At 42.8% G+C, this 51,435-nt stretch overlaps 1 protein-coding gene across 1 annotated transcript; it reads right to left on the bottom strand.

Annotated features, from left to right (window-relative positions):
• Window positions 1-683: 683 nt before the first annotated feature.
• Window positions 684-46,615, bottom strand: LOC308291569 (contactin-3-like; the record flags this gene model as incomplete). Its single annotated transcript, XM_080733601.1, has 22 exons — window positions 684-781; window positions 2,687-2,852; window positions 3,776-3,888; window positions 4,434-4,620; window positions 5,591-5,700; window positions 6,918-7,152; window positions 9,694-9,764; window positions 10,135-10,284; window positions 10,565-10,723; window positions 21,371-21,488; window positions 23,509-23,678; window positions 25,026-25,153; window positions 25,682-25,832; window positions 26,445-26,574; window positions 27,337-27,473; window positions 38,093-38,277; window positions 38,652-38,754; window positions 40,662-40,865; window positions 42,016-42,111; window positions 42,864-43,039; window positions 45,960-46,095; window positions 46,561-46,615. The coding sequence occupies 22 exons, from the start codon at window positions 46,613-46,615 to the stop codon at window positions 684-686; spliced, it is 3,078 nt and encodes a 1,025-aa protein (XP_080589727.1).
• Window positions 46,616-51,435: the final 4,820 nt, after the last annotated feature.

The following is a 51,435-nucleotide window of genomic DNA, read 5'->3' as shown; positions in this document are numbered from 1 at the left end:
AGTGAAAATGGCTGACAATACTATAATGGTCTGTCTCGTGTGTTCCGTCTAGGATACAACCACGTCTTTAATGAAACACATACTTCTAAGATGGAGATGGAGATGGCGGCCATAAGTACTTAAACACTGCTGTCACTAACTAGAGTCTAAATGAAGCCATTACAAGTCTCCAAAGGCACGGGCACAGGCGAATGAGAATGCTCCGCCTTGCCGAGTAATGTGTAAGAGAGGATAACTTAAAATATTAAAAAATACAACTTTATATTACAGAAATTTGCAGTTGACACTCAGTTTTAACAATAAAGAATTGATAAATTAGGTTTCAAGGAAAGCATGTAGCTATCTCAGCGACAACAACAAGAAGGCTCATTCTACTTTGGCACATGAATGGAAGTAAGGCATCTGTATCATTCTGGAGTCAAAAAGAGAGAAACACTCGTTCTTGTTGACAAAACAATGTCAAAGTAGACCTGTCTAAAAAAAAAGTCAAATGTATACTGTACATCGACTCAAACAGCACTCTCCAGTTTTGTGCTGCTTCATACACCCAAACGGAACACTTTCAAAATAGTAGGTCGTATCACCTCCAAAATAGGTAAACCAAACATTAAACCTCACAAATAGGAAAAAAAATAAGAAATACTGATACCGAAGGTTCAAAAAGTGTCAAGTTTGTCATTGTGTCATGATGTTGATCTGAATGTTGACATTGCGATGATGAGGAGCAGAGAGAGAGGAGAGACATCTAGACTCCACGCCTTTGAGCCTCGGGCACTCATACCTGCAACAAAATGCACTGTAATTATCACTTACAGCTGTATACCTGCATAGAATATGTCATAGAAAATATCTTATCATTCATTTAAGGCTTAAGCCTTCTCAAATATATTTCAATAGTGGTTTGACTATTATGACCTAAACAATATTTCTTCTGTCTGAGATAGTCTCTTGGAATATAATAGGTGAAATCATATTCATAAATGTATAAAGATCTGTCTTCTTCAGTTGGACTAATTATTTGATCTACTTATATTCTTTGAAGTATCCCACCATTCTAGTTTGACAGAGATCCTCCTAGAGGTCACGCTACAAATTAGTTCTTTGTTAAGGCCGATTTATACTCCACATTTAGAGCCGAATTAATTTCGGTACGGTTCGGGGACTCACAAAATCTTGGTGGCACCGAACAGCCGAATTAATGACAGTACCCGCCCCCCGAAACTCTGAATGACGTCATATTGTAGTTTGGACAGATCCGAACCGAAATAAATTCGGCACTAAAGGTGGAGCATGAATCGGCCCTTAGAGTAGACAGTACAAGTGAAGAGAACTGCTCAAACCTACTACACTGTGCATATACCGGTAGTAGAGCCACCGACTAACGTGGTCCATTTATTTGCAATTACTGTAAGATCATTTATTTGCAATTACTGTAATTATGTGTGAGAAGGTTAATTGTGAGGTCAAGAGTTAAGGTGAGTTCAAGCATGATACAGCCCACGCACGGGCCAATTTCCCATGACTAATGTTAGCTAATGTTATAGGTCATTGAAGTTGTTTTTCTTTTCTTTTTTGTGTAAAATATTTCCATTCATTAGAATTCACGTAAAACATGATTTGCCTGATGTAAGTACCCACCTGCCATGAATAGTGTCCTCTGCTTTGATTATTGAGTCATTCTCTTGTATGAATTATCAAGCAGCATATCAATCTTTTGTATGAATTATCAAAAAGAATATCAATAGGCTAATAAAAAAAAGAAAAAGTTTTCTGTGAATTGGAACATTTCAAAATTTCAACCAAAATGTCAGACAAATGTAGCCTTGCTCTCATCAAAATGAATTCGATAGAAAAGGCCAGTGTGGTATTCAATCTCACTAAATAGCTTTTTTGTCATGGGCACAATGCAGAATATCAACATTGCAAATTAGCATTTAGAGGAGAGGAAGAGTTAGCCCCCCTGGAGTCCCACAGGACAGTAATAGCATCTAGTAAAAGAGGAAGTCAACCTCTCTGACAAAGATGGATTGCACTGCATATTTCAGCAAAATACAAGGCTGCACAGCCCAACGGGGGTGGCTGGGGGACAAGAGTTATAGAGTCACAGGAGGACAAAATGTCCCTGTCAGGGATTTAAACTGTTAAGTGACTTAATTTACTAGGGAGCAGGTATGGAAATGCGAGCCTTAGAAATATCCAAATCCCATTTGAATCTGTCCCTAGCACAAGTTGTTCCATAATCTTACCCTGTGCTCACACCAAAAGTGACGTGTCTGTCTTGTCACTACCTACTTTTAGGGGCATGACTTACACAATTAAAAGGAAATAAGAGTGCTAAAGAGATTATTTGGTAGCAATCTAGGGCAGTGGTTCTCAACCTTTTCAGGCCGTGACCCCCAAAATAATCATATTTGAACCGGGGACCCCCCCACCCTGACGAGCACTAAGAGTTGAGGCATTACATTTTGTGTAACACGGTTTTATTGTGAAAATAGCAGATCTACATGCTCACAACGCCTCGCGTTGCGAACTTGCGAGGGCATTTATGTGACCAGCGCAAACTAGTTTCGAGAGCGCCTAGTTTGAGAGCGCCTTGCATTTATGTGACCAGCGCAAACTAGTTTGAGAGCGCCTAGTTTGAGAGCGCCTTACTCCGGTGTTATATCTTCCCGAGCGGCCAGCTTACTTAGTTGGTGGATTTGGATGGGGTCCGATGCTGGGCCAAGCCCTCCTTCACTCAGCGACCGGATGTAGATTATATAGTTGTCATCTTCAGGCAGGGTCATCTCTGCTGTTGAATTGGCTGTTGTAAATGTGTTCACCTCTCTGTGTTTCTGTCTCCTGTATGACAGCTGAAGGGGAGGAAGAAACAAGGCAGACGCTATAGAGTAAATATGTATTATTAGAGCGTGACAGCTTAAGACTGTTTTATACCCGTAAGACAAGAGTCTGTTGACAGTGTCGACCCACAGAAATAATGGATTCTCAGAGTAAAGAAGTGTTTGGCACACCCTTGAGCCATAAAGTGGCTTTGGTCCAACCTCTCATTCAGTTTTAATGTGATATGCATTGTAATCAGATATGAGGTTGAGACATAAGGTTGACAGCATACAGTATGTACAGTAAGATAAGATGTACACAGATATATTTGAAACGTGGCTGACCATACCAGCATAGTCTCTGGAAGGAGACCTCAAACCTAAGAGTGATAATCTACAGATGGAGAGAAAGAGATATAGGTCTCTCAACCCATGCACGTTAAATTAAGTTGTGTATTAAGTTGTGAATTAGGTTATATGTTTTGATGCAAGCTTTGCAGAATGTCAGCACTCAAAACCACTGTTGGTTTTGGTGTATGTATCTAATGTCAGCTTGCCCTAGCGAAGTTGCATGTCTGCTATTCGATAATTCCAGTACATCCCATATGTCAGAGGGACAGTTGCACTGTAATTGGCCAATTAGCAGTATGGATCAGAAAACAGTGGCCAGATTGGTGAGTTACGGTCCATAGCCTCGTGAGAAGCATATCCCATAGCCTGGAGGGATGATTGGTCTGCGATTATCAATACAAAAAAAATGGCAGTTGAAATATTTGAGCATGCACAAGAAATATGATGCTGATCGGCAAAGTAGTTGGATTAGCTGAGGACAGTCACACAAAAAGCTAAATAAATATTACATCCATAAACTAAACTATGTAGGCTATGCTCCCCTTAAAAACTTAGTGGTAATAGGAGTTAAATTTACATAAATAATATATGAAATTGTTGCTTACTTGGTAACCAGTAACTTCTGACTCTGATTCCATAGCCACCACAGGCTCCCAGTAAAGGGACAGTTGGGAGCCAGTTAGGGTCCATTCAATATTCAGTGGTGGTTGCGCTGGTGCTGCATAGGACAAAGGCATATCATGTGTGAAAACACTCCATGTACTGTCTCAATTTAGATTTAAACATTTTAACAAGACCTTCCATGTTTTGGTCTTGTGATCTCCATCTCGGGTACATAAAAAGCTTGTCATTCCTATATGCCATAAGACATGATTCCTGTAACATCTCCATAACATAAATTTCTCTAATAATATTATCTCTTCTAGTGAGACTAGCCATTGTTTCTGTTTTACTGATTACGGTGACATAAAACACATTACGCTTTTAGCTCATTAGGCTCAATGCAATTCATCATACTCAGATATTACCCTCTATACGTTTTTTACTTTTTAATACTAATCAATGCGGAAAACAAAAACAGTGTTTCATTTTGATAAGACATGTGACACCTAGGGGCGCACCAGTAGTTGCTTGGTTTGTGCATCGAATTACATAACAGCAACATGACCTTTTTCATTCTGGCTCCTAGTTCCATGTCACCAACTTTCCGTCTGTCCTTGTATACTCATCTCTGTACACACTATTTTTACTTTAGATACATACGTGGCTTTTTTGTAGTGGCGTTGATTGCAGGGAGGAAGGGGCCTGTACCAGCTGTGTTGAAAGCGCTGACAGTGAGGAAGTACTGAGTGGTTCCTGCCAGGGCACTCACAGTGACCGAGGTTTGGTTCCATGGTACCCTCAATTTTCCCATGGTCTCTGGTTTAGTGTCATCCTCCCAGTATACCACCTGCCGTGAATGGACAGCATGCATTATTTAATTTTAGCCATGATCTACAGCTTGGGAATGAAGAAGAGGGCTGTATATATCTAATGGGGGTTCAAAAGGAGGTTATCTAGTTAGTTTGCAGAGGAAAAGGAAAAAGAAATCTGGATAATGATGCAGTGGATAATAGGACTATCTTGGGAGAGATTATTGTTATCTTTCTTTCATGGATTTAGGGCAGCCTTTTTGATCTGAAAATTAACATTCATTATTTAGCTGACACTTATCTTTTTTCCTATCCATGGATCTAACATCACAAGGCCCATAACAGAGTACTTTTACTTTGATATTGCACACAATAACAGCTGATTCAAGCTGCACAATTCCTCAGTACTAATTTAAGTATCAAAGTGTCAAATCCTTACATTATCCAGAGTCTGATGTACAGTACCTCAGTGTTGAAAGTAACAATTCAATATGCATACTACAGTGACAACTTTATAACTTCATAATCTTGATGACGGCTCATCCAGTTAGTGCACCTACAGTAGTGAGCATGAGGACCCAAGTTCAAATCTGACATCTGTCTTGTCTCGCATATAATAGATGAATAATAGATGCTCTTGGTTTCCCTCCCTAAAGTCTCTCTACATTGACCTACCGGTATGTGAAATAATGCATATAAAAGCATTAAATAAATATTTAACAAATACAGTCTGGGTATTCATTGGTGTCGTATTGTAAGAGTAGTTAGGATATTTTGTTTGGTATAGGGTCAAATCAAAGTCTATGACCGATGAATTATCACCTGACAGAAGCAGTACAAGGCATGTGGATAGGCAATTTTCTTCTGTACTCTTGTCTGAAAGCCATTTCCATGTCTATGCCAAGTTTGGACGCAGTGCCTTTGAGGTGCACCGCCGGTGACAACAAGCATGTGAATTGTGTTGCAGAAGCTCTTGATTTTCATTTTCATTTAAAAGAAGTAATGTACCTCATAGCCCAGAACTCTTTCAGGGGAGAAGGAGAGAGCCTGCCAGTTCACCTCAATCTCAAAGGCTGAGACACTTCGGGCCCAGACTCCTGTTGGCAACCCGCTTGGCTCTGGAAAGCAACAACAATAATGCTCGATTTATATTACGTTGGGCATTGTGTCGGGCACCTTATATAGCTGATCTATAAGCTCAGAATGTGTCAATGCCGAGACATATTGCAAGCTTGTAGATCAGCTATTTTCAGAGTGTCCAACTACGTATAAATCAGGCTTAACATCCCAAGACAACCCGAATGAATCTCTCTTCAGAGTTTTCAGTTTCCTCCAGTCCATCACTGAAATACAATCTATCTTACCTCCTTAGATTAATCATTGCTCACAATATCTGCTGAATAATAGATGTTCAATACAGTATAGTATGAATTGTTTTTCTAGATGCTTTTATATGCGCCTGGACTATTTTATCCCTGTTTGTTCCACTTCAATTTTGGATGTTTTCTAAAAACCAACTAGAGTATTTGGCCCAAGTATCTGTAAACATGCTGATATGTGGCTTTTAGTCTGACCTTTTCTTGGATAAGACTTCAAAGGCACTGGCAAAGTTAGAAAGCAATCTTGTGTAAAACCATTGTTTTTTCAATGTTTACACAAATTTGTATTTATTTATATCCTTCTCATGGCTTCTCATCTTTATTTTCACTGGAACCCTTTTTGTTCACCATAATTTATTTATCAAGCTCTTTCTACTCAGTGGATTCAAACAAAGGACATTTGCCACACAAAAACTACTTAAACTGACAGCAAAACAACGTTCTCTCATGAAGTTTGCTGAAAAAAGAAAAGAAAAAAAAAACATAAATGTGTGTTGTCCTAAAGCTAAACTACACTCATGGCTGTGCTGAAATGAACACATTTACTGTATGTGTATATTTCACTAAAATTGTACTGAATTTAATACCTTATTGATCCATTAAGGATAATATGTTTTACCCCCAGCAGCAATACGACCAATAGCAGTTATACTGTACAGTATGTAACCAAACCTGAGCAACTCAATGACTGAAACTGAAATATCTAACTGCAGAAGGTAAAATCATGAGTTATATTTGAATTGTGTTCAGTTGGACAACTATTCAAGACAAAGCAATAACAAGTAGAAAATCCATAAATACACTATATAGAGATGTTTTATACACCCTTGGCATTCCCTTATCTCACATGCATGAATTAGCTTCCTGTGTTTTAAAAATATATTTTTTTTCTATTTCTATGCAATACATAATTCTGCATCTATTCATATAATATTGTGAAATTGATCTAAATCTACCTTCCTCTGCAGAGTAGATGGTGACCACCGGACTGAAGGGGCCCTGTCCTTTGCTGTTATAAGCTCCGACCTTGACGTGAAACGGGGAGAAAGGCGCGATGCTATCGTTGCGGTACACATAACGGGATGCCCCCGGGGCGGACGTGGCCACGTGAGTCCAGGTGACCTCTCCGAACGCACGGAAGGCGATGATGTAACCAAAGCTCTCACCATTCTGCAGTTCTTCGGGGACAGGCTGAGAGTGAAACACAAAACTATAGTGATATTAAAACACATACAAACCACTCACGTTCAGCCCACCATTGGGGCTGACACAATCACCGCCACCCAATCTTGGAGCGCCCAGAGAAGTGTGCGACCCACAAATTGCTTTTTTCCCCCCACCTGACTAAATTAAATGAGGGCTAAATGCCTTTTAAAAAAATGGAGCTCATTATAGTGTGTCCCTGCAGCTTCTAAAATGAAGTTATTTCTGCATTTGTTGAAAATTAGACCACTAATAGTTTTAACCAGCAAATGATATGTTTAACCGGTAGCAGGAAGAGTGGGCAAAAAGGAAGAGTGGGTAGCTTGATTGCGACCGTAAGGTCGCAGTTTAGTATGAAAACCTCCACCGGCCGTCCGTCCGTCCGTCCGTCCGTCACACACGTCACACCTTTGCCCTGCTCAATGTATACGTGTAACGCCTGATACTGAGGTGATGTGTCACTGTGACATCACAGATACTGAGGTGATGTGTCACTGTGACATCACAGGTGAGATCGCAGTGATGTCAGATACTCAGAGCAGGGATCTCCATATTTAGGCATAAACAGGTGACATCACAGTGATGTCAGATACTCAGAGCAGGTATCTCCATATATGGGCATAAAATGGATTCTGTTAGGGATCTCCATACTGTATATGGGCATAAAAGGGATTAGTGATGTCAGATACTCAGAGCAGGGATCTCCATATATGGGCATAAAAGGGATTAGTGATGTCAGATACTCAGAGCAGGGATCTCCATATATGGGCATAAAAGGGATTCAGATGGAGATTCAACTTCAATGAGTAACAATGGCAAACTGTCAACTGCCCGTATGTCTTGATAATTGGTAAAACAAACTTTTGGCCTATTTGTGGCTTATCATCACATCCAACCATCTTAAGATACTCAGCTAGTGGGGAATGCTCTCTTCCCTGGTGAGAATTGCCCCTTTATATAGGGCTTGTTTGTGTATTGTATGACATCACGCCACATCATCAGCTGTGGACTCTGTGATGTCATCGTATCTCCATATATGGCCATCTCCGTATATGGAGATATAAGTCGTCCATGCCCAGGTATGGGCTGGTGAGGTCAGACTTTGTGTGATGGGTAGGTTATCTCCATATATGGAGATTCAACATTCCAGGTGTAACTATGGCTGCCCGTATGACGTGAGAGGTGGAGGCTGTGATATTTGTGGAGATAAGCGACCAACGGTCGCTTATCTCCCGATTAGGGAGTCTTACTGGTATATATATACTGTATATACATTTATTTTTTTGTGTTAAAAAAAATAAACGTTTGGAAAATGGTCTTAAGTATGTGTGCATGATTAGAACATGCTTGGACATTTAACCATTAAGGTATAAATGCGACTGCAGGTCACAGTTTGCTATGAAACCTGGCAGATCCTGTCCGCCAGTCAGTCAGTCCGTAACGCCTCAATGTCTATAGCTGACCTGTTGTGACATCACATTGTTGACGCTGTCATATTGTTGTCACGCTCCAATATATGACCAAGACAGCCTGTTCTGGCAATCATATATGGAGATCCCTGATGTCATCAATATTAATCATAGGATACATTTAGGTCTGATAAGAATGTACTGTGCATGTTCAAATCATGTACTGTATACTTCTTAATTATTATTATTTATTTGATTTATTTTACCTTTTGGGGAAATCGAGGTGCCGACTCCCTACTCTTCCTTAGTTTCCACTTGAAAATTACATATACATATCTACATATCTCATAACAAGATATGTTGCGATGCGTTGTGAGCTTGTAGATGTACAGAGAAAAAACATTAGAGGAGCAAGTATGGAACCCTGGGGGACCACTTTTAATACATAAAAATTAATTTCTGATAATAATTTCTGTACATTTGTTCACACATAGCCTAAAAACTAAAATACACCAACTCATTTGTACTTAGAGTTTTACTCATCTCGAACAAGCTCAGTGAAATGATCAAAATAGCATCAGCTCACTTACTACTGTAGAGCCACTGCTCGGAACATAAATGACTATGTTTAAATAAGAGCAACAGTGACTAATGCTTTTTTTGGACTTCAAATCAAAACAAATCATTACAGTTAAATATCAAATACAACTCCAGTCTCTCTTGGAGTGTATATTACAGTGAATGCCTTGGCAAAATTCACTGACTGAAATGAAATGCCCCTCCAACACTTCAGCAACCACACAGCTGTGTATTCCAGATCTGACTGAACAAAAGCCGTTTCTTCACACATCCATCCAGGCCTCATAATGTATCCGTCAGCTTGTGTATGCACTGCCATAACCTCATACACACACGTCTTTAACTAAGAAATTACAACTGCCGCCCGCCGAGCCAGATTTCAAGTGAACCAGAATTTATGACACCTGCATGCCAAACAGAGCAGGCGCTTTGATTTAGAGTCAAATAATAATAAGAACCTCCCCTCTCAGTGGTGTGAAACTGAACCCGACTGCTGCCATTTTGGAGGTGTAGGACCGGAACGTAAGACAAGATGACTTACCTCCCATGTGATAACCAGCTCTGACCTGCTTCCGCCTCCTCCACCCACGTCACCTGGCGCTGCGTCAGGAACTGCACAACAGAGGCCAGGTTTACTGCTTCATGTAAAAACAACCCTTGTGGGTTTATACAGAGTTGGGATTTTTGAAAAGATTAGCCCTTTTCAAAGACGTTTGTACAGTAACAGTTTTACTGCAAACACAAATGCAACAGCATTGGTATAAATCACAACTCTTTATGCCCTTTCGTAGCCTTTTCTTAGTGTTTTTCCTATTTTATTTTCTCTTGTTGTTCTCCCCCCCCCCCCCCCCCCCATGTAAAGCGTCGTTGAGTACTCTTTGGGCGCTATATACATTTGAGATATTGTTATCGTTCAGTCTATCAGAATTGGAGGGTGCATTCAAATTGGAAGATTTGGATGAAAAGAGTAAAGTGTGCATACCTGAATCCTCTGTCCGTGTCTTGAGGGAGGCAGGGCTGGTCTCACCAACTCCAACGCTGTTTTTCGCCAGCACTCTGAACTCATACTCCACCCAAGCATTGAGGTCCACTACAGTGGCTGTTAACGTGCTCCCATCGATCACCTCAGGGACTGGAGGGAAAGGGAAACCAATTTTATGCTTCAGTGGCAATTCACTATTCAATAAGGCGAATCGAGGTTCCCTAAAAATCGGCCTTTAAATAAAATGAATTAGGCTTGATCATTTTCTCCAATTTACCATTCCAGGGATACATTTAAATGTGGGATCTTTATTCAATTTAGCCCTAATTGAAATGCCTACCAGCCAGTTTCGGCCCAGCAGGCAGCAAGCCAACAGACAACAAAGCAAATGCAAATCTTGCTTCCAACTCCGTGGTTTGCCTACACGTACCTGTGTTCACCTTCTGCCAGCCCACAGTGAAGGGGGTCCTGGTTTGGATGAGGTAGCTGGTGATGGGGCTGCCGTTGTCCCTGCCGGGGCTCCAGGACAACTGCGCTGTGCTGTCCGTTACCTCGTCTACTGTCACTGTGTCCGGGGGCCCAGGAGGGCCTGACTCAATCGGAGAAACAGGTATTGTGAGTTATCCAACGAGTTTCACTGACATACAAATATATATATATATATATGTATATATATATATATATATATATATATATTATTTTGTCTTATAAACACATGAACCCTAGTGTCCCTATTCTGGGCATGTCATAATAGGCAAAAGAAAATAGCAGATATACAAGGTCACAACAAGTCATAATGCTTGTAGATTTCTGTGAAGAAATTTAGTGTAGAGGGTAAAAAAGGAGGTGGCGGTATAGACCCCTGGGGGACTATATATAAGGTTTAAATGTCAGCGGTCGGTCGTAGAGTTTTAATACAAACAGAAATCGCCCATTAGATGTGACCAAAAATGCTATCTGCCTCTTAACCAAAAATGCTGAGCGTTAAATAAACATGGTAAACATTTTTCTGTTTCAGTGTAGGCTTTCTTAAGATATACGCTTTGGTGCTATTACACATGCTTACCAAAACAAGACTTATCTCATATACATCAGGAACAGAATTTTTGTCTTTTTAAAATGAAGTCAAGACGACAGGTCATAATTTCTCTGAGCTACAAGGTAATTTAGCAACCAATCAGCAGCAATTGTTTGGACGTTCATTTGTTGCGCTAGTGTGAATTTTCAACAATACCATCTATTGATTGATTTCTGAAGTGAATATATTCATCATAATAAGTAGGCAATTTTGACTTCTTGAACTTCCTAAACTATAAATCTGATTGTCAAATAAAATCTCTGAAAAAGCAGCAAGTACAGCTATAAATGCTCTTTAAAAAAAGAGTCCAAGGCCAGCCTTATGTGTGGCTGGTTCAGATAGGGATCTCCATGTATGGGCATAACATATATTGTACAGTATGTATATGGATACATATTATTATTAATAAAGGATAAAATAAAATATTAAGTCCATATATGGTCATTCCCAGAAACAAAATCTCTTGTATGCCCATATATGGAGATTTCTGATGTGATCAATCCCAGGCCGAAAATCTTAATATTAAGTCCATATATTGTATATGGATATATATTAATAAAGGATAAAATAAATAAAATGTCCATATACAGTATGGGCAAAACACAACAACAATGTATGTCAAAACATGCCCATATATGGACATTACCAAATATGGGCATGTTTTGACATAACATTGTTGACTATCATGCAGGGGTCTCCATATATGAGTAACTGGTCCCATATACATCACTGGCCAGATGGCCAAGAATTGGCGCGACCTCGCCCTTTAGGGCGAGGTCGCATGTCACCCTGAGGTCGCATGTCACCCTGAGGTGTCTTACTAGTAAAACTCAGTTTTCTTAGGAAGTCGGTAACAGATGCCAATACTAATGGGTTTAATCTTGAGAAGCAGCAGTTCAATCTACGCCGATTCCAAGCCCTACACCTGGGGCAAGCCTATGTATTTATGCTTGTCAAAGACTATCAATACCAAGCAGCAAGTTGAATTATTTATTTTCAAGGTAAAAACATTATGTGATCTTTTATAACTCAAAGTCAACAGTCAGGGACGTGCAGAGAATGTTATGTTGAAATTTCAAAAAAGGGCCTTTTCGTGAAAGAATCGAAAGTAGCCGACCTCCGACCTCACAATGCGTACCAGCGTCGGTGCTACATGCCACACAGAAGTAAGCATAATCAAGTCAATACTGGAGATGTGGCATGAATTTCTTCACGGAGATTGCAATTCTTTGAATATACTGGTAAGATGCTGCATTCCAGTTCAGGAGAGTTTGGACAAGGTACCGGTAATTCTCTTAAATGCTGCCTTCAGGTATGGCATGGAAAAGGGGGTATTTGCATTTCTTTCACCATAGTGAAAACTGCATTTGAGGTCTGGAGATGGATAAAGGGGCAGGGGCTCAAGCCCCCTTTGATGTCTATATGTGTGCACGTGCCTGTCAACAGTAGTATAATGTGACAGGCAGCGTGTGTGCTGTGCTCTGGTGTGCCAGGCACTTGGTGCTATGTTCAGGGCTGGCACATCTGCTGCAGAGGCCAACATATCCCCACTGACAGCACATGGGAGCACATGATTGTGTTATTATCCAATAATTTATGCAGTCCCTCAGCGTACAGTTACAGTATCACAGTCATCATATTAAAGCTATAGCTCTGTATGACAGCACTGAATACCATGGTATCGTACTGCATGAGGCGCTCTGAGCACTCTTGTGTCAATATGTACTTGAGTAACCGGATCACCATAGATCACCATACAGTAGAGTATATAACATAATACAACTACTGTTCCAATGGATATAACTGAGGTATGAGATCTATATTTTTGTCCATGCCTTACCCCTTATGCCTAAACTTCTTTGCCTTATTTTACTATTTTAAAAAACATTTTAAAACACTTCAAATATCCGATCTACATCGACATGTTGTGAGCTTGTAGATCAGCTATTTGAAATATTTAAAGATGTTTTTGCGAAATAGTAAAAAATGTCAAAAGAGTTTAGAGATGAGGGGTAATGTGTTAATCATTTTCACCCCGGCATTCTTATATTGAGCATTTATTGTCTCCACCAGCCGAAGGCAGGGGGAGAGTATGTTTTCGCTCCTGTCCGTCGGTCCGTGCATCCGTCCGTGCGGCCGTCCGTCCTCCAAGATTGTTACCAGCTAATCTCCGGCACCGTTGGCCCGGTCGTTGCCAAAATTAGCACACACACTCCTTGGATGCCAATTCAGAACCTCTGCCCCACATTTTTCAAATGGCCCTGTTCTAGTGCCACCATGAGGCCGATGTTTGCAAAACACATTTCTGTACACTACTCCTACAGATTTTGTCCAAAAATCACGCAAAGTGGTAGACAGTATCTCTACAGTCATGTGATCGACACGGATCTGTCTGATTGTCCATATTCCATCCTGATTGGCTGATATTGGCTTTCAAAGTTTGTAAGATTGGTCCATTTTGTACAAAATGCCTCAAATCACAAACGCAGAGTGCAATTAACATGAAATCGCGCACACATGTTCCCACTAGGCCGAGGAAGAAATGCCACTTAAATGTTTTGAAATCAGCCTCATGGTGGCGCTATAACAGGCTGATTCGTGGTTTTACCTTTAACTCCACCGATCAGTTTCAAACTTTGTAATCGCACTCCCTGGATGCCAATTCAGAACCTCTGCCCCACATTTTTCACATGGGCCTGTTCTAGCGCCACCAGGAGGCCAATTTGTGCAAAACTACCTTTTGGCCAGTACTCCTACAGATTTTGTCCAAAAATCACGCAAATCGGTAGACAGTATCTCTACAGTCATGTGATCGACATGGATCTGTCTGATTGTCCATATTCCATCCTGATTGGCTGAGATTGGCTTTCAAAGTTTGTAAGATTGGTCCGTTTTGGACAAAATGCCTCAAATCACAAACGCAGAGTGCAATTAACATTAAATCGCGCACACACGTTCCCACTAGGCCGAGGAAGAAATGCCACTTCAAATTTTTGAAATCAGCCTCATGGTGGCGCCATAACAGGCCAATTTGTGGTTTTACCTATAACTCAAAGAAAAACCTTTTCCTTGCATTTTTCACATCAGCCTTTTATAGCACCACCAGGAGGCAGACTTATGTAAGACACATTTTTGGATATTACTCCTTCAGATTTTACCCACAATTAACACAAATCAGTACACAGTATCTCTACAGTCATATGATCAAGACAGATCTGTCCCATATTAAATATTCCATCCCGATTGGCTAAGATTGGCCTCCAAACTTTGCAGGATTGATCTGTTTCGAACAAAATGCCTCAAATCAAACATAGCGTGCAATTGTAATGAAATTGTGCACGCACATTCGCAAAAGGCCAAGGAAGAAATTACCCTGCAAAATGTTCAAATCAGCCTCATGGTGGCGCCATGAAAGGTCTAAGATTGGTGAAGAACACATGCCACCTTTTTTACATTTGCCTATTATACAGTAGCACCACCAGGACGTGTGGCCTGGTGGAGACCTGTGCTCGGAAGAGCACTTCTTCTAGTTCATCATTTCAATTCAATTAAAAAATGACAGATCTACAAGCTCACAACATGTTGCCTGGTGGCGTGTTGTGAGCTTGTAAATTGGCTATTACTGCCATATTTGGAAAAATAAGATGAAGCTTTAGTTGTAAATTAATATAATTTGTCCACAGAGATAAGTGTGAGCAATAGCACTGGTGTATTAAAAAAATGAGATATTGAGATATGAGGCTTCTATCTGACATTATATTGAATCGTCTATTGATTACATTGTACAAGCATGTTGATCTCTCAACACAATAAACACAAAATAAAGCACCATTGTGCTATTCTCTATCCTTAGCCCAAAGCCTCAATTATGCTCCTATTACAATTATCAGGAGCAAACACAATGAAAACAACAACCACTGAGATCAAGTAAATATATAAGCCCTTCTGAATTAAAGTTAATTCAAGGTTCATCCTCCAATATTCAGCTCTAACTTGTAATAATTTCTTTTTCATGGTCGTCCCGGTAATGATCAATGAATTAACAGGGCTGAAAGAGTTGCAGAGAGGCAAATTAAAAGGTAAAAGATGAAAACTGGCCTTGGCACCCTGAAGGAGCAGAGTTTTATCATTTATTTTCATTATTCCACCAATTAGGGCCTGTGATGTTTTACTTTAGCCTCATCTGCTGCTTCCTGGTCTAATGAAGGTGTCGGCTCATCAGAAATAATAGACCACCAGAGAGCCATGAGACCAGAATGGAACCGCATTTGATTGCTCTCAGAGTTAAATGAACACTGAGAATTTTACTGAGTAGAGTAATAATGCTGTGGCTCACAAAACTCACACAGTAAAATCCTCAGTGTTAATTTACCTCTAAGGCTACGGTCACACCTGCAAAAAGACGGCCACATAGGCAGACACAAAGTTAAATGTGACTGTAGCCTAAGAGCCCTTTCTTCGGCCCAGCACAAAGCAAAAGCACAAAGCAGTCTTTTTTATGCCTGGCCAGTTGTTAAAATTCTAAATTATCTTGTGCCTATTTTGCACTAATTGGTGTTGGTCTTAAGCCCCAGTCAAGACCAAAGATTCGTAACACAACTACTTGCAACTCAAGCTTGTAACCATTTGCAAGAAAATCGAATTCTCCGACACCCAGGTGCCAAGCTGCGTCCAATTACGTTTCCACAGCAATAATTGTGATAAACAGACATAGCCGTCCCAGTGACAGACAGTGAAAGACGCGAGGAGCAGAGATAGTTTATAGTTTACTTCAACATGTAATATTTATCGTCTCCGCCAGGCCAAAGGCATGGCCAAGACTATGTTTTCGCCCCTGTCCATCCGTGTGTCCACCAGTCTGTCTGTGAGAAGCTAATCTAAGCACCGCTGGACAGATGATCGCCATGAAAATAGATGCATTTATTTCAATTAGTAGTACCCTTATTACTGATATAATATCATATACCTTTCATTCTGTAAGAATGTTGTGAACTCATCGTGTCACGGCTTCTTTATCTGTCTTTGCTCAATGGACAGCAGTTAACAGTCAATATCTATAGAGCTCTGACACAATGGACAGGACGCATGTCTTGGTCATGGTTTAATTGGTGGTTTAAATAAAGAATATAGCCTAACTGAGAATGAATGAGTGGTTTACTACTAGAAGGTCCAACACTAACTTTTCTACAGCAGAAAAGTGTTTGTTTCTCCAATCCATCATCTAAATACCACTGCGCCTATAGCGTAAGCGCAGCCTCTCTTTAAGGAAATGGGAATGCACACCCATTAGCGCTGCACGCTAGCTTCGCTGTGTAACTAGTACAAATCGCGTGGATACTGGATACAGTATCCACAGTTTGCGCTTTGCGTTCCATAGTGTGGGTCATAGATAATCTAATTAGACTGCTTAAAGGTCCTTTTTGTGGATTTCTATCTACAGTATTATACTGTACATGTAATATAGATGCAATATGTGGCAGGACGTTTTCTGTATGTTTAATTAACATGATTAAATATCACTAGATGCTAATAATCTTTGTTTGTGGAAGCCTTGTATATGAGTGTATAAAGATGAGTCTTTATGTCAAGATATTGATCTGTGTAAAACCCATTAGTAGCTCTTGATAAAAAGCCTCAATACTTTAGCCTCATTAATACATATTAATGGAAAACACAATCAAGGATCAATTCCTTGTCCTCTTAATTATATTTCCTTGGCAGTAGCAAGAAGGCTTTGCCAGTGTCTTGGGGTGCTAAAATAATCTGTTATTTAAGTGGACAGACTGCCTGCGTTTTTATTGTAGTCTCAGCACAGGAGGAAATTAGATTTTGACCGTATAATGAATAAATACCTAAAGCTATATTTTAAATGTGCATCATTAATATAATAAAAATCATCAAACAAAACGTGATTTCATGTTTCACAATTATGTAATTTAGGCCTAGAATTATTGAATGCTTTAACCAGTGAAAAATAGCAGATATACAAGCTCGCAGCGCGGCACCGAGTGCCGCGCTGCGAGCTTGTAGATCTGCTATTTTTGAAAAAGTCGTGAAAATGTGTGCAAATCTTTGAATGTATTTTCAAAGCGAACGTTTGTAACTAAAACTTTGCTTCTGGTTGGTCCCTGGAACTAAATATTTTGAGATGGGGTCCGTGGCCAAATAAATATCATTTTGGGGGTCCTTCACATGAAAAGGTTTGAGAACCACTGACATAGTAGTCTCTCAAGAACAGACTAACTGAGCTCCAGTTAAGTGAAAAGGACCTTTTCTTTGACGATGGCTGGCCAGATTGCTGACATAGAACCATAGGTTTTTCAAAAAATCGAAGAAGGATTCAAAAGACACTTATAGAATCGGGTCAAAATTCTAATTTTCACGATTTTTCAAAAATAGCAGATCTACAAGCTCGCAGCGCGGCACTCGGAGCCGCGCTGTGAGCTTGTATATCTGCTATTTTTCAATAGTTAAAGCATAAAATAATGATACACAATAATGTGTACCCGTTCTAAATGGGTTAAACAGAGAACCACCCGAACCGATTGACTTCAGACTCTGAGCGTGTATTGCTGAGGAGCCGAGGGAGTGCGGTGCCCAGCGTGAAGTCGGTCAGATAGGCGGTTGACTGACTGGTCTCAGACACAATTGTATACCGTAGTATAGTATTCTGGAATGCAATGTCCAAACCACTCTCTTATACTGTCAATTTGCTGAAAGTGTAGGGCTTGCAATCAGCCGTTGTTAACCTTCCAGCCTTAAGCTTTGCAACCTACAATTTCCAGCCACTTAGTCCAAATGAATGGTATTAAGGGCAGCAGTCACAAGCAGGCAGCATTAGTATTACACCAGCTGACATTCACTGATTAAAGTTCAGAACTTTAGTAAAAAGTAAACACTAGGTCAAAACAATCCAGCTACACAGCCTTGATATGTAATTCGAATTTTAAAGGCAGTGCTTATTGGGATTTGCATACCGTACATGGAACCTCAACAAAGTTGGGCCACTGGCAAGCAGCTTTACCACAGATAAAGATATGGATTCAACCTTTTCAAAACTTGACAGACATCATCCCTCACCTCATATGACATTTAACAGATTTGTGTGGTGTCCACTTGCTAGGCCACTTAGCCTATCGACCCAAGCAAGAAACATTGCTACGATGATTGTCATCTCATTCTGCATGCTCCCTTACAGAAAGCAAAGTGGGGAAACAACATATTTCTCTTTTGGGTCTCGAGCTAAAACGTTTGGGAACCACTGTGTTAGAACACTAATATTACTTTGCTTGTGTTGCTTGTAGTGTCAAGGTTATTGGAGTAATGATTTAAGATGGTCATCTGCTTTTATGTTGACTGATGTAGACATCGAGGTTGTAATTGAGAGCTCAGTACTAGAGCCCTGCCAGTGCGTGTAACACTGGGTCATCTTAAATCGTCTCATATAATCATTGCGGTCCAAAAATAAACAAACGGTCTTTGCGATATTGACGGCGAGGTGGCTCTGTATGGTTTATGATAGTCAGTCACTCATATTTGATAAAGCCTGTTTCTAGCAAAAATGTAACTAATTCAGCGACAGTAACATTAGCGTTTTCTCACCATCAGTTGATTCTTCATATCCATATGAGTCAAACCGCTGAGATAATTTGTTTATAATTGGAAAACAGTTCTTATATGACGCGATATGAAAAGGTCTATGGAAATTCAGAATGGGGAAGAAAACCGCGAACCAGGTAGGATGTGTAAATTACGTCACACTTCACTACTCTATTGCTGTCTTCTATTGTGTGGCATGTTTATTAATGGCTTAAATGCTATGTTCCTTTTCATCATCAGCTGAATGTTTTAGTTCCTTTTTAGTGAATTGCTTGAAATTGACAGATAACTTTTGTCAAGTACTGCCCGTGATCCCGCCCCTCTTCCACACCCATTGGTTGGGTGTGGTTAATTATTTTTACTATTATAACCCAGGGTATACCAGGGTATACCCTTTACCCAGGGTAGGTTTGCTGAGAAAGATAACTCAAACGAATCTGGTTTCAAACCCATTTGGGTAATTTAGAATCAGCCTCAAGTCTAAATCGGCTAACAGTTCATATTGACCACGGAAGCCGGCAATATATGTAGTCTCTGAGTGATGCCACTAAGCTCAAAGCAGCTGGTCAAGATCAGCTTCTTGTAGACTACATTTTTAAGTAAACTGTAGTAGGCCCAGTGTACAACACAGTTCCAAAAAGTGCACAAGAATTCTGTCTTCCAAACTCATCATTAGGTTATGTCGGAGCGTGCTGAAGCCTCATTCTGCGTTGAGACACGCACGCACGCACGCACGCACGCACGCACGCACGCACGCACGCACGCACACACGCACACACACAGGCATGGAATACAGAAAACAGAAAAGAAAGTAGAGTTGATTGGCACTGCCTGAGTGTGGCCCCAAGAGCCTTGTGCCCTGGGCTGCAGCCCTGTGAGCCAATGCGTTATTCAGGGCATAACTGTAGGCTACACAATGTGTTAATCAATAATGACATTCTCTCTGATATGCACCATTCTGACATGCTATCAGTACCATGGACAGACACGTTGTGACACGTGATGCATTGTAGATTAGCTCTCCCCAGAACAGGGACGCTAGGGTTCAAGTGGTTAAAGACCAAACGCAACAAATACAGATAGAAGGTGAATAAGACAGAAGTGAGCCTAATAATTACATAAAAACCACAACACACACCTGTGGGATATTAAATATTGTGGCACAGGTCGAATGCCTATACTCTGAAGGGTTCTATCCGTCTGTCTTTCAATGTTATATGAGATACTGTACATAAAGTGGTTCCTGTGTAAATAAGCCAAAAGGCTTACTAGGATCTCCTTTAAGTTGACCTTGTACCAGTGATTTGTACTGTCATGCAACTGTACGTTTTCCTATGCACAGGGACGTGCAGAGAATGTTAGAGAGGCAGGGGCTGAAATTTCTAAAAGGGCCTTTTGGTGAAAATATTGAAAATAGCAGACCGTCTATCGGCTATTTTCGGTGCTTGATGCCACACTAAACTAAGCATAAAAAAGGCAATACTGGAGAGGTGGCGTAGCGGTATGGATTTCTACACAGAGAGGACAATTCTTTCAACATAAGACGCTGCAATCAAGTTCAGGAGAGTTTGGGCAAGGCAATTGTCTTGAATGCTGCCTTCAGGTATGGCATGGAAAGAGCTGGCATGAGCTTTTCTTTAACTGTTGTAAAAACTGCATCCGTGGTCTGGAGAGGGCACTTTTTACAGACGGAGAGTAGGGGTGTCTCAAGCCCCCTTTGATGTCTATGTGTGCACGTGCATGCCTATGCAACCTTCTAATACATTATTCAGTCAATGAATCAATAGGGTTATGACGGTGTTGCTTGACAAACATAATGGATCTACATGCTAACAAATGCGTTGTTAGCTTGTAGAGCCGATCTGTTTGGCAAGCGACACTGTCGTGCGATTGAGCTTGCAAGTGAACATAAGATTAACTTGAATGTATTCAATACATACAAACAAGCAATCATCAATCAATCAAGGGGTAATAACTGGGCCTGAAATAGTCTGATGAACTTCACAAGTTCACGTTACAGCCATTAAAATCAGATTGTCTCAGGAGACCTGAGACGGCTGAAGGCCAGAGACTATATTTTCGCCACTATCTGTCTGTCTGTCCGTCCGTCCGTCCGTCCGTCCGTCCGTCCGTGTGTGTGTGTGTGTGTGTGTGTGTGTGTGTGTGTGTGTGTGTGTGTGTGTGTGTGTGTGTGTGTGTGTGTGTGTGTGTGTGTGTGTGTGTGTGTGTGTGTGTGTGTCCGTGAATGGATGATTGCTCTGTTTTAGGTCTTTGGCCAGCTGTCAACGTGGAGAGAATGCACAACAAATAAGATGCTGATTGGCCTAGCGGTATGCCAGATTAATTACGGACAGACACACAGACAGACAGACAGACGGGTGAATAGTGGAGATAAAAATAGATTAGATGAAAGCCATCTCTTTATGAATTTGTTTTTGGCTAAAATCACCTCTATTGTTACCACGCATTACATCCTTTTTTGGGAGCAATTCCCCAAAATGATGCTGGCCATGCGCCCAGTTGTAATTATAGAGTGTGGAGCAAAGGAGGTTTTCTTACCTTTAACAATCAATACAGCCACTGCTGACAGGCTTTCTACGTCAGTATCCACTACACAGATGTATTTGCCAGCATGGTTTAGCTGAATGTTCCTGATCATGAGATCCCCTGCTGTTCTCTGCGAAGAAAGAATTAAAGGATTAAGAAGCATGGCACGGTATAACAGGCCTTCTGACTGTAGAGTCAGATCAGTCTGAAAAAAAAAACATATAAAATAATAAAGAAAATTCACAAATGTATTTCTGTATTTACGCTGAAATACTGACTCAAAATCTGACCCAAAATCTTTTCGATGCACATAAATATATTTATCGTTACATGAAAATGTCGACTGTATTGCTATTGCACACATAAATATGTACATTTTTTAATATATGTAATATAAACCCACATATATATTCAAAAATGTTGGTTCACAAACAATATCCAATATTTCCTTTTGATTATATTCCAGATGAGCTTGAATGTCTTTTGAGCATTTCCATACTACAGTACGTAGACATTTTCACGACATGTAGTTTTTAAGAACGAGAGTTTTGATTGTGATTTCGGCTTGTATTAAATATATTTAAAACAAGCAATATGTGTGTGTGTGTGTGTGTGTGTGTGTGTGTGTGTGTGTGTGTGTGTGTGTGTGTGTGTGTGTGTGTGTTTGCGTGCGTGTGTGAGTGCATGCGTGTGTAGGCGAGCACACACATCATGACCAGTTTTTATGTGGAATGTCTGTTTTGTCTGCAACAACAAATGTATTTGTGTGCATTGAAAGATATGTTTGTGGAGAGTCATTTATACTGCATTTACTGTAAATACCGAAATACATTTGTGAATCCTGAGCATTAATTAATTTGAGACAGATCGGACTCTAACAGCTTATACAGGATTGCAGGTAGCAAGCAATATAATAAGACTAGAACAGGAGCTAAAGGCTTGTAGGCCCTGCATAATGTGAAAATGATAACAGGGGAAAAGGTTGTTTCATATAAGCCAAATGCAACGTACTGTATATGTTTTTGCAGTTGAAACTGTAAAACTGCATATTGTCTGAGTTGTCATAGTCAAAAACTGTTATTGCAATTAACATGAAATCTAACTGAGATGGAAAGAATTGTGCCTAGAGGTCACATAAGTTCTACAAATGTAATAAATGGAATTTGCTGCAGCTATTACACATTCTTGTGACCTTCAAACCTGTTGTGAGGAGCTAGACAAAATCAACTGTTTCCCTTTGTTTCTGCAGGCTGTTTTTGTTCTGCTAGGAAGGAAAAACAAGAGGTCCTCTAAATTCGCATCTGAACAGAAACCCCTCAGAAGAAAACCGTAAATTAATGGTGACATCCTTCTCTTGGCAGTGCCATGGAAAGGAGGGTGGTGGGGATGACTTGGCTTAATTATGTAAATTAATTCCTTGGAGCAGCAAAGTTAAAGTTGATAATCTCTTTGGACTGGGGACATTATAGCATTTCTGAGGACAGAATCTCATTTCAGATAAGAACACTGACAGTCACACACACGCATACATACAGAATGGAGTCATCTCTAAAGAGTATGAGGGTGTTCAATATCATGCTACAGTTCCTAATAAGTGTTTAGTAGTACTTCAGGACTCTCTTTCATGAACTGTGATCCTGGTAAAACTGCAATCAAAATATAGTTCAAGTGACTGTGAGCAAACTCCACCAACCAAGTTAACCAAAAGTTAGTGTGCTTGAGAGAGCTGAGCTTTAATTCAAAGTGGAATCATAAAATATGACAACCTGATAGAATGAAGAAGCCACAATAACATTACCTGTACTATATAGTACACTCCTGAGTGGCATGTGTATTTTACGATAATAACTCAGGCCAAGTTGCCATCACTAAAACTACAAACATCAATTGATCCCATAGCAGTTCCCTGCTAGAAGAACACTTTCTCATTCCCACAGAGTGACAGCAGGTAATGATAATGGCCAAAATGTGCTTGCCTTATGAAAAATAAGGCAAGCGTTACAAGTACAGTAGTCAAGAATATAACTCCCTCCAAGAAACACAAAACCAACTGTCCTTCAAGTCAGAACTGGAATGAGTGAAGCGAGATGGAATGAGGTGCCAACTGCCCATTCACACATTGTGAAGCATTCCGCCTGCAGGTCACTCACCCCTCCCACTAGCTCAAAGTGTCTGTCTCCCTTGGTGATAAGCTGTCCGTTGAAGGCCCAGGAGAAGGAGACGTCGAGCACAGGGTCACTGGCAACCTGACAGGGCAACACGATGCTTTCGCCCACGATGATCTCCATGTCTGCTGGACCTTGGGTGATTCTGGTTGCATCTGCCCCACATAAAACACATGGACAGCAACCCAGTCAGAAAAATTACTATCCTTGTCACCATCTTGTCTAGTATAAGAAAGACTGCAGCCAGGGTAATGGTGTGTCAATCATGTACATCTTGTAATTTCATATACGTGTATGCTGCTTTGCAGGTTTCCAGGAAATTATGAATAACTGCTTGCTGGATCAGATGATTGTACCGTGGCAGACAACGAGTCCTATCCAGGCCAACATTATGTAAAGTGAGTGGGGTATCATGAAAGCTTAAGTCAAGTACCTAATATGATAACACAGAGCCTGCCACTGCTAAAATGGCCTAATATTCATAACACAGCTAGCTTAATCTTCTGTAATCCTGAGAGCAATTACAATGAACTGAGAATCAGATAAAACCGTTGCTGGCATGACAGGCGCTACTGCACACACCCAACGAAAACGAGGGGCACTGAGTGAAGAGAACCAAACCTATTGTTTGGCCGAACCATGCTGCGCTTCAAAAGTCAAGATAATGGATTTGCCTGAATCAAATAGAGAATTCACAACACAAAGGCACATGCCTCACCTGATAATATAAACTGTCAGGGCATAAAAGAATTACATACCAAGTGTGTCCCTTCAGTTCTTAAAGCATTAATAATCAATGGTCAAGCCACTGTGGTACTGGCTGTATAATGACCTTGAATACCACTTTAGTTAGAGCAAGTAATCCAGAACACATTAATGAAACAAATAAGAAACCTGGAAAACACCCAAGTATTAGGTGACTGCAAACACACTTCAAACAACAATATGGCATCTGTAACAACTCCTCGCTAATACTTCCTTCACTTCCACTCCCGGCGCTTTCATTTGTTGCAGTAAATTGGTTGCTTTCAACTGCTTCAAGGAAAACAAAGATCTAGTTGTTTCACAAAGACCTTTGAAAGACATTTTGCACCCACTGCCAGATGAAGTCAGACAAAACAGCAAAAAAAAAATAAAGATAAACCCAGACAGAAGTATAAGGCTAACAACTTCCTAGAAGTTTGCAAATGAATACTCCACTGGGGTTACTCACTGGATGTTAAGTTAAACAACTAAAACTAAAAAATCAAGGGAGGCAGTTGCATTACTATGCATAGACTTTAGCCTCATGGGCAGAGGCTTTCGGAGGTTTTGACATTCCCCGAAACACTTCTCAGAGAAAAGACTTTCTCGTTTGGTTTGTTTTCCACCCACCAGTTATTGACTCACATCCTCTAGAAGTGCTAAAGTTGCCCTTTTCCTGATAATCTATGGCTCGCTGTTAAGCTTTCTTAGAAAGTGCATCTCATTAACATTAGGGAATCTGACAGTAACAAACTTACCTGTAACAAGGAGTCTCCCTGTTGTACTAGCCATCCCGAAACGATTCCTTGCAAAGCAGTTATAGCTGCCCGCATCATACTTGGTCACATTAGCCAATCTCAAAGTTCCATCAGATGAAAGCGTTACCCTATAAAAGTAGACATAGACAGAAGTGCTGTTTTAGCTTTTCCAAGCATTGGCATTTATGTTTAAAGTCACAGATGCATTACATAAGATGGTTTGCAAGCTAGATAATTTTGGCTGCTGCATTTGCAGCAGAATATAGCATCCTGCCATGTTGCTATTTCAACCTATAGTTTACATTGTATATTGCACATGATATGGTTATTATTCTGATTCTGAAGTAACAAAAGTCAACATAACCCTGGATTACCATCACACAAGACATGAAGATAACAGTGACCTAAACTGTTTGTTTAGGTTAGCAAGCGTGAAATCGCCAAAATCTGTTGCTCGTTAATAATTAATTATACTAATTAATGATATAAGAGTTATAGTGACATACAGGCTAGATACAATGCCACCAAAGAAGAAGGTGAAGCCTACTGCTGGCCAACAAACTATTGCAGGTACAGTATATGTTCTGCTAACAAATGTACATTGAAAACAACTCATCATCACTGTTAGCGTCAACTTTAGTGTATGTAATTAATACCTGTCATTGGTGTGAATAGGCAAGTTGCCTTTCTTCCACAGAATGCTTGCAAGAGGATAGGCCTGGGGCTTGCACTCCAGAGTCACCGTGGTGCCTGCTTTGGATTTGAGCAGAGCTCTCAGGAGGTTCCCTGTGAAGTCTGGAGGAGAGGCTGATGGGAAGAAGCAAACAGACCTAAGAAGGGGACCATTGCAAATCTCACAGGACACTTGATCTAGGTTACAACCAGGTCGATGAATGTTGTCAACCCTTAATGTTCTGCAGAGAGGGCTTTTTCAAACATCTGTGATGGGATTTACGATGAAATGAAAGTGGAATCACCCTGAAGTAACCTGTTTGCTTTTTATTTGATTTTACTGAGGTTATTTTAAATATATAAGCCAGAACGATTTATGGCAAAACTCTACATGGATGAAAGTAACCGTAATCTTTTTTTTATTTTTTATCAGTTTGCATAAAATATGGTCATACTCATATCTGATATTCACATTTAGTGAGAAGGCCTCCAACTTTGAAGAAAATTGTTCAAATCAAACATTCATCTATCATCTCATCTGCGCCCTTTCAGCGGTTACATAAAAGTAAATCAGTATATCAGGTCAGGGTAAATAAATAAAAGGTGTTTGACCCCACAAAACCAATCTCACGGAACCTTATCCATTAATCCCCACAACCTTTTAGAATGACAGTAAGGTGACCTTTCCGATTCTTTGGTTACATCAACTTAGGGATTTCCACAGAAGATAAGAAAAAGCCATTTTACCTAAAACCATGAGCTCAGCGCTGAAGTATATGACGCCATGTTTATTCTCAGCCACACACTGGTACATTCCGGCGTCGGATAGCATCAGGACAGACACAGAGAGGACCCCATCGTCAATATGGATCCTTTCCTGATAAGACAAAGAGGATAGAATGCAACTGAACTATGTCATTCTAAAACACTATAAAATACATACAGTACATTTCAGGCAGAAAAATTGGTCACCTGAATAAGTGGTGATTATTAGTGGAATACAATTCTTCCAATTCATTTATTTAATTAATTATTTCTGTATTGTTTCTCTTAGGAAATATATATATTGTTTTTTAATTTAGATATTTATGATACCATGCAGTGACTCTAGCACAGAACATCTCCAACATCCTAAAAGAAAATGGTGCATACCAACAGAACAGAATCAGTGTTGCTCTAAAGTAAAAAAAAAAAACAAGAGATACCACGCAACAGAAACTGAGTTACGTTTGCTACTGTGTACATTTCACAGTAGATTAAGCCCATTGTCCCTCAAGCTGGAGAAGCTTGACCATGTGGCATGAATAATGAAAACAACCACTGGCCCAATTCAGATGAAATGGAGCAGTCCCCTGGGTACTACACCGATCCACTCAAGACTCTGTAACGTGCCGAGGAGGGGTAGAACAGAGAAAAGCTCAGTCGCATCGTGACACGCGTCGCCATGGCACTTACACACGTGACCCTACTCACACACCTGCTGGATTCCATGTCGCTGTGCCTTGTATACCAAATGAGAAACCTGTTCCATGCTATAATGATCTGTCCTAAAAAATAAATAACAGAATGACCTAAAATATATGAACTATAAAATGAGTGTGTGATTATAAAACATGAACACATGTTCATGTTTTTTTACCTCTAAGGCCAGTGACTGTCCGTTCTTCAGCCAGGTGTACGCAGGCTTGGGCTTGCCATTGGCTTTACACTCCCAGTACAACCTCTCTTCTATGGCCAGGGCTGTGTCCTTCATGGTCTGTATCCACTGAGGTTTGGCTAAAGGGAACACACAAATAGACTCTATTGATATGTAAGGGTGGCCCAACTCACATTAACCGCCAGTGTTTAAACTGGTACCTTTGTCATTACCTTGTTACTGAATTTGCCAATAAATAATTGTAAATACACCTTTTTGGTTTGTTGTATATTATTAAGTATTATCATTAGCAGATTGTATAATTATAAGTTTCCGACAACGCCACCTCGTTTAAAGAGGAAAATAAGTGCACAAAAGGCACAACCTTTAGGGACACACAAGTTCGTTTACGGAACACCAGAGCAATATAAATCATGAGGAGAGAATGACCAGGACGACAGTTTAGAAAAGTATAACAATCTTTATTACTAGGTTACAGCGGCCTCTATCACGCCAAAAACACAATAATAAAATAAAAGGGAACCCTAAAATCCTACGGCGCCAATTAACTACAAACTAAAAATAAGAGCACTGTCAACAATAAAACATTAATTCAAACCCCCCTTCTTTCGCTTATCGTAACGTTCTTGGTGACAATTAAAGTGCACTTAGTTTATGGTACCGGCTCGTTAAGGCCTCAAATCGTAATAGTATAATAATTACGATAATTAATTATAATGCAAGGAGCGCAGCTTTAAGGACGAATAAATGTTATATAACTAAGCAGATATGAAATAATAGGCAGAGTATCGTTTCAGCAGGTGGGAATAGTGACTTCTACAGCAGGTGGGATGGCACACACAGCGGCACACAGCTCATCTTTGGTCATCTACGTCTTTAGTCCACCGTTCTGTGAATACAAAGAATACGCCAGTATCCTTGTCGTGACGACTATACAGCTCAACTCTAGGCCAGTGACTTTAGTGACAGTGGTGTACAGGATTGGATACTCACACGCAGGCAGGCTTGTGACCTGCCGCTGCGAATAGTTCACACGACACCACAGTAGTCACAACGACCCCTCTCGTTAGCCGGGTAGCCGGTTCGGCTCGTCAGGACCCTCTCGCTCGTCTCTGGATGGCCGGACCCTGCCTGGTACCGCTGACACCCGGATCACCGTCTGGAATCCGCTGGGTTTGTAAGGTAAAGCGCTACTCGGTCCTAGCACTTTAGTTCAATAAGGTTCAGTTCAGTTACTGCCTGGCTCGGCCTGTGCCTGTCTCTCTGCTCATCACAGCCGGCCACCTGAGTCACTTCTCTCAGCCTGCTCCACACACACGTCTGCGCCCCTTGCTTGTCAACCTAGACTGAGCCTGGCGTTCCTCTTAAAGGGCCGCCTCCCACTCTGCCAGCCGCCCATTGGCTGGTCATGACGTCAGTCCCCCATACATTGGCCAGCACCGGCGTCTAGTTATCCTATCAGTTCGCAGTCAGACTCACACATGGAAAGAGAGGAGGTTGTTAGAGGGAGACAGCAATATAGCATTATCACAACGAAACATATTAGAGAAATTATACAAAACATGCTCAAACAAAAGGAAATAATTGTAAAAACAAACAATTATTAAAGAAAATAAAAAATAAAAAGGATAACGCTACTTCCACCCCCTCACACTCCCCCCTACTAAATCATTAGCAGTCCCTGCGACCAACTCAACCAGGGCTGTAGCGTACGGGCGGCTGCCCAAAATTAGCCCGCCCTGAACGTCGTTGAGCTACGGGGAAAAAACCATAACACTGCTGCCACACCGGCCCCACGACTGGCTGCTGGGGTGTCGGTTCGGGACACTGGGGCACCTCTGGAGGCGCTACACAGACTTTCAAGGCATTACGGTGCACCGTTCGATCTCGCCCACCCTTTTCTGGTCGAATCCTATAAACTAGCCCAGCTTCGCCCACTGTTTCTAGTACAACAAAGGGTTCTGGGTCCCACCAAGAAGCCAACTTCCCGTGCCCCTGTCTGTTCCGATTTCTCACCCACACTCGCTCTCCGGATACCAACGGTGGGATACCCGCCCTCTTGTCATACATGCGCTTGCGCTGTTCTGCCATCCTTTCCATCCTTTGCCCTGCGGTGCGATACGCATCATTCAACCGCCGTTGGTGATGCTGAACCCAGTCCCCCACCCCAAATCTGTCCTGCCTAGGCTGTACTCCCAGTTCCACGTCTACAGGGCGCCGCAGATGGCGGCCAAACATTAGAAACGCCGGGGCATAGCCAGTGGCGCTGTGAGGAGTGTTATTATACGCATGAATCAACTCAGGCAGATGCTCAGGCCATCGGCCATGCTTATCAGTGTCCAACGAGCGTAGTAAATTAAGTACCGTTTGATTACAGCGTTCCACGCCACCATTTCCGGCTGGATAATACGGCGTAGTACGGCTCTTAGTAATACCATAATTATTACATAACTGTTGCATGAGCGCAGACTCGAAGTTAGCGCCTCTGTCCGAATGAAAACGGGCGGGGCAACCGTACGGCTGTATAATATGGGTCCATAACACCCGAACAGTGGTCTGAGCAGTTTGATCACGTGTGGGTATGGCCCAGCTATATTTAGTAAATAGATCTGTGGCTACAAGGATATTTTGACAGGTGTCGGCAGGTCGACCCAGGGTAAGGAAATCAATAGCCACCACTTCTAAGGGGTACGAGACTTCGAAAGGTTGTAAAGGGGCTCTAGGCTCGACCCTAGTTTTTTGTAAGCTACAGTTTACACAGCCCTCATGGAAACGACGTACCTCCCCCTCCATGCCTTGCCAGTAGAAACGCCGCCGGAGCTGCACCAGCGTCCGGTCCACCCCCGCATGTGCCGCAGCCACATGCATCTCTCTCCACACCTCCTTCCTCCTGGAACCTGGACAGACAACTTGTAAATATTCTTCCTGGGTGTAAGGGTCAGTCACATTACGGTACAATATCCCCCCCTCCACCCGCAGTTTCGTCCATTGGCGCAACAGCTGGGCCGCCTCTTTCGTCCAGCTCCTCTTCTCTGTCAACGTAGGGTGGATGCCCCTCTCCACACACCGCGTCACCACCTGGATAGCCTCATCGTCCTTCTGTGCTCGCAGCCACTCAGCACCAGCCCAGCCAGCATTTCCTGCTGCGGGCGTTAGTTCCACCATCGCGACCGCCCCGGTGTCTACAGGAAATCTAGATAGGGCGTCAGCATTAGCATTGTTCTTGCCTGGCCGGTACTTAATCTCAAACGTAAAAGAAGCCAATTGGGCCGCCCAGCGTTGTTCGATAGCGCCCAAGCGAGCTGTCTGGAGGTGCGCCACCGGGTTATTATCGGTAAATACAGTGAACCGCGCCCCAGCCAAATAATCTTTAAATTTCTCGGTTACAGCCCATTTAAGGGCCAATAACTCTAATTTAAAGGAACTATAATTAGCATCATTTTGTTCTGTTGGGTGCAAACTACGACTCGCATACGCGATAACTCGTTCCTTCCCATCTTGGATTTGGGCTAGCACTGCACCCAACCCCCGGTTGCTCGCATCCGTATATACCACAAAAGGTTCCTCATAGTCAGCATAGGCCAACACCGGAGCTTGGGTGAGGGCACCTTTTAGCGCATCGAAAGCAGCTTGACATTCTGCCGTCCATATAATCGGTTTCTGTGAGGACTTGTTATCAACGGGGACCCCAATTAAGAGATTATTCAGTGGACGGGCTATAGCAGCGAATGATTCTACAAAACGGCGGTAATAGCCTGCAAGACCCAGAAATGCACGAACCTCCCGCACCGTGGTTGGAATTGGCCACCCTCGCACCGCCACTAACTTGTCTGGGTCGGGGCGCACTCCCTCCCGGTCCACCACATGCCCCAAGAACTGCACTTCACGTTGTAACAGTTTACATTTATCAAGGCGCAGTTTCAGTCCGTGCTTCCATAGTCGCTGGAACACCCGATCCAGCTGCTGTAGATGAGAACAGAAGTCAGGGGAGTAGATAATAATATCGTCCAAATAAACTAATAAAGACTCAGCTACTTGTCCACTTAAACAGTGCTGCATGAGTCTCTGGAACGTAGCAGGCGCATTACACAGCCCGAAGGGCATTCGTTTGAATTCAAACAGACCCAGTGGGGTCGTAAAGGCAGTCTTTTCTTGATCACGTGGATCCATGCCTACTTGCCAATACCCACTGGCCAAATCAAGAGTCGAGAACCACTGTGCTTTAGTCAAACTGGTCAATGTTTCTTCAATACGAGGTAAAGGGAACGCGTCTTTATGGGTAACTGCATTCAACTTACGGTAGTCCACGCAGAACCTCCAGCTGCCGTCCTTCTTCTTAACCAGCACAATCGGTGCGGCCCACGGACTACAGCTCTCCGCGATGACTCCTTTCGCCAACATGTCACCTAACAAGGCCTTCATTTCTTTGTACATGGAGGGCGGCAGTGGCCTGTGTCGCTCACGAATGGGTGCGGCGCCCGCTGTGTGGATTTGGTGTTGCACGGCGTCCGTCCGCCCGAAATCTTCATCGTGTACAGCAAACACCTTTTCCCATCTCAGCAACATGGACTGCAGTCCCTCTTTCTCTCCCTCGGGCAGGTCAGTGCGATCAGCCAGCCCACCGAGTTCTTGGGATAGGGTGCGCACGGGTCCGTCTTCCGCAGCGCTCACCAGGGCAACATCCACCAGGCCATCAGCGGACATGGACAGGCTCAGATCTTGACTTCCCCGAACATCAGCATCATGCACAGGGTACAGTTTCCCCAACTTCTGATAGCGCCTCACCGTCAGGCTATAAGGAAAGGGGTTACAGAGACGAATAGGGACCCGCCCGCCCCGTACCGTAACCAAGGCGCGCGCCAACCCCAATTCCTTCATGTCTGGTAGCGCCTCGACCAGAGCCTCAAAGTCAGTTCCTCCCGGTCCCCGACGTGTGCGTCCCCATACAACCATTTCACTGCGGGCGGGGACCCGAATCCTTTGGCGACTGACGGGCCACACATAACCCAAAGACCCGTCATCATTAGTCACAGCCTCAACTCTTTTACAGGCAGCGAATGCGTCTCGCCACAACGCGTTCGCTTGACGCGGGGGAAACGCAACCCTCCCAGGCCATTTAAACAGTGTACGCCAGCATGCACTCACTACGTTCATGCCAATAATCAAGGGCTGCGTACAGTGTTCATCTTTAACAATTACGACCCCTCGCCCTGGGACTTGCACTCCCTCTAGCTCCAAATCAAATACCGCATAACTAGTGTACGGTATGTCAAGGCCATTTGCTGCTCTTAATTTAAACACAAGTGGCCCTGCACCTAAATCAGTTTGAGAGAAGTGTTCTTCAAATAAGCTCTGTTGCATTAAAGTGACTTGGGACCCCGTATCAAGCAACCCTTTTAAGTGAACGCCTCCCATCTTTACTTTAATCATGGGGCATTGCCCGATAAATGCATCATTGGCCCGAGTATGTGTCACAGATAAGGGGACTCCTGTTGCCTGGACCTCGGCAACAGGACGATTTAGTTTAACGACGGCTGATTAGTAGTGCACCATCTAGCTATATGTCCTGACCGTTTGCATTGACGGCATATGGGCCTCCCCTCCCCATCCCATTCATATCTCTGAGGTGGCGCGTACCGGCGCGCAGGTGGCACATAGGACGCCTCAGACGGCGGTGGTTGGGGACGCACAGCAGGAGCGGCAGCCTGGATGAGCGGTCGGAGTTCACTCATCAACTCTTTCGTCATACCGTGCAACTGCATCTTGACATCCTCCATTATTTCTCGCTTCAGCTCATCTCTCCACGCAGAGGTCTGTGGTGGCACAGGGACAGTTACGGGGTTAATAGCATGACAAGCGATTTCAGTAGCTGGCGTACCTCCATGTTCCGTGTCCAACGTCAAGGCCTCCTGTCGCAGCGCGGCGAAGTCTTCGTCAGGGTGGCGTCGAGCATATATTCTCAGTGCTTGACCAAGTGGGCCCTCAGTTAACCCCATAAGAAACTGGTCTTTCAAGACGGCCTCGGAGGGGGCTGTAGTCGCATCATAACGCCGCAACCCACAAAATAATTCTCTAAGTCTCAGAATAAAGGCACTGACACTCTCTCCAGGGCGCTGTGCGCAACTATAAAATTGTGAGCGTACCTTTGCAACAGGGATTGTTTCCTTGTACACGTTATCTAGATGAGCAAAGATTTTGGCCACAGTATCTCGATCCCCCTCATTCAACACATTAACTTGCCGTCTAGCTTCATCAGTCAAGGTTTGTAATAGAATGGCAACCTTTTTAGCCTCATTAACATCTTGCGTCCCCAATAGCCCTTTAATCTGTACTTTCCATTCCCTGTACTTAAGTTCACCCTCTGTACCTCCAAACGTGGGCAGCCACGGGGCGCCCGGATACACCGGCATCATCATCATATTAACAAGTTCACAATTACACACTTATTCACTCTCTCCTCTATATTGCTCTGTGTCCGATCCTGCCGCTACAAACGCCAATTTATGTAAGGGTGGCCCAACTCACATTAACCGCCAGTGTTTAAACTGGTACCTTTGTCATTACCTTGTTACTGAATTTGCCAATAAATAATTGTAAATACACCTTTTTGGTTTGTTGTATATTATTAAGTATTATCATTAGCAGATTGTATAATTATAAGTTTCCGACAACGCCACCTCGTTTAAAGAGGAAAATAAGTGCACAAAAGGCACAACCTTTAGGGACACACAAGTTCGTTTACGGAACACCAGAGCAATATAAATCATGAGGAGAGAATGACCAGGACGACAGTTTAGAAAAGTATAACAATCTTTATTACTAGGTTACAGCGGCCTCTATCACGCCAAAAACACAATAATAAAATAAAAGGGAACCCTAAAATCCTACGGCGCCAATTAACTACAAACTAAAAATAAGAGCACTGTCAACAATAAAACATTAATTCAAACCCCCCTTCTTTCGCTTATCGTAACGTTCTTGGTGACAATTAAAGTGCACTTAGTTTATGGTACCGGCTCGTTAAGGCCTCAAATCGTAATAGTATAATAATTACGATAATTAATTATAATGCAAGGAGCGCAGCTTTAAGGACGAATAAATGTTATATAACTAAGCAGATATGAAATAATAGGCAGAGTATCGTTTCAGCAGGTGGGAATAGTGACTTCTACAGCAGGTGGGATGGCACACACAGCGGCACACAGCTCATCTTTGGTCATCTACGTCTTTAGTCCACCGTTCTGTGAATACAAAGAATACGCCAGTATCCTTGTCGTGACGACTATACAGCTCAACTCTAGGCCAGTGACTTTAGTGACAGTGGTGTACAGGATTGGATACTCACACGCAGGCAGGCTTGTGACCTGCCGCTGCGAATAGTTCACACGACACCACAGTAGTCACAACGACCCCTCTCGTTAGCCGGGTAGCCGGTTCGGCTCGTCAGGACCCTCTCGCTCGTCTCTGGATGGCCGGACCCTGCCTGGTACCGCTGACACCCGGATCACCGTCTGGAATCCGCTGGGTTTGTAAGGTAAAGCGCTACTCGGTCCTAGCACTTTAGTTCAATAAGGTTCAGTTCAGTTACTGCCTGGCTCGGCCTGTGCCTGTCTCTCTGCTCATCACAGCCGGCCACCTGAGTCACTTCTCTCAGCCTGCTCCACACACACGTCTGCGCCCCTTGCTTGTCAACCTAGACTGAGCCTGGCGTTCCTCTTAAAGGGCCGCCTCCCACTCTGCCAGCCGCCCATTGGCTGGTCATGACGTCAGTCCCCCATACATTGGCCAGCACCGGCGTCTAGTTATCCTATCAGTTCGCAGTCAGACTCACACATGGAAAGAGAGGAGGTTGTTAGAGGGAGACAGCAATATAGCATTATCACAACGAAACATATTAGAGAAATTATACAAAACATGCTCAAACAAAAGGAAATAATTGTAAAAACAAACAATTATTAAAGAAAATAAAAAATAAAAAGGATAACGCTACTTCCACCCCCTCACAGATACACCAGAGAGAAACAGGTGGATGGACTGACTCCCTCACTGAATATGTTGGAGCCAATGTGATACTGAGGAGGGTGTTTGCAGACTGACAGTTTGAATCAATGCGGATCGTGAGAGTCAGGTGGATGGAGGAGCCATTTTCTTCTTTAAAGAGTTGCCCACTTGGCAAATAGAGAGGAGTGAATGTAGGGTACCACTTTGTTTTTGTTTTTTTATAGAGTTCCATCTCTTAAATGTGTCACCACCCTGTGGCAATTCAAGATTAGCACCAGATGTTACAGTATGAAACACCAGGGAGCAGGAAGCTGTGATGATGGATACTAAGCTTTCACCCAACCGCCATGCTAGTATGCATAATTAGCTTCACCTCTTTCTCAGCCCACTTCACAAACAAACCCATGTTTCTCGCCTTTTGCATACGTAGAGCAACAAATTGGGGACTTTATGGGAAAGTGATTACATTTGTGTTAACATGCAGAGCTTTTTGTGTGAATGCTATGTGATTCTGTCTATGCAGCAGATTCTGCCAATGCGCAGCGGGGCAAAAATGTGTTTATCATCATCCCGCAGCCATAGTTTGGTGTGACTGTAACCTGACAAGGAAATCCGCTTTGGATTGCACCATGATTACCAGTGTACTGTAAACAGCAACGTGTATGCACAATCAACGTACTTTTATCTAATTAAGGGTCCCTATCTGTGGATACTTTATGGAGGAATGACAATTTGGATCCTGATTTTGCTGGGACACCGTTTGGTCAAATATCTTTCTGTCTACTAGAAATCCAGATCATCAACAGATTGATCTAAATGGTGAATTTACATGTTTGTATTCCCAACTACACTTTTTGCGCTCCAAATATTCTTGGTACCTTCTTTCGTATGATTTGGGGGTGTCTGAAAGTTTCCTCATTTTGGAATTTGGTTGCCGATAAACTTGCTTTACTTTTGGAGGTTGATATTATTACACCTTCTCCATATTTATTCACTTTAAATGGTGTGTCCCAGCTATGCCTAAACCGAACACACATCTACGAGATGGAAACCCCCTCATATCCTACTTTAACATTTCGCCAATGGACTTTTAACATTTTTATCTAGAAAAACTTTAATGTATGGTCTCGCATTGCAGATAACCTCAAGGACATGATTTGGGCTGTCCTTAAGGCACATTTTAGAGGTATTAAAAAGTCCTTAAATTGTCACTTTAGAAATGTGCATACACTTAAACTTTATGTTGGTTTGTTTACTGTTGAGTGAGAAAACAGGTTGAGAACCACTGCACTACACGAGTGTCTTTCTTGAAATCGGCTGTCATAATATCGTTGTGGTTTTCACGACATGATTGATCGCCGAGAAGGGATCACACACTGCAGGAAATTTCACAGGACTCATCACCGAGTTGTAGCCGAGCTTCTGGCTAATGAGCGGGAGTGTTGTTGTGGAATCCACATTGGCAGCATGAAGCTCAGGGATTGGTCAGGAGGGAGGGATGTTTTGGTGTGTGCGCTGCTGTGAGTTTGTGTGAAACTCAAGAGAATAAAGCTGAAACGATAAACTGAGGATTACGTCTCTGCCAAATGTCAACCAGTCGATCCTTCTTTCCTGGGTCCATGTGATCTGGAATTCATGATGCATCTACTGTATGTATATCAGAGCATACGAGCGGAGTGGAGCGCGAGCGGCGCGGGGAGCGGAGCGGGCCGTTTTTGACGTGAGCGTGAGCGAGCGACTTTTCAAACGGGTCTGAGCGGCTTCAGAGCGAGGCTTTTCCTCCGCTCCTTGGAGCGCAGACCTCCTCCGCTCCTGGCCGACCCTGTTGGGGCCGCGCACCGCATGTTTCCAACAAAACAGTGCCGGGTGCAGTAGCCTAGTGGCAGGGCAGCCATATGTCGTTAACGCGGAGAGGAGAACAGACAGAGAACTCCCTTCATCAAGATTTCACAAAATGTATCTATATCATCCACACAAGTAGGCTAGGCTATGTTATAATAAGTAGCCTACCTTGTGTCAGTTAAGCCAGTCAAAGGATACGATTTTAAACGCAAGTGAGACTGATTTTGCTGAATGAAAAACACAAGCCACGACTCGCCTCCCTCTCTCGGTTGTGGTGATTAGCCTAATCAATAACCAACAGGATTTAATATTGCCCGTCTTAAAATACAATGCCTTAGATTGCCTAGACAGATCTCCATCAAGCCGAGGCTCACATTACCGCAGGCGTTTGTGTTGGATGGGAACACACTGGCGAAGGAGAAAGTGTTTCTGACTTTTTTTTGCTGCTTTTTGACGACCCTGAGCGGAGCGCGGAGTGAGCGGTGAGCGGAGCGATACGCAAATCGAGCGGAGCGGCGGAGCGGAGCGGCGGGGGGCGCGACATGAGCGAAGAGTGAACGGTACCATAGACCCCTGGAGCGCGGAGCGGCTTTCCGTCCCGCTCCACTCCGCTCGTGTGCTCTGATGTATATACTATGTTATGCTGGCATAATTGTATTGTCTTTGTGTGATATAATGAAAAAAACAACTTTGATGCATTTGGTGTATTTATCACACTAGTTCTTTATCATGCCATGCAATCGCAAGTGTAACATAACAAAATGTTTTAAAATGAGGTACTGTACAAAATAAATGGTGCCCTCCTTTTGAAATACCTAGTAGTATCTTAACAATAACTCGGGTGCAGTGAGTGTAGTAATGTAACAGTAGGTGTTTAGTAAGTGTTCCACAGTACCGTAGAAGGCTATTCGGCCAGTGGCTGTGTTCTTGCCCATCTTGTTTTCAGCTACGCACTCATAGCCCCCTGTGTCATCCTGCTGGAAACTGGGAATCTCCAGCACGGCATTGGAGTACTTCATCTTGACTTTGCTGGGGAAAGGAACACCGTTGGCTCTCTTCCAGGTGATCTCTGGGACAGGGCTGGAAGACATAGGGGAAGTAAACCTCAGTTGAGTCTCCCTCCATTTAAGTTCCCTTTAAAGCCTTTCGACCATGGCTGAAGGCACGGGTTTGTCGTCTGTTTTTATAGGTCCACAATATTGGGCTTGACGCAGCTTAAAATCTATTCGCGCAACTATGAATAAAGGGAAAAGCTTTTAAAAGTTTTTCAGTTTTTCAGTTTTTCAGTTTTAAGTTTTAAGTTTTACGTTTTTCAGACCGGATGGCAGGATGCTACTCTCTAAGAGACAATTGTTTCAGTGACATTACAATATACAGTAGAAATCTCAGGATTCCTTGACTGGAATGAAAGACAGGAGAAAGATTGAAAACATGGTTCAAGAAATCCAGCTTACTTCCCGAGGGCGAAACACTCCAGCGTTACTGTTGATCCTTTGGCGGCGGGTACATTGTCTGGGAAATGAACTTCTATTTTCGGCTCATATTCACCCATCACTCCTATCAAGTGCAAGCACAAGTACATGTTCACTCTTCCATTATTCATGACTCACAAGCAGTATGGCTTGCATTATGGACCAAACAATAGCATAGCAAAAAAAGTAACAGGCAATAGAAAAGAAGCCACATGAGCAAACATTCTCTCCTGGGTGAACTTGAAAGAGCTACACCTCTTAAATGTGTATGTAGTCACTATGTGTGAAGTGAACAAATTATTCAAACCACTTCTAGGTAGCAAAGAATATCTACTGTATCTTAAGTTTAAGTATCATAATATTGTTTATATCAACTAGTCGGCGACCTGGCCAACTCGGGAACGATGTAAATAGGGAATGAATGCCCCACCCTTTTGCAAACCCCATTATACCTGTTGTCATAGGACCAGTTTTGACCATCTGTTTGCATGTGTCCATTTATGCCCATATATGGAGATATCTGTCTGTCTGCGTCCATTTTATGCCCATATATGGAGATCTCTGTATCTGTCTGTCTGTGTCCCTTTTATGACCATACAGTATATGGAGATCTCTTCCCTTCGGATGGCCAATAGTCTAGTCGGGGACCGGCCTACTCGGGAATTATGTAAATAGGGAATGAATGCCCCACCCTTTAACGCAAACCCCATTTATCTGTTTGCATGTGTCCATTTATGCCCATATATAGATATATAGGCAATACCCATCATACCCGTTGTTCGGTTATTGCCTAGCGGACATCAGCGCATACAGAGAATCCGAACCTTTCGCGCCGGTTCCGGAAAACCGCAAATCGGGTCGCTTCGAGGCCGGACACTGCACTCCCTGCTGTGGCGGGGAACGCGCGTGCCGAATTTGAAGCCGGTGGGACGAACGGTTCTCGAGATATGCGGATTACATACATACATACACACTCACAGAGATTTTTTGTTGACTCATGTGGCGTACGTGATGTCAGAGCCTTTTATGATGTGATGTCACAATGAGTCAGCGATTGCGGCGATTTCCTCCGGAACAGCCTGATGTCAACAATCAGCTCTGCATAAGGAGATTCCGAACATTTTGCACCGGTTTCGGAAAACCGCGCATCGGGTCGGGTCGAGGCTCGGCACTGCACTCCGCGCCGCGGCAGAGAATGCACGTGCCGAATCTGAAGCCGGTGGGACGAACGGTTCTCGAGATACGCGGATTACATACATACAGACACGCAGACACGCAGAGACTTCTCGCATTTATTGTAAGATATTCTGTGAGTGAAACCAGACAGGACTTGGTAGCAGAAGGTAATGGGATTGGGTTTCAAAATAGGGGTGCAACAGTTAATCAAACTACCGGTATTTGATTTAATCAATTTTAAAATACATATTTTAAATAATCCATTTAAAAAAATTGCAAATTGCAGACTAATCGATGTAGTCGATTATAGAAAATCGATTAGAGTTAGGGTTAATAAAATAATAATAAAATAATAAAACGCACTTCTCAATTATTCGATTAATCAAAAAAGTAACTGATAGAATAATCGTTATGAGAACATCTTTTCTCAGTCTACCAACGGCAGAAATTGCTGGTTGCTGGTTAATGTTTAATTCATCCAAAAAGGCAACGTGTTCTTTTCAGAGAACAGAAAATGGAGCAATCTATTGGTAACCGCAACTGCCGGGCGAATTCACATGAAAGCACAGGGAATGCTTTTAAACAGAGAGAGAATTATGGGCAAGCAACGTCAGCATAGAAAAACGTACAGGTTGTTTGTTTACTGGCCTAGATCCTGCTGCAAGGATTTATTCACTACCATTAGCAACCTGGGAGTCATGTTAAATTCATCAAATATAGGGCGGAAAATACGTTATTATTCAAAGAGAAATACCCTCGTTACACGGCTGAAAGTACCTATTTTAACACATTATGGAAATACATTTTAAATCTTACCGTCTGTCCTGAGGATCAAGGATGTAGGTGAACTCTGAACTTTGCCCTTTGTGATGCTGTTCATCACCACACACGTGTAGTTGCCCACGTCAGAGGGCTCCACCTTGGAGATGTAAAGGTTTCCTGTCTCCTGGGAGACAAAGCGTCGATTGTCTTGCTGAACAAAGTATGGGTACTCATTGAAGACCCATGCATAAGTAAGGTCTAGAAGGGAGAACAATTAATTAGCAATGACTAGACATTTAAAATAGGATGACTTGTGATAAACCACTTAAAGCCTACCTACAGTACAGTACGTCGTAGCCGGAGTCGCCCAGGGCTCTATACTAGATGCTCTATTATTTCCCTCTACACCAAATCTCTTCAACAAAAATAGACGATCTACAAGGTTTGCAACGCGAGGTAGGAGAAAGGAAATGGGAGAAATGGCTAAGACATTTGGGTGATGCCTCTGATTCTTCATGAAGGTTGATGATAGCCTACATCCTGTAAACATAACTGTCTGACAACTGTGCCGGGCGTCCCATGACTTCTTTTATTTAAATTTTTATTTCTGCACCTTATTTTTGCTCTACTTATTTTTTGTCTTTCTTACATGTTGTCTTCTTGTTTTGTATTGTTAAAAAAAATGTTTTGAAAATCTTTGGGAAAAGGTTTGCAACGCGTTGTGAGCTTGTGAATCAGGTATTTTTGACAAACGTAACTTATGCCCATAATAGGGACGAGACCTGCCATTGTTTGAAAAATGATCTTTTAGTTTTGTCAAAATGTAGTAGGGCATTCACGAATAGTGATTTTTAGTATTCGAATTATTCGACCTCAAAGTATTCGAGAAGTCGAATATTCGACAGGACTGGCCAAACTGTCAAATATTAAGTAAGCAAGAGGTGAACATTGTGAAAATAGCCGATCTACATGCTCACAACGCCTCGCGTTGCGAGGCGTTGTGAGCAAGTAGATCTGCTATTTTCACAATATTTATCTGTGGAACCGAGTCACATTAATACCTACAATTCCAAGTGCTTGTTAGGGTGGGGGTCCCCAGTTCAAATATGTTTATTTTGGGAGTCACAGCATAAAAAGGTTTGAGAAGCCCTGGTATAGAGCATTAATAAATTCATCCACCAGGGGCATTGACAACTCATTTTTATGACTTCCTATCTAGCCAAGCTTTATAAACAATATATTTTTTATAGAGAAAACAATAACAAAATTATATCAAAAAAATAAAACTAAACAAGCGAATATTCGACTTCGGTGACCAACGTCGAATAGTGACTTTGATATTTGAATATTCTAATATTCGGTGAATGCCCTAAAATGTAGTGAGTAGAGTGCAAGAGAGTTAGTTCACCTCCTGAGTGTGTGGGTGTTCCACAAAGTAACACCACTCCCTGCCCCTCTCGCACAGAGACCGCACTTCTGGTGTGGACTCTGAAATGATCCAAGTCTGAAGGAGGGAGAGAGGGAGGTGACAAAGGTCATTCCATAATCTTACAGGAATTCACACAAGGGAATCGGAATCAAGTAAATGCCTTAGAAGACACTCGTACAAGACCATATGATTAGAGGAAAATGTCATCCACAATGCATGCCCTATGAATGATAATTTCATAATGATAATTTAAGTGCTGCAATGCTCAAGAGAGATGGAGGGTGTGAGAGCATGGATGATTCAAGGGACCCAAGGGTAGGTTACGCAGAAGCACAGGGCCTTGTATATATAATTATCAACTCAAATACAGCGTGTTCTATTATCAAATACCTTGATTCATAAAGCTTTTCAATACAGAAAGGAACATTTCCCCTGCACCTCTGGGACCCAGGCCTATGAAAACATATTACTTCCACGAACACAAGAGCAGTTACAAGCACATTCAAGAACCATTTGGAATCACGATGTGTGTACCGGTATAAAGAAATACCTGGGGGCTGGGAAATTAGATTTTGTGATATGAGACTAGTTATCATCTGGGATTTTGGACAGCGTAATATTGTGATATGATCACTTAAGCCTTATTTTATACTTTAAAAAAACGTTTATATATATTTTTTAATTAGAAAAATTGTAAAAAAAATAAAAATAAAAAAAAAGAGAGAGAAGAATATCGTCCCAATATTGACATTGAGGTATTTGGTCAGAAAATATTGTTGTACTTGATTCTGTCCATAACCCCCTGCCCCACTTATAGCACGACTTACAGGCAAACTGTAGACTTGCTCTCCTGCTGAGAATGGCTCCTACAGTGTTGTAGGCCATACATTGGTACATCCCAGCATCCTGGTAACGGTCCAGGCTCCTTATAATGAGGTTGCCCCCAGACAGACGCCGTCGAAGATCCAGGCCCAGATTTATGAGTGTACCATTCAGTGACCATCTGTGAGGGCAAAGACACCATCAGCTGCTGCCAAAACACGCCGTTCATTCCGATCTCTCCGACCACCAAGGTTGGCTGACAGGAGGAGGCAAGCTCAAGAACACAACTCTGTTGGAGGAAGGATGTCTGTGTTGTTTTACCATTTTAAACAGACACACTGCAATTCATGGCAATCTAGGGATGTCTTTACACCAACGCTTGTGCACAGAAGATAATTACAATCTAAAGTAAAAAAGAAAAAAAAAGGAGGAGAGGAAAAAATTTCACTGGTGAGCTTCTCTTAACAACAACTTCTGAAGACGACAGGGAAATGTCAGCATTGGTTCGGTTGAGTGTGCCAAGGAGCAATAAAAACGGCTTCTGGCAAAGACAGCACATATCGGTTTTCTCACACAGAACTCTCTCCTCCATCTTCTACACAATAAACTCCTGAGTGTTAAGGGTCCATTTGGTTACATTGGTACACTCTTTAAGTAACAAATGCAACAATTTAAACCGAAAACTTTGCTGTTTACTGAAGGGCAACAGAAGAAACATGTTTGGAAGGAAGAAATTATAAATAAGATTACACTGCGGTTACAGACACAGACATAAAGACGTTTTGGTTATTGAGAATTCCTTTAACAATAATACCATGTGAGGTTATTACTTATTACCTGACAAGAGAAAAAGGGTGCTTTCCACTTTACAATAACCTTCCCACTCCTGAATATGTTACACAATGATTCTAATGCTTTGCTTCACACTGCGAGGTCAGATTTAACCATTATAAACCATAAAGAAAAAAAGTAATTTACTGAAAACTAACAGGAGTTCCCTATGATTCATCAAAAAGGCATTCCTCTCCTTCTGAGGCTAGTTACTTGCACCAGCAGAGTGTGCAAGTACTGCGTTCGGCTGCATATGTACGTATGTCGGTGACTGTGTCTGTTTAAGCCCGTAGCCCAATCAGGGACCAGCATTTCTGGCAACATCATCATTAACAGCCAAACCAGCATTCCTGGTGATGCCAGCGGTGAGTGTACCTCATGGCACGCTCTGCTGGCGCACAAGTAGGCCATACATGGCGCAGAAGGCACAAGTTGGCCTGGAGTGCAGTTCTAGTTCTATCTAAGTCTAACCTCTATAATGTAGGTAAGCAGACTTACAGTAATACTTTAAAAGAGAGGAGAAAGTGAAATGAAAAAGTGGCTTACGGCATGACAAAAGCTTTCAGGACTAACCTTTACAATAATTTTGTAAAGAATATATCAAAAGCTCTCATGTTGGGCCGGGCTGCCAGCGTGGTGGTCCGGGCACCATAGGCTGCAATGCCAGTCTGACTGCGTGTCGTGGGTTCGATCCTACCATATACTGTTGTCATCTTTGAGGAGCACATGGTGTATTGCTCTCTTAGGCTTATAGACATTGCATTTAGAGCAGAAACCTGTTTCCTGTCTGTGTGTGTGCGTGCGTGCGCGTGGATGTGTGGATGTGTTAATACTTTGAGTCAACATTAAGACCTCTTTTCACCCCTCTCTGAAGCATAATTGTTCAACGATTCCCTGGCCTGAACATAGGACATATTGCAGGTAGGCGATTGAATACGACCGCAAGTTTTGCTTGAGCCTTGCTTTATAGGTATCTGACCATCTGACCACACAGAAATCCAAGTATTCTGAATTCTTCTGCAGTCTATACAGCCTCTAGCTTCTTGACCCAGGTAAGGCAAAACCTTGAACAGCAAGTAAATTACATTTCCTGTTGACAAAGGGTGAAGAAACCTAATACTGCATTGCGCCCAATGTCCACTGTGGAAAAAGGAAGGAACTGTGTATAACACATGTCTTTTCTACCATTATGCTGCAACACTCTGGTGATGGGAATTCCATCTACTGTGAGTGACAGGGCTGGCAGAGGGAGGGAAACGAGAGGAGAGGACAGAGCAGCAGTGTAAGCCCATTTACACTTCAAGAGAGGAGCCAGAGAGGTGCCGAGGGCATGCGGAGCCCGGCACAGCCAGCTTGAAAAGATGCCGCGCTAGACATGCTCATCTCGCCTTTAATCAGTGCACGGAAATACCTCGTCTTAGCTGCGATAATGAATGTACGCACTCCACACCACTATCATTCAGCTCGTCTGCGCTGGCCGTGCAGAAGCAATTCTACCACTGAACACCAAAGATGCTTCAAATCAATGCCTGTTAGCGTTAGGCCAGTCTCTAGCAACAGAGGCTGGTTTCATAGTGTTTTATAAGAGCCAATGGTCATTAAGATGCTACACATGTGTCACTTCAGATACTATCTGGCGAGACAAGAGACAGATTGGCAGTATGTTAGTCAATATGAATTACTGAAGCCATAATGAAGCTCAACGCTTAGTATTCCTACTTGCACTTTATCCTAATTTCATGGGAAATTAATAAAGGAGACAGCCTAAGTCCATGCTTATTACACATAAAGAACATAATCTGGGAATTCATAAGCCCCTAATCAAATGAATGTGGTCTTATGAGGAGAACGCTGTAAGATCAGCCACAAAAAAGTGTCTATAGTGAATGAGGAGCATTCACTGTATATTGATAACATAAAACAGTTACAGTATTTAATTTATAGATTAATATCTTTAACTTATTAACTTATTATTATTCAATGTGGAAATCTGACCAAAGCTCCCAACATGCAAAGGTTATTGAATTCTGGACTTCAGCAAAAAATACAAAAATACAAAAATAAAATAAGAGAGAGAGAGAGAGAGAGAGAGAGAGAGAGAGAGAGAGAGACACTGTACATGTATAGTGACTTTTATATAGCTGGTGATGTATGAAACTTTGGCAGTGTAAGAACACCACTTTCACTCTGTAAAGCACTTTGTAAGCACCGTAATGCCATGGTCCAGGTGCACAGAAATGGAGCCAGAATGTAATCCTTACATACTGTACCTGTACTGAGGGAGCGGGGTCCCCTTAGCATCACAGGTCAGAGTTGCCTCCTCCTCTATCGCATCAATTGGGATGAACAAGTCCCCGGGTTCCATCCTCCAACTTGGACCATGGTACGATCCACTATCCAGACATTCTGTCAGAAGTACACAGTCAAATCCTCAGTGTTCATTTAACTCTGAGGGTGTTCAAATGTAAATGGGCCCAATATCGTTGCATGGCAAAGTATAAATTGACCTTAAAGAAGTCTCCACCAGACAATGAGTGTAACATTCTGCTGTTGGTTAATAGAGGGATGTATCAGCAGCCTTCTGATGAATTATTTAAATTTGTCTGGTTGGTGCATTATATAATATAAAAAAAAGACATGTACTTACAGTAATAACACGATAATGGCAAACACTTCTCAAGGCAAAACTCAGAAATGCATTGAACCCTTATTGTGAGTGGAAGTCGATATTATTATTGAGAGGCCTGCCTCTAAACTCATGCAGCACCCCATCAGTTGTGGAGGTGACACGATCTTCATCTCTTTAGACATCGCAGGATGGTAAACGTCCTTGCGCAAAAGAATCATTACACATATAGAAAGATGTTTTACCTGCCAGACAGTCGATGATTGATAACAGTAGAAGCTGTTTCCATGGCAACGTCATCTTTGGCAGCCAAGGGCAAATGAGACTCTCATCCAATAAGCTCTGAAATGACACTCTTATTCTCTCAAACGGGGGAGCTTGACCTGTTGGAACAAGAATTGCGTTGGAAATACCAAAGTCAGCAAGTTCATGTGCATCATAGTAGGCTGGCTCATAAAGAAGTATAACCCTCTTAGTAATCAATCACATGGAGTACGGCTGGGCGATATACTGTATGGACAAAATCAAATATCACAATATTTGTTATCAAATACTTTGGTATCGTATATTATGACGAATCCGATCCTAATTTAAAAAAAGCAATGCAGATCTACAAGCTCACACCACATTTGAGCTGGCAGATCGCTTGTAGATGGCGGGATGGCAATGGGTTCTCGCTCCCCCTGGATTACTGCCGAAGTGTCCTTATGCAAGACACTGAAGCCCTAACACTTCCCGTTGGTGCCTTGCATGGTTACCTCTGCCTCGGTGTGTGAGTAAATGCCTCATTGCACATTGTAAAGCAGTGGTTCTCAAACTTTTTTATGTCACACCCCCCCCATTTGAAAATATTTTGTGCCACAGATCGCCATACAAGATTTATGTTATTAAAAGGTTTAATAGACATTCCACATTTTTCTCATTTTGGGGACCCCCTCAGGCCTGGATCCCACCCCCGGACCCCGCTTTGAGAACCACTGTTGTAAAGCACTTTGGATAAAGGCACTATAAAATTCACCATTTAGATAAGCTATCTCTTAAACATTTTGCCAATTTTGGAAAGTACAAAATAAGGCTTATGTGATTAAAATCAGGAAAAGACAACACTTATGCCATATCACAATATCCAAAATCCAAGATTTGATCTAGTCGCATATAATGTTATTAAAATAATATCGATATATTGCCCAGCCCTAACATTGAGATGAGTGTACTTTGGCATTGGAAATCCACCAACAACACAATTGGTTTTGGCATTTGGAGAGCAGGCATGCATTCTATTTACAGTACCATGTCAGTTCCTACTTTTATAGCCTGAGAAACTCCAAACTGTGCTAGTCTGTACCCAGTCTGAGGATGCTATCTGAGGCATATGGGAGTCGGGACGAGACCCGTGCCAATCTATTAGGGGAAGTGAACGGCACCCAGGCTCATCCGATCCTTTCACTTGGACGGATTCACCCTCTGTCTGCCTGGGGAAGGCTTGGACCTGGGAATTGGGTGCTGTCCAATCAATTAGATTCACCCACAGCAGCATGTGTCTCCACACATGCTGGGGCGAGTCAAGGCAACCTGATGAGAAAGCCATTCCACACAGGTCCATAATCAAGGGCAAATGTCTGTCTGCTTAGAGCATGTGTTCCAAATTGTGACGCTCCATCCAGTCTCTTGCAGAAGGAGATGGGCTGAGTTATAATGATATAACTTGTGAGATGTCAGTGTGCGCACACAACAGGTGAACTCAGTAGGCAGGTGTGCAGTCATCCAGATGTACCATACATAATATGGTAATGCAGATATGTATAGGAATGCACCCCTACATGGACATGGTTGTACACACACACACACACGCACGCACGCAAGCACGCACGCACGCACGCACGCACGCACGCACACACACACACACACACACACACACACACACACACACACACACACACACACACACACACACACACACACACACACACACACACACACACACACACACACACACACTGCCTCTCTCCATGAGTGGTTGGAGATATGTTACTGTAGAGCAATATATTAAAATGTCACACAACAGAAATCAAACACCCACGTACACCTACACACTTATACTCTCTCTCTATCTCTCTCACACGCACGCGTGTGCGCGCACACACACACTCACACACCAACGTTCTTCCTCCAAACACACGCATTTAAACCCCGTTGTGTGGCTCATTTGTGGACTAATCCTAGGCCTAGTCTAGTTCCGAATAATTCTTATGGATGGGATAATTGTTTGCCGTGATTCTTGGATGCCAGATGATGAGACACGTGGTGTCTAAGCCAGGATTTGATTCCCTTCCAGCCTTTCATGTTTGCCGGGTCTTTTTTTCCCCCTCCTTGCTCTCCAAAATTGGATTTGCATGCCTCTCCTCAAGAACACTCCTGCACGCCACACCTCAGTGATAGCCCCATAGTCTGCAAACTGCTGGCACGCCAGGAGGCGTAGGGATTGGTGCATGTGGCGGCCGGGTACAGTAGGCATTACGCTGGTGTCAGTTCTGTATGTTGTAGTATGCATTTGTAATGGAGATTTGTCAGGAAATGTTCCGTTTAGCAAGGTGATGCCATGAGAACCTTGTAATGCAGGCCTAATAAATCATGTATTATGTGAGCTAGTCATCACTAATCAGGGTGCAGGTACAACAATGTGCATTAAAGCATAATGCCACTGGTATTACACTGAAACAGAGCACAGAGGCTTTCCACCAAAGTGTGCATATATGCACGCACGCACACACACACACACACACGCACGCACGCACGCACGCACGCACGCACGCACGCACGCACGCACGCACACACACACACACACACGCACACACCCCTCTCAGTGGTGGTGATTATCATGAAGAAAGATTGTGAGAAAGCTTTTAGGATGAATCATTCTCAAGCAATAAATGAGTGCATGTATTTCTACTTACAAAGTAATGGAAAGACAGTCATAAAAACACCACCACACACTCATCCAATCCAGTATCCAAGTAACATGCTGCCTCAACAGATTGGCCTGCTCAGAGAGGGGGTGGACTTAGTGTTCTGGAGCTGCATTCTTCATCACAAACACTATTTTAATTAACATGGTGACATAGACGCCATAGAGGTATACAATAATTAGTCCATGCTGCAAGCCTGCAAAGCAGAATGTTTGTGTGTTAGTGTGTGTGTGTGTGTGTGTGTGTGTGTGTGTGTGTGTGTGTGTGTGTGTGTGTGTGCGCGTGTGCGTGTGTGTGTGCGTGTGCGCGTGTGTGTGTGTGTGTGTGTGTGTGTGTTAGTAGTTACACACTATCAGCTAGTCTCCCCTCACTGCCCCCCCCCCCCCCTCCACAGGCTTGATCAAAGCTTTGAATAAAGACATCCATGGGACTGGGAGTCTTTCTTGGACGTCTAATAAATGCTGCCCAGTTATTTATTGAACACGCAATGCCCACCTGCATATATGCATGCCCACCTCAGGTCGTGCTGTCCCCCCGGCTGCGGTTAATGGCCAACACATTTCAAAAGGTGAGAATTGAAGCTAGGTTTAGACTACTAGGCTGTGGCATTGGCCTATATCGGGCTATTATTTCTGCACCATGTAGGGCGATTAAAGAGACAACGGTGGGGTATGTGAGCGTTGGTAGGCTATAGTATACAATAATAATAACAGTTTATAACTGCGTTTTCTGCATCACTCTCAGAAGAATAACGTGCACCCCCGTTCTTGAGCCACAACACCGCCTCCAATCAACAAAAGCCATGTTTCTTCTGTCAATACAGCCCTTGAAAACAGGCTCCATAGTGTGGAGGAATTGATTGCAGCTGGGAGGGCATGCTGCGGCTCACGTTGTCCAAGCCTAAAAACAAGCATTACTCGCAAAAAGGGGACATGCTGTATCTATGCAATGTAGAGAGACCGCATTGTGATGGCATAGAATACCAGAGAGGATTCTCCATTCATATAAACACATATTCTAGCAAGTACACACTATTGCACACATCATTTATTGTCAATTTCGTCTATAGCTGTTTAAGCACGTCCACCAGGCGCGCTCATAGGGGTAGCTGTTTTTTTTTTTCTTACCTTCCTCCCCTTATCTTGAAATATCTTGAGACCAGCAGCAAGCAAATTCTGTTCTCATAACACACTCGAGTGAAAGATCCTCCATGGAAACCCCTTTTGCGTGATTTGGTCAAAACCGCAAATATACGTTCATACAGGTGAAATCGAGCCGACGGTCAGTTAGAAATAATAGGCAACGGAGGACGGATATATGATGCACGCGTTTCATATCGCTCCCCTCCTCTCCAGTCCAAAAAAAACAACACCCACGCAGCTTGCTCATGGATCACATTTGAAATGTCCCCGGCATCGCGCTCCACACTGCCCCGTGTTTACGCTCTCGAACCACCTCCACATGTAAACGATTCTTGGGCAGCGAGTGGACGATTTTATGCGCATCAAGTCAGCTCCCTTGTGAAGTAGGCTGGCTGCCCGTAACAAGGCGATGGAAGATTCAGCGGAGACGGTAGTAGCCTATGGCAGGGAGGGAGGCGCACCTGTCGACGAACTGCGCCACCTTTCGCCAGACATGTGATATGCTCGGAGACGGTGAACCGTGGACACCACTACTACTGAGTACTGACCTGGTACTGACTAGTAGGCTAGCTAGCACTGCGTAAAATGGACAGCTTTTTTCCTCCCCAAGATGCACTCTGTCGAGGTGCCAACTTGCGGCTCGTGCACTCATAGTCACTTTCCGAAGAAAACGGAAAGTGCGACCTGCAGACTGTGCAGAGCGAGCAAGTAGGGTGATGAGCGCTGTCTGTATGTATGTGGTGGTGCAAGTGCCAACTTGCTCCTTGTAGTGTGGTTGCCCAACAGGGCAACACACTAGTGCGACTTTATTACAGTATTTCTAGATAAACATTTTTGCCAATGAGGAAGCAGCTAGCATTCTCGGTGACGTCACCATCCAGATTTTGGTCAAAATTCACATTTGCCTGGCTCCAGCCCATAGACCCGAAGCTGAGGTGCCAACTTGCTCCTTGTGCACTCGTGTCCATGTGTCGCACTTGTTGATGGTGATTTCACCAAGAATGCTGGTCCC

This window comes from Nannobrachium achirus (assembly GCF_963921795.1).
Source record: "Nannobrachium achirus genome assembly, chromosome: 9".
In the NCBI taxonomy this organism is placed as follows: Eukaryota; Metazoa; Chordata; class Actinopteri; order Myctophiformes; family Myctophidae; genus Nannobrachium; species Nannobrachium achirus.
This window is presented reverse-complemented; position numbering and strand designations above follow the sequence as displayed.